At 41.4% G+C, this 69966-nt stretch overlaps 1 protein-coding gene and 1 pseudogene across 2 annotated transcripts; one reads left to right on the top strand and one right to left on the bottom strand.

Moving 5' to 3' along the window:
- Positions 1 to 32927: 32927 nt before the first annotated feature.
- meis2b (Meis homeobox 2b) lies at positions 32928 to 58373 on the bottom strand. 2 transcript variants are annotated; one of them, XM_034580473.1, is made up of 13 exons: positions 58060 to 58373; positions 57512 to 57744; positions 56661 to 56802; positions 56458 to 56508; positions 56100 to 56150; positions 55856 to 56002; positions 50128 to 50242; positions 41975 to 42114; positions 39362 to 39438; positions 37544 to 37602; positions 37264 to 37353; positions 36396 to 36492; positions 32928 to 33576 (listed from the first exon to the last, which is right to left on the bottom strand). In XM_034580473.1, the coding sequence occupies exons 1-12, from the start codon at positions 58069 to 58071 to the stop codon at positions 36434 to 36436; spliced, it is 1176 nt and encodes a 391-aa protein (XP_034436364.1). In that variant the 5' UTR covers positions 58072 to 58373; the 3' UTR covers positions 32928 to 33576; positions 36396 to 36433. The 2 variants fall into 2 exon arrangements, with proteins under 2 accessions (XP_034436364.1, XP_034436363.1); XM_034580472.1 differs by lacking the exon at positions 58060 to 58373 and having other exon boundaries at positions 57512 to 57832.
- Positions 52453 to 54971, top strand: LOC117758337 (annotated as a pseudogene).
- Positions 58374 to 69966: the final 11593 nt, after the last annotated feature.

The following is a 69966-nucleotide window of genomic DNA, read 5'->3' as shown; positions in this document are numbered from 1 at the left end:
CGTTTGTGGCAGCAGCACAATATGCTCAGTACCAGCACACAGTGTCTGTAGTTACACACAACAAAGAAAATAGACTTGAGGCATAAAACTATGTCTTGAGTCATGTTTAAGTGTGCATAGAGTAGAGTAAACACTTACAAGGCCTGTCAGCTGGATTGGTTAAAGTAGAAGCAAATCTTTTATGGCAGCTGTGTGTGAGATAAATGACTGAAAAACATGGCCCCTGTGCAGAATGTCCGACTGTGCTGTAGAGTAGAGAGAGAAAGGACACTGAAAACACAGCTCCACCAACAGGAACATATTGGTGTTTGTGATAACACGTTGTAGTAACATTGTTCATATTCCAGGAGTTTGTAAGGCAAAGACTTAACCAGAGAAGACACTGCCATGCATTCCTGAGGAGTAGTTATGACTGAAAGTTTGTGTAGATTGTCGGGTGGGGTGTTTGATTTGTACTTGTTGGGTCTAGCTCAGCAAACCCTTTATGCCAGACACTTCAAAGATAATGCTTAACTTAATCATGGATTAGAAGCTGCTTCTAAACTCTTCAGGTATACAGATCTGAGAAAAATGTAGCAAAAGGAGTGATCTCATCTCCTGCTCCCTCTACCTACTAAGAACCTTGACCCCTCCAGCAGCTCCAAACGTGTCCGAGTGGCATCATGCACTCAGACAATGAAACATGCCTTTCTATCACACTGACAATAAAACAATTATTGATCAACTATTCATGGAATTATTCAATTGTCAACCGTTCCATCTCTCTCATTCACCTCACAGGCCATCTCCTACATTAAAAGAAGTGTAGCTTACTTCAGACCCCTTTGCCCACTTTGCCCACGGAACTCTCTACACATGCTTTAAATCAATGTTCCTATTGGCCTTCTTGGAATTGGAATTCTATGCTGCTTAGGGTTCAATGTTTCTACCCTCAACTGCCCTCAATATTGACATGTGACAATATGTGACTAAACCTAGCCCAGTGGTTCTCAAGCTTTTTACACCATCTACCACCTCAGAAAATATTAGGCTCTCCAAGTACCACCGTTATGACCAACTTTAAAATACTGTAGCGTAGGCCTAACCTATTCAGCTACAGACAGTTCATGCAACAGGAAGGTTTATTCCTAATAAGACAATTATTTATTGTTGACTGTTGTCAGCCCGGCCACGCTGTACAAAGGTGTAGAACTAGAACTTAAACACTTCCACACACACTAGGGCAGGGGTCTTCAACGTTTTTCAGGCCAAGGACCCCCAAACTGATGGAGAGATGGAGCATACTATATATATTGTATAAAATTGTGTTTTATATTAAACTGGGCCTAGTGCCATGTATAAACATAGCTACCATGTTATTGTGCATTCAATACTAAGCTATTCAAATAATACACAGGTTCATATATTCATGTTTTTATTTTAAACATGTGCAAGGTACAGGGTGGTGCCACTACCATTTGTAAACATACATCTTGCATACAACACTGAGCTATTAAATTATTCACAGATTCAAATTCAAATTTGTGGAAAGAAAATTGGTTGGAAAAAAACAAAAATTATAAAACAAAAATAAAAATAAGTCTAATCAACCAAAAATTTCGCGGACCCCCTGTTGAAGACCTCTGCACTAGGGTATATATGTAGACACGGCTCCGTAAAATCTCGCTAAACTCCAACTAAACTCTACTGTGGAAACTTCTTGTGATCACGTTTGTCCCGAGTTAAATTCATAAATATGAGCAGTTGATTCCATAAAAGAATTGTGAAGCTCATAATGATCCCAGAACCTCCGGGTAACCTGGAGTAACAGCACAGAGACACACACACAGTCCGCTGCTCTGTCTGTGTGTGTCTCTCTCTCCCTCTCTCGGGACTCGCCACAGTTTAGAAGTTTATTTGTTTGTCGCCACAATATCAACACTGATCATCACATAATGATCGATACTTTTATTAATGAGTTAAATGGATGAGATTCCTCTGCACAGTATTGAGCAGCAGGCGCAGTTCACTTTCTGTGGCACGAGCGCTCAGACGCGACGCTCGGGCCATTGTAGCGCACACGGAGCGCACAGCAGGCAGCGGGTCAGCGCTGTATCTGGTGTGACGATGGCCATCAGTGCCCTGGCATGAGAGGGATTCTTTTTGCTTCTGTCAATCCAAACATGCTAACACGAGCAGAAAAACCCCGTTCTCTCCGTCTTCTTCCATGCCGTCCCCTCCTCACCACAATAACCGCAGCCATCTGTGCGTAACGCTGTGCCGATTAGCACCGCTCTTCAAACGTACTAAATATAGACGCAGTCACAACCACCGCAATTATTTCCAGGCTTTGTAAATCACATTGCGTGTAACTTAAAGTATTTGCATCTCCTCCTCCCAATATTTAGCGCACTCGGGTAGAAACGCCCGATAATGCATATTCATGCAAGCGTACTAAATGTAGAGCGTGTGTTATTCTGCACGCAACCCTCAGTGCGCACTGTTAGTAGATCAGTTGCATGGTTTTTTTTGCTGGTGAAATCAAGTTTGCACACGTTTTTACACTCGCAAACCTTTAGTAGATCAGGCCCATAGAGTGTCAGAGCCATTTGGGAAATATTTGTTAAAGTTATTTTCTGACACACTTGATTTGCTAAGAATGAGCACACTGTAACAAATTGCTGTAGTTTCTACAGTAAAATTTTACAGTAACTTCTTGTTCTGTCGTTTTACGATGTTTACCTGTATATCGCAATGCATCATGGGACAAATATAATTACAGTAGCTAACAGCATTTTTCCACAGTAACACATTGTAAAAGTACAGGCAAGTTGTATTGTGACTGTAGATGGTGCATGTTACAGTTAAATACTGTTGATATCGATTGCGTTGCACGAGGCGGTTTGAAAGACGACCTTGACATGAGAGCAGAGGAGCAGAGGAGCAACAGCCGTGTCCAGCCACTACATAATACGTAAGTTGAATGTTAATTCCCTACAAAATTAATATGGGCTTCAACTTTGTTGGGATGTCATTGTAATAACATTGTTGAGATCTTAATTAAACCAATGCTATTGTTTGCAGTTACTAAAGTGACAACTTACTAAAGTGAATGACTTAAAGTGAATCAATGGCATTTGAAATTGAAAAGCAGTATGCAACCCTGCCAGGATGCTTTGTTATGAGAGGAGCAGTTAAGCTCAGTAACATCGCGCTAAAACTAGCATGCTAACGCTAGCGCGCTAAAGCTAGCATGCTAGCGCGCTAGCTGGGTGAAATGGGATTGGGCCTAAATTGAAACTGCAGTTTCCCATTATAGTAGCTAAATCGTGTTTTGAACATAGAGACATTTGGCATTCATCTTGTCTACTTTATTGTGGGGAGGCAGTTGGCTGTGGAACCTACTGATCTGGGTATTCACAGTTTAACAGAGGTAGTCCAGGGCTCAAACTACATGTGTGTTAAGCAAGAAGATCTCCTTGATTATTGTCCATTAATGTGTACAAGCTGAATGGCACATCAGTGATTATATTTCACCACTCCCTCCCAGATATATACTGACATGTCAGTACTGGGGGAGGACATCAGACAAGCTGTGTTGGTGGTATTACCCAGCCTACCAGAGGACAAACTACAGTCCCAAGCATTGGAGTGGCATCCAGATCTGACCTGCAGTTCATCAAAGAGGAGGATCTCCCTGCCAACATCACACCTATCCAGTGTCGGAGGCTTCTCAGCGCTTGGCAAACCGAAGGTATGTCTTAGATTAATGTTTATAAAGCACTTAAAACAGAAAAGCTCATTTCATAAAATTAAAAGCTGTATATTGTGATCCACTATGCATGTTAATTTGCTAATTTATGTAGGCTAATGAATGCACAACAGATTATTTTACTGAAGGTTTTGGTTTTCATTTTTTGTAGTAGGCATGACCTGCTGTTTTTTCCCGCAGATCACTGATCATCTGTGAGCCAAATCGGCTGATACACTGCAATACCGTTTTTTTGTTTTGTTCTAGCAGGTATAACTTCAGGAAATCAGGAAATCTCCAACCAGAGGACCTGCTGCCTGAGGTTATGTTGATGCAACTATATCACTGCTGGTCAGCTCATGCAATCTTGTGAAGTTTTGCTTTTCATATTAAATGGGCAAATGATTATCTTGTCTTGAACAACCTGATGGATTCGGCTCCCTCTTTTAAAGGATCTGCCGCGCCGATTTTTCATGAAGTTTCTTTTCGTGTGATTTTGTGATTTCAGATGTTTCGTTGGAATCAATCCAACCAAAGGCACCAAGACGGCAAAGCTGGTCTGCCAAAGAGGTGGGAAGGTGCATGAAAACAAGAACAACTCTGTCAGTCCTCACGTCTCTTCTCTCCTCAAGAGATTAATGGACTTTGAATGGCTTTGAGTGTAAGTCAAACATAAAGAATGAGGACTGTTCTCCTCCTCACTATGTGACTGGACATTGTTCTTCTCTTAACATTTTATTAGTATTTACATCTTTTGCTGATATATTAAGATTTCCAAACACACTGAAAAAAGGTCATCTTTTTTAGCTAGTTAGCTAAAAGTTAAATTATACCAAAAATTATGTGACCTTCTTCTTAATACATTTCTACCTCAGGTCCTGGTTTCAGATTGGGCCTTTAAGCCGAGTATGTTGTCAGTTTTAATAATGTTTGACTATGTTGAAACTCTGGTCAATGTGAATTCCACTGGGTGGCCGGTGTCCAAAGATGTATAATTTACGTTTAAGAGCTTTTCTGAAAAAAAGGACACCATGTTCTTAAAACGTTGTGAAACTGTATTGAGTGTCAATAAAAGTTTTATTTTGTTGCAGCTCTGGCTCCGTTTTTATTTAACAGGTGAAAAGACTTTAGTGCAATGTAGATGAATTTTGGATAAACAGTATGCCTGGTCTCATTCAAAATACCTCACAGTATGCATAATTTGCAAAACTGCTAATGTAAAAAAATAAAAAATAACAAAAACAATTATACATCATATTGTATTGTGAAGTATTAACAGCTATTTATTGGCAACTTTAGTTGCCAGGTAACTTCTGTAATCTGAATAGAATACAAGGTAATGTTGTAAACTAGATTACAGGTAATTGTGGTTTTCTGTAAAAAAAACAAACAAGAAATTGCTGTAATTTATATACAACAAAAAACTGTAAAACGTATCCTGTAATATCCTGTAATTCTTTTTACAGTAATTTTACAGTACTTTATTGGCAACTTTTTTGCCAGGTATTTACTGTTAATTCTACAGTCAATTCTTTACAGTGCAGTTTCACATATACATTGCAGCTTTGGCCTTGACTGGGACTAATTGGGACTGCAGCCAGTCCAGGCTTTTGATTGGGTGAAGGGTAAATGTGCTACCTGTACTTGTTTAGTTTTTAAAAAAAATGTAAAGCTTTTTTTATTGGATTAAGGAATTTATTTAGTTTGGTTATTATTTACTACAAGAAGAGAGTTACGGTAAGGTGATATGATTATGTGTGGTACCTACACATTAGACATATCCGTCCGTACAGACAGACAGACAGACATCATCAAAACATCATCCATCCTGTTTAATAAACATGCTTTCTTTAAGTTCATGTTTACCTTCAAAGAGACAGATCAGTGTGGAAGTGAAATGGTGAAATTGTGAAAGTAATGCTGAAATTAGGCCTCTAGTTTAATGTTTTAGACCTCCTGATGGGATCAAACTTATTTCAATTTTTATCATGACACCTAGAGTTAATCTGATCCCAGCTCAATTCCCATCCCTCAGAGGAGGAAGCAACTACAACTGAGGAGGAAGACGTCTGACAGCATGTTAAGCAGCTGCCTTATCTTTACAATAAAAAGCTGTTTGTTATCAGAACCAGTTCACAGTAAGATAGGTAGATTTGATGTTTAATAAAAAACCCACTGAAACCGTGTGCAGGTGCACAAAGCAAAAGATCACCATCAGACATTTGTTAAAGACTTACAACCAAGCCCAATGTGGTCACAGTGAGTAAATTCCACAGCAGGAGAGTGGTGCCACTCTGTGGTGAAACTGCAAAGACACACAACAGCTTACAGGGAGTTCGGTATTATATGTCCCACTCCACAACAAACAACATACAAGGCCAGTTCATATAGTAATGCTTCCACTCATCTCACTGGGCTCACTGAAAGCTTTGATGAGGATGAAAGTGGGTTGTCCTCACTGTCACCACATCTCAACCCAACGGAGCACCGGAGGGAGATATTATAAAGCAACACGTTAGACAGTGCTCGCAGCAAACCACATGAGGGAACACATTTCTCCAGGAAAGTTCTACATACGTCTACAGTCTGAAACACTGAAGGTGTTCTGAATGATCATGGTGGAACAATAGCTAGCATATATATGGCATAGCACATGCTATATCAATCTATAAAATAGCATTAGTTAGTAAATCCCTTGCTATGTACCATCCCATTAAATATTGAAGAAGCCTAGTAATATAAAAATCTATATTTGGCTTCAGGATGAAAATGAAAAATTCACTCATTTTCTACTCAGCACTATGCCGGTGGAGGGGTGGGTGAAGTGATTGAGTCCACAAAACCCTTTTGGAGTCTCAGGGGTAAACAGTGTTCCAGCCAAATACAATACAATTGACGTAAATGGGGACATCTTCTTCAGACGTAATAAAACAAGAAATGATATAATAGGAGACATGTAATGCTTTTTTTCTGTCGTTTAATTACGTCTGAAGGTGTGAGGGAGGTGATATGAGGTGATAGAAGTTTAGTGAGTGCCAAGATCTACAGTAAGCCCAGAGGGGAAAAATCTTTGTCTTTCAGTACTCAAGTGCAATTAATTTTGTGACAAGACACTTTTCAACAACACCACCAGATGGCACTGTTCTTTTGGGGTACCTCTGTGACTGCAGCAGAGATAGGGGTACAGCTGACTCAGAGAGGTGCGTTGTTTTCCTCGACAATACTGGCTGTTATCTGAAGGTAAACATCCTGCATTGTGACTTTTGTACTAAATAGGAAGTGCTGGTTATTTGAAAGTGTTGGACACGAGGATATTAAAAGGCCTTGTCCTGTCAGTTGCAATGTGGACTGGCCCGACAGTCCAATTGGAAACGTTTATATTTTGTGTATGGAATTCTACCACCATTCTCTTGATTTATCTGTACAGTTGTCCTAAACAGTTTCTATATAATTGAGTTTTTTGGAGTACAAAATGTTAGTAGGCTGGAGAAGGCGTAAGTGTTGGAGGATCAATGAAACAGATTGTACTGATTCATATTTAACTGGCAAAAATACCAGTATCCATACTTGATTCAGCTTCACAGAGCCTGCTGCTTAATATTTTGTTAGGATAATAAAGCAGACCACCATATCATGTTGATCCACTGTTATAGGCCGACCAATCAATCAACCAATCACAACCCCTTAATCACATATCACAATTTGTCTCTGAACAAGGTGAACAAGGTGCAACACTCTACACTTAACCGTCAGCGTGTTCGTTGATGATATATTTAAATGTACTCATTTTACATATTAAGAATGTAAAAAAATTGGTCTTTTGAAAGATGATGTTAAATCTTTAATTGATCCATATTTTTTTAGCATATATGTATTCTGTCTTTCTACGAGCTGCCACATTGCACCTTTTATAAATTTCAGTGCAGATCAAAGTGCTACACAGATCAGCTGATCAGCCAATGATAAGACAAAACAAGTGGCAGATTAGAAAGACAACTAAAATTGCTCAGAAATTAAATACAGAAAATTAATTTAAAATGTTGGACAAAAGCTAGACTCTGAGCTGTTTTACAATCAACCTAACAAGGCAGGACTGGAATTACATACCCTCCCTGCTCTCCCATAATGGTCACACCACCCTTTTTTTAGCAAAAAGAAAAAATATATATTTCTAGCTCCCACCAAAGATACGCATGGGTCCCTAAAATGCATGTATGTGTTTGTAAGATGAAATGACTGCGATGGGATTCCTTTGTTTGTACATCACAGGTGTTTGACAGCATGCAGCCCCCTCTCACACACAACACAACAGATTTGTGTTGTTCATGACAGTGTTGCTAAGAATTTAAAGAACATAAAAAAAGATTCTACAGGAAGAAACCCAAATATTTAGTTTTGTCACAAATGGTACAGGAACCGTCAGGATGGAGCAGCAATGATCTTCTTCTCTGACAAATTGAAAGTGAGATTTTTGTTTACAATGGAAGAAAAAAGATCCTTCCACACTCTCTGCAAACTGCCCCTGGGACATGACAAGTCCTGGACCCATCACTGCTACAGCTCCATCTCTGTGGAACGATGCAAATGATGACAAATTCCTTCGTCCCTCATCACGCGTGTGCAGCTAATCGGTGTAACACACAGGGATGTGCACGCTTGGCACTTGGCTGAGGGGCTGAGCTGCCTGAGTGAATCATTCAGAAGTGGCCTGTTATCAGAGTGCTGTCAGGCCGCTAAGCGCTTTCCATTGGCCAGGGCCTACGATCACTTGTTTTCAGAAGCAGTGCTCTGCTGCTTACATTATTCCCATTTATCACAGGGTGAGCTTGTCAATTCCATTCAGATCCTACATGTGTCAATGTCTGGCAGAGGACTGTGCATTTCATATTTCTGTGGCTGGAAGATGGTCTGATGGAAGATATCCCTTTTGTGTCCCCAACCCCCAAAATATCACTTTAATATTCCCACATCTATGTCTACATTGATGCTTTCATATCTCCTGTTATCATAATCACACCAGCCGACTTAAATTAATTTCATGACATTATTATTTTAACTTTGGAAGAATTTGTCACGGTTTGTGTCCAGTTCAGTTTTGAATCCCTGCAGTGCTCCTGTAATATTGTCACAGATAGTAACAAGCACAAACAGTTTTACAAATGCGAAGAGAGACAGAGTTCCTCTATCCTCAAATTTCAAAATAAAGCTGCTTATGGCCAAGCAATAACATTATAGATGCTGTATTCAACACAGGAGCTTCACCTGGTAAATCCTGTTTAAATCATCACAAGTCCTCCAACTTAACTGATCATAGAGGTGTTCGTCTCTACCCTGTAGTACAGACAGCATGAGATGTTGCAGATACACTGTTGAAAATCACTGGAGAGAAATAAAAGTCCTTACCTTTTTACAATGTGAACACCAGGTTAAAGGAAAAATCACAGATGGGTCTTTCCTCAGACAGAGAATGTACAGGCAGTTAGAGTCTGTCATACATACTGGTGTTCAGCCTGATCCAAAGCCCTTTCCTGCTCTATGGATCTAAAGCCATCAAACTAAAGGCCTCCACAACATCTCCAATTAAAATGATCTTATGCATCTCTTATGAGACTGCCTCGCACACCAGGTCTGGACAGTGTGGATAAGAGAACCCATCACCTCCTGTAGCTCAGGGATAGTAAACCCCTCCACACACTGTCTCTAACCACCTCTGACAGGTCCTTCTCCAGCACAGACCAGAAGAACTTGTGAAACTCAACAGGAAGTTCATCAATTCCAGGAGCTCTGTGCTTTCATCAGAGCAGTGTAGTGGAGCCAGAGACAGAAGAAAGCCTAGAAAGTGACAAGCCTCCTGGATGGGGGTCTTCTACCAGTTTCTCTCTGCCACATTTGAATTAAGCAGCTGACCATCCTTCATCATGCTGTGAGGAAGTGGGCTCCCACAGTGTTGCCACAATGTCCTCGTGGACCTGCCTGAGTTCCTTAGACAGTGCTGACTTGCAATTTTCAATAAATAAACACAAACAGAAATATTGCAACAGTGGTTAACTTAAAATGTTCAGCATAACCAGTCAGAGTTAATTCAAGAGTTATTCATGTACACTGGTCATGCATGTGCCAGTGTAAACAGGAAGTAGATTGTCTACTCTATTGGTTGCTTAGTTGCAGAAAATACTACAAGTGAGGCACAGCAGTGGTGAAAAGTAAGAGCAGGGATTTTTGTTCTTTGACTGACAACAAGGTGGAATTGACACTGTAAGCAACACTTTGCATTCACCACTAGCTGAGTCGTGACAGAAGCAGTCAACACATCTCCGTTTTTGCACATTCAGACTAAAATGCAACCCTGGAGTTTTCAACCTGAAATTAGGCTAGCAGCATTTTCAAAGTTCTCCATTGAATTAAATGTAGCAGCAGTGATGCATTTTATAAATAAAACATAATGGTGTGGAAGTAGCCTTGGGGTCCTTAACCAGGGGCGGAGTAAGTGTGGAGTCTGAAAATAAATAAATAACCACATTTTTTTGTTTTTATTAAAACCAGAATTGTATACAATACATACATACTGTACATATTACGCCAACAGGCATCTAGCCTGTCGGCCCTGCCAGAGAAGAAGTGAAGTGTGTGTGTCATTCAGTTTCCCCTGTCAGTCAACAAGCCGGTAAACAGGATGGACATAAGGATGGACTCCAAGACGAGAAGTCAACCTCAGCAGCCGCCATTCACTTCAGCAGCATCAGCCTGTGTGCCACTGATAGATGTTGTTTGAGGTTTTCAGAATCCACATGGCCAGAAAAGCCTGCCGCTCACTTACAAAACAAGACATCAGAAGGCATTCCCTCCCTCTGTATGGGCTTGGTAACATAACTGGGTCTAGTTAGCATAGCATAGCACAGCTGCACAGGCCAGTTTAACTTCTTCCAGTGTAATTCATTTGATTTGGATTTGATGTATTCACTGAGTTGTTATAACATCGGCTCATAATCAAAATAAAATGATATTGGTATGTTAACCCACATATTTGTTGTACAACCAGTACTAAGTATTCCACGTAACTAATCTTGCACCTTTATCTTACATGAATGAGCTTAACTATAAAACACAGAAACAATGTGGTCACATTGGCCATCTTGGAGTCTGTCATCTTTTACTTGCTCTATTTAATGACAGATATAAACAAACATTTTATACATTGACATCATAATGGTAGATTTGTTTTAAAATAACATCTAGAGAGTTTTCCAATCCAATTAGCAATATTATATGCTTCGTGGGTATAGGAGCTTTGGAGAGAGTCCAACATCAGACCTTCAGCAAAAGATTGAAAAGCTGATATATTGGAAATCCAGACTCATTAGTACACATCCCATTCTCTAACCATAGTTTACTTAGGTCACATAGTTTACATAGTTGAATTCCCTATAACCTAAACCATAATGTTGCCTTGTGCAGGTAGTAGAGATAAACTTTAAAATCTTTGTCATTGAACATATCTGGTGTGAACATCTTTAGTCTTTACAGCGTGATTGCTGTGAGCTATTTTCCTGTATTAGTGATGCATTATATGAAAATTAAATAATTTAATATAATTAAATCAATATAATTTTATCTCTTGAATTTATTTCAATTGTATGTGTATATATCAATAATTAATTAATTTAATATGCAGTAATACTGCAAATAGGCTATAGATTAATAGAAAAATAGGACTTTGATAATCCTCACACTCACTCATGTGTCGTGGCGAGATTTCTCACCAGAGGGCAGTAGAACGTCACTGGGAGCTGCCTGATCTAAATCCATCTTCAATAAATCCCACACAAAGACATGTCATCGTTTAGATTGGTGGAGAAGCAAAGCAAAAGTCTCAGTACTTTACAACCTGATAATAAGTCGTAGTAGAAACATTTACATAATTTATTGCCCTGTTAAAAAGTTTTATGCCATTTACAAAAGGAATTAACAGTGACTATAAAAAGTCATTCAGAATTGCTTTACTACCTTAAAAACATCCAAAACACTTCTCTCTGCAAGTTGAGAACTCTCCCGGTGCCCAGACGCCGCCTCCACCCTATCACCTCTCTCTTGTCCTTCCAATTAATTCCTACCCATGACCAGTCTCATCTCCTCCGACATGGCAGGACAGGGCCGGCCGTGATGGATGTGACATTAACGGGAAATGAAGCTGGGGAGATGCGACGCCCCAGTCCAATAGTGGCATTTGTCACTGCCCTGGTCATGCAGATTGGGCCAGCCTTGCCCGCTGACTAAGATTAATGATGACGGTGGCCCTGTCTTTGTCTCCCTGTGTGGCTTCCCCAAGCACGGCACAGTCTCCAAACATGACCCGTCTCATATTAACCCCACACAGATCGGAGACACAACAGGCACCCTGACATGTAAATATGGGTTCCTATCTCATTGGCGTCTTTCATATTCATTGTTGCTGAATAGTGAAGGGGATTTGTTGGTTCTAATGAATTCATGATTGAATGAGGCAATTATGATATACTAAGAGTAAAACATTGACAAATTATTTAAAGATGTTGTGTAAAGTAGATTGTGAGTATTTGGACTGGTGTACAGTATACTGGGAGGACCACATCCTGGCCTTGTAATAAAGAAATGGAATAACCTTAAGCATCATGCATGGCTGCACAGAAAATGTTTTTTCCCTGACAGATGAGGTAGCTGGGGCAGGCTCAGATGGATGGGGAATTGGGCTGGTTGTATAAGACTTCAGGGATGCAGCACATTCCCCTGGTCATCCATCATTCGCTGACACATCCACTTATATCCGCACCACACATACATACAGATGTAATCCTCCGTTTGATCAGCAATCTGGCAATTCCTACACAGCACACGTTCAACCCTGGTCTATCCCTGCCTCTCTGTGTTCTGTGTGTGCATGCATTTATGAGTTCATAGAAATTAAAGCATTAAAACAGAACAACTTTAATAATAATAATAATAATAATGATGATGAAATAAAATAAATCTTTCTGTGTGGAGTTTGCAAGTTCTCCCTGTGTATGCGTGGGTTTTCTCCAGATAATCCAGCTTCCTCCCACAGTCCAAAGACATGCAGCCTGGGGTTAGGTTAATTGGAATCTCTAAATTAACAATAGGTTTGAATGTGAGAGTGAATGATTGTTTGTTAGGAGAGATCTTTTCAAACCAGCTGGTTTAGTTGGAGACCACTGTGACATAGACTGCTGGTTGACACCTCCAGAAGACTTATCTTAGACAAAACAGTAAAGGGACAGAGGCAAGTCTGAGATGATCAAAAGATTGTCACAAGATTGAACTCTTTCAGGGGTTTTAGTTGGTTGCTATTCAATCACTCTTTGAAATAAATATGCATATGTATGCAACAGGAAAACATAATGGCACCATTTATGTCTTGTATAGATGTAATGAGGAAATCTTGTTAATTATATGACTTAATTGTTTGCCAAGTCATAAATAAATTGATCAGTGCAATGTTCTCACACATCATATTTGTGTTTTATTTTAATTTGCATGTGGTGTGAGTGCACAGACACTACTTGAGATCAGAAACCATTCTCACAAGAAAGCATGTGTACACTGCAGACCGTATATAAAGAGACAGTGATGGGCAGTATTTGTGATACATGTATTTAAAATATGTGCTACATGTATTTAAAATAATAAAATACAAAATAGTATTTTGTAATTTGGATTTGATATGTTTGATCAAAATTTATTCATATTTTGTATCAAAATACTTTAGTCTTTTGTATTTTTGTACTTGTACATTGTACTAACCCTAACCCTAAAAATACTGTAAAATACTTTATGTGAGACATCTACGTGATGACATCATAAAAATGAAAATCTATGCATGCAGCCTGTTTGGTGTCTACTCAGTAATTTGTTCATGCTTGTTGGGATTAGAACATTCAGGTAAAAAAAAATGTGATGATCCAGCGCAAAGCCAGACCCAAAGAAGAAGAAGCACATGATGAGAAATGTGTTGGTTGCAGCTCTCCATCGATTTTTAACATAAATTGCTACAATTCTCAACAGTTCCTGTTAGGTCTTGGTGTTTGTTTTAGTATCCATGGAAAATCAAATTTAGGTGTTCCAACTAAATATTTAACCTGAGTAACGTTAGCAGCCCTCACAGTTAATGTTAGCTTGCTACTTTCAGCCTATGTTAAGTTGTCGTCGATTGTGCACAGGAAAAAACTCTGAAGCGTTTCAGAGTTGTTGTACAACATTACTTTATAATGCCACAACATGGTTTAATCAAGTAAACACACACATGGGTTTTGGGCCTTATTGTCATTAACAACCTTGTGCTGCAAAGCCATGAAACAACAGGTTGTTATCCCAATCACCACTGCCTTTTGTTGTAGCTCAAAACTTCTCTTAGTCAAAGTGTGTAACTTAGTGTTTTGTGTTTCGTGAGAACTGGAATTGTAATAAATGTTCTTACAAGAATGTGAATGTGCATTTGTCCTCTAAAACCCACATTCTGCTGCTCAATAGATTCAGTGGTTAGAATTTGGTTCGTTGGCTAATCCTTAATAAGTTCACTTACTACTTTCTGATTACATTTCAAAACATATTGATCATGATAAGGTGCTCAAATGTTTGTTTACAACTTCCAAATAGGTTTCCAATGGCTGCTAACTAAATAATTGATTGCTAAATGACTATACCCTTATTTATTTGGATCATGCATCTGCATAACATTGCATCATTATTTTTGTCGTTCATTTTGAAACATGGCATGGCTGCTGAATTTAATAGTCTATTTTGATACACGTATAAATATTATTGTAATTTGATATTTTATTATAAAATACATTTGGATGTATATTTGCCCATCCCTGCCTATCACTGGGTGAGGGTCAAGAGCAGGTTGGGTCGTAGCAGGGGGAGATAAGCTGCTCTGGAGATCCAGAGCAATGGTGTGACTGGTGGAAATCAGCTCCCTTTTTATGTACAAATCAATTTGTTGTTAACTGTGTTATTGAGAAGAGTCGTAAATGAACGTCATACTAACAGAGAAAGTAAGTAATAAGCCATTTGTCTGTAAAAGCTCTGGAGCAATATTATAATTTTTGTATCTGTTATAGTTGTCTCATAACCACACCTCACTCAAAAGTGCTGTGTCAGCACTTCAAAATGGTGTGGCTGCACCCACCATAATTTTGCTAAATCCATTCATATTTCTATAACCAGTCCCCATCATCTTGAGCCCCACCAAACCCAGGATGCAGCGACTGAATTAAGCCCTGCATAGCAGATGCGGGTAGTCAGACCAATGTGTTAGCAGCATAGAGACTTGCTGCTCCTCACAGCGGGGGAGGTATGCAGGGCAGATGACGCCTCAGCATCTGGGATGTGGCTGGACACATGCATGAGAGGTTTACCAATATGCATGAATGATAATGAGTTAGTCGTCTATGCAGCAGTAGTGAGGGCTCCACTCTCCTCTCACATCACTGGAAAAAACTCTGAAAGTATCTTCTGTGGACAATGGTCCTGGAAAGATGAGTATTTGCATGGAGAGATGGGAGATAATGTGTTTTTTGTAACAAAGTATATCATGTATCAAGTATAACATTTTGTATTGGCGAAAACTTCATTTTTAAAGGTAAATGTATACAGTTATAATACACTTTGATGCTGTGGATTTAGTCCGTTTTTTTTTTTTTATTATTATAATTTATAAGAATAATTATAGGAAGAAGAAGAATACAGAGAAGAAAAAGAAGAACCACATCCAGGAAATGTTCAGACCATACTTTAGTAATGAAACATTTCTGTTTTGTCAATGTAATATTGTGTTTGCTTAAAAGAATATAACTGACATTTTCTATTATGTCATTTTTTTCTATTATATACATATATTATACTAATTAAATTAATGCTTCCTTGTATATCACATTATTCCATGTGTTGTATTCCATGCCACTTAATTCTACACACTGAACCTACAAATAATACCCAAGTATCATCAGCTAAATGGGCACAAAGTACAATATTAAAAATATTCAAGCATCAAATGGCTCCTGTGAGTGACATCTTGTACATTAAGGTTTGAGATTTTGTCATGGTCACATGAAATTGTACTGTGCGTGGTTTGATCTGCAGCAGTGTCACATTGTAAATTTCAAGCTAATGTTCAAATTGCCACTGAAACATTGTGGAACAGTACAGAGTATGAACAGTACATGTGTAAATTAAAAAAATTAAGTGTTTTCAGGGCTAGACCAAATGCTGCAACGCTTCTTAGGTTTAGCTGTTACCATGGTAATCACCCATGCAAATTAGCATTTAAAAGTTGAATTTCTTCTTAGTTATTAGCTTGCTCACAAGTTCGCAAATGACTTGGGAGAATGGACCGTCCTCTCAATTATTTAGTTAGCAACCATTGGACACCTATTTGGAAGTTGTAAACAAACATTTGCTAGGCAGAACGATCTTGAAGCCTAACTGTTTTATTATCCTGCCCACGCAGTCTTATTCAACAGTTATTTGAGAACAATTCTCATAAAACACAAAACAGCCTCCATTAAGTTACACACTTAGACTTAGAGAAGTTGTGAGCTACAACAAACACCAGTGGTGGATGGGATACAACTTGTTGTTTTATGGCTTTGCAGTACAACGTTGTTAATGACAACACGAGTGCGTTTACTAAGTTAAAACAACTTGTGGCATTATAAAGCAATGTTGTACAACAACTCTGAAACTCTTTATAGTTTTTTCTCCAAGCACAATTAACGTAGGCTGAAAGTAGCAAGCTAACTTTGCTAACGTTACTCGGGTTAAATATTTAGTTGGAACAAGTAAATTTTGATTTAGCCTAGGATACTAAAACGAACACCAAGACCTAACAGGAACGGTAAGATTTGTTTCTTCGTTGGGTCTCGCTTCTTCTGAGCCTCAATCTTCCGATCTCAACAAGCCTGGACAAATTACTGAGTGGACACCAATCAGAGGCTGCATGCATTGATCTTCATTTTGTGATGTCATCACATAGATGTCTCTAAAAAAAATGTTACACTATTTTCAAACTACAACAAGTAATTTGATACAAAATATGAATCCATTTTCAGCAGACCTATCAAATACAAATTAAAAAATGTATTTCAAATACATATTTTAAATATATATATCATAAATATTTCCAATGTCTGGGGACAGTTAACTCCATCAGGGCATGGTAGTGAGAGGAAGAGCCAAAAGAAGACAGTCAGGGCTGTTGCTATACTGTTCCTGGCCCCTTTGTGGCAGGTGGATCGATCTTTAGCTCCCCAACCAACATTCCCTTGTGCGGTTGATTTGGCAACACCATGTGCAGTGCAGGACCCAGCAGGAGAAGGGGGGGGGGGGGGGGACACCATCTCCAGTGGAGTTTAGGAGAAGGTAAACAGTGACGCCTGCCAAGAGGGCCCAGGGGACGGATCTAATGTGGCCAGGGTGGTAGAGCAGTGAGCTCCTGCTCCATCCCCAGGGGATATGAATGTTGATTAAACATGTGCTCAGCCTTGGATATTGAGTAATTGGACGTAGAGCAAATGTCAAGCGTTTGTTAATTTCAGCGTTATGCAGGGGTTTATAGTCTGTGATCAGTGGAGGGAGCCGGGCTAAGAGCTGATGAGGCGTGACCAGGAAGTTGAGGGTTGAGGGGGCTGACAAACACACCCTCGCTTTTAATAGGCAAATTGCTGTGTCCTTGGTCATTAAAAATGCAATAATAGTGCAACGATACTCTATGAATAAGAAGTACTTGGTGTGTCTCTATCCGCTGCACCTTCATGCCCCAGCAGAACAGTTCAGAGAGGATCAATACCAATACCAATTTCAAGTCTGTCCATACTGTTGGACTTTTTCTAATTTTTTATTTGGACTTGAGGAAGAGACTTGATGAAAAGTTCATAACGACGCTGACTGTCATTCATCCATCACCACCACTAGGTCATCAGGAAGGGATCGTGGTTGTGGTTTAAATCATTTAAATTTGACTGCCATATACGTTTGCCTTCAGTGTTATAGACACATGACGTTCTCTGTCTGTGGATCTGTAACATCGTAATATTTCGCTGATGTCACACAGTCACTAGAGGTCAGGTATATTTAAGGATAAGTCATTTGCCTTTAAAAATAACAACAGATGCTGTTGTTTGCTCTTGAGAGGACATCTCCCCCTGGCTCTATTGTGAAAGATGTGTAAAACCAACAACAAAAAAAGCTGCATAACCAAACTATTCCTAAAACCACAATGACTAAATTTTAGCTTCACTGGCAGTGTTGCTCTTGTGATGATAATATTTGTTCAAGACTGTAATATCTCAGCCAATATTACAATTTAAGATATAAACACTGTCTCTGTAAACTTTGTACATTGCGGTTGGGTGTCTGTGGCACAGGAGACAGAACGGGGCATCTTCTAACCATAAGGTTGGAGGTTCGATCCCTGTTAATAACTTTAGTAATCACGAATCTATCGAGCACCGTCAGCCGCTCAGACTTTTCACTTCCATCTAGCGAATGGATTTGCAGTACAAATGGTGCCGATTTGAATGATTCCCACATAATGAATCCTCAAGTGTCTTTCATTCTGTGTGTGTTAAAGACACAATGTAAAAAGATGGCTTTGTACTTTGTTTTCACTTTGTTTCATTCAGTTGAAAGTCAACCCTATATTGATCCTCTACCTTAAATCTAGGTGATCATATATCTGTCAAGTTCTGTCAATACTTCCTACATCGTGTTAAAAACTACTGTACTGTATGTGGCAGCACAGAACCTGCAGCAGTGCCCACAGATACATTATAGGAGTTGTCCCTCTGTTAGTTCCTCCCTCTGCCTCCCAAGTTACATACAACAAGAAAAGAAATGCTCTGCTCCTAACTTACGGAACTGCACACACCTCACATATCCATCCTCTGTATTGTTTGTGTGCTCTAAATGTGAACCCTGGGCTTGTTTTATTTCTCCCAGTCCAATCTAATGAGTATCATCTCTGTCTAGGGATGCTGGCTGAGGCTCTCCAGTCTCCTTTGTGTGGCTGGACAGGTGTCTAACCGAATGATGAATGACCCTGTTTCTCCCCACATAATTGGCTCCTCGCTGTTCGGCCTCAGACTGGCTACATGTCTGCTGGGCAGCCACCTCCATCTGTCAATCACCAACCTGCTGCTGCCTGGCTGGACCTCTGATAGCTATGCTAATGCACAGTCCTTGCGCCCCATTGGCTGAACCTGCACTGGTCCAAGCTAATCCATTAAAGCTGTGACAGTAATAATCTCCCCCCAAACACAGGGTTCCCAGTGTGCTAAACGTTATTTGACCGTTCCTGTCACGTTGGCGCTGCCAGGCGAACCGGCGAGGTGATGGATGAGCCCGGCCCAAGCCCGCTCATTCATCACCTGCTGACTTCTGTTTGTGTGCTGTTTCAATAATTTAAAGCTTTCTGTGATTTTTGATTAGTTTCAATAAAGATGTGTCCTCCTGCCTTCATGGTAACTGTGAAGTCATTTTTCTGGTGAAAGCCATTTCTTTCTTCATAAAAAGTTAAGACTCATACAGTGTAGGAATATTTTATTTGATAGGAGGAGATGTTTATGTGATGCAATGATGCCAAGTGGACTGGCTGATGTGTTTATTTTTAGGAGTAATTGTGCTGGCTCACTGTGATAGATGTAATCAGCATCAAACAGCCTCATCTGACAAGACCAAATACACAGCCTGTGCACTCTGGAGCACCCCCATTAACTCCACTGGTTTATTTTGCTTTCTCTTTCAGCAGTTGTGGATGGGCAGTTACACTCTTCTCTTCACAGATTCGACGGCAGCCTCCCACCTTTAAAGGAATCTCTATACTCACTTAAGGTGCCAGTTAAAAAGCTAGTTGCTTATTATTTTAAATGTACATTTAAAGTGGCAATAGATTTTTTTGTTCTAACTCATCATTGTGAACTAAATGTTGATTCCACAATGTAAGCTTATGACACCATCAGCATTTACATTGGTTTCCTATAAGCCTCAGTTTCACACAATTCTGTCTTTCGTATTCGCAAAAGAATAAAGGGTGGATTTAGTAGGGACTATCTGAAAGACAGGGCAGGGTTTTCAGGGCAAACACAATCTGAACATGACATGAAGAAATAAAGCCCTCAAAATCATGGTCTTAAATAAAGACAGGAGAGAATCTAAAGTATTCAGAAGTGATTCTGAGTAACATTCTTCTCACACTAAGTTGTAAAAAGTTATGTCATCTCTCAATTCCTTCAAAGATGTAAATGTAAGAGTGATGATGATCCCTGTGTGGCTAGTATATTTGTGTTATTTCAGATCACGTAAGATTTGGCACCTTGATTTAAGAGGTGAAAACCTTATCAATAAAACAACAGCCTTTTCTCGCAATATTCTTTATTGCACAGATCCAAGTTGCTCAGAAATACAATTCACTCACAGCTCAAAACAACATGCCCATTGTTAACTCATATGAATCACATTATATTTACCAATGAACCTACATTGTAACACATGTAGGTTAGCCCTGTTACTCATTTTCTTTCATCTGTTCATACTAAAACCAAAGTGTAAAAATGTAGAATCATGTTCTCACTGCACTGGTTCTTCACAAGTGCTCTGGGGAACCTTTTCTCACTAAAGAAACTTTTTTTTTGCTGTTTGTGGTTCTTTGGGGAACTGAATTCAAAAGAGGAGTTATTTACAACACACCTAAGTGCACTTTTGGTGCTTTGAAGAACCTTTTCATCATCTTTTTGTGGGGCAACAGGAATATGATGTCGCCATTTTGTCTGTTTCCCGCCCCCTGGTCTGGAGCTGGAGATCTAGAGTCACCGTAAATTCAGTCAAACAATGTGATGACATTATTAATCTGTGGTGGAGTGAACTAAGCATTAGCTTGCTAGTAAGCCTTAGCCGTGTTAGCTACAAATAAGTAATAAACAAGCAGGTCACACCAGATTTGTGGACATCAGGAGAAATATCACCAACCTCATCATTTGCACTATTGATCTATGAAGCTTTATAAAAACTTCGGTGTAAAATTGCATGTGGAAAAAATAATACTGTGAATTTTAATGTCATTGTGCTCTTGGCTCAGATTCTATTTAGATACAAAACATCTGTGGTCTTTGACTCAGAATACAACTCCATGGTATAAACAGAAATTGGTTGTGCCTCGGAATTTAACATGGAAATATTGCTCATGTAATTCCCATCGCAGGTATTTTCTGACAATTGGTATACTTCCAACTTGGCAGTAAATAAAAAATAAACATTTGTGCCTCAAGTCGGCCAAAGTCTGGATTCAAGGTCATGAGTTTAATGTTTATAGTGCAGCAAGTGGGAGTGTAACATATGAGTTGGTAGAGCTGCTAAAAGGGCACAAGTTTGATGTATAATCTCTCTCCATCTATCTCACTCTGGTAAAAAGCATTTGTAAAAAGTTTCAAATATGGATAAAATCCTGGATAGAGTGACTGGTGTCCTCCACCTTGAACCCTTGGAATATTCCACGGTCTGTTCATCATTGAGCAGGCGACAGTGTACCTAAACAACCCTCACGGCTGAGCCCCTCAGCCTCCCTGTGATTGGCCTGACAGCCTGACTGTTTGTGACACGTGCAGCCAAACACAGCCGCCTGCTAATCAAAGTCACATGTGTGTTCTCAGAGCTTGGCTTCAAGCCTGACCTTTAATTTCTCATTAATTTATGCTGACATACGATATCGCATTTGTCAGTGCTTATTCAGGGCACAGCATTCCACATGTGGGAATAAGTAAGTAACATGTTAGATGCTAATTTTCAACCCAATTCAAGTTGCAGATTGCTATGTATATATTCTTCAGCAGCCTCGGCCACTGAAGTCAATTCTAAATTTGATGTTATTCTGACATAAACCATAGGTAAATGCTCAGTAGGGGCTTACTAACCTGGTGAACAGAACAAGGGGACTGTTGAATAAGTGGTAGCATGCAGCATTACCAGTTATATGTTGAAATGGCATCATTATTATATCACATCAGAAAACATGGTAATGGTGTTTTTCAAGTACTAGTAAAAATCATTGAGCACATGAGCCCCCTCCACATGGTAAAAATCCAGATTTTCTGGAGGCCTGGGCTCTCCTTGTTCAGCCTGAGGGTCTCGGTTGCCAGGCTAAAGGTCCCTTCAGCTTCTTCTTATGATCATGTCGTCTTAAACAGTAGCACAAACCTCTGGATGCTGCCTGAGGAAGAGCACAGTGTACATGGTCCAGGGTGGAACAGAGTAGATCATCATCACCACCACTGCTCGTGGGAGGCTGTGACTGTGTGGAGTGAAGATATTCCCTCAGTGGGGTGATTGAAAGCAGGTGTGTCTCGGCTTACCCCCCCGCCCCCGCTCTGTGGTCCAGTTCACAAGAAACAATCACTGCTGACTCCTTCTGCTGTGTCTCTGTGTGCAGTCCTGGAGGGTTGGGCTTCCCTGGAGAAATTGGGCAAATACTGGCACCTCAGATTTGTGTGGTCGACAACTTTACACATCGCTAAATGACTAAATGACAATCCACTTTGGGTTATTGACCATCTTGGATTTAGACAAGTCAATTAGGAAGTTTGCAGAATGTATTGTGGGATTGTTTGGAGAGATTGCTGCAAATGTTATACTGACAGATGGAGAAACAAGGGACACTTTTATTTCCTGTTTACTTCCTTCTTCAGCCATCTATCCATCTTCTTTCCACTAACTTGGACCTTGTAAAGTTTGCATCACATTTCCATCCTGCAACCTATACGCCATGGGCTTGTAAAAATCATAGACGGCAGGACATGCAAAGTGGTCAATGGTTGTGGCTCAGAGTGGGCTGCCATTGAGCGAGGTGTAAAGTTGTCTTCACTGACTGTGAGGAACCTGCCGCAGCAGGTCCTTGGACTTTCTTAGACTTTCTGCTGGTATAGTACCGCTGAGTGTTCCCCTCTTTTTAAACACGCCTGTAGTTAGAGTAGCACAAGCCCCAAATTTATCCAAACTTCATTTTATTATATTTTATGTGAAGCAATAAAAGATATTTAAAAAATAAATTCTGACATGTGGTCTTTTGCTTCTTGATGACTTGATGTCAATTTCACCTTAAAATATCATTAAATCACTGTATTTTTTGCACATAGTAATGATATTAAATCAGCAACTAGACTGGCACTCAATAGAAAGCTTACTTCAGAAGAAAGTCCCCTTTAACAAGCCACACCCTCATACTCAGATATCAGTCTCCTAAATCAGATTTGTTTTATCGATCCATGCATTATTCCTGGGAAATCAGGGCAAATAGTAAATGTTGACCAACTGTTAAAGAAATGTAAATCCTGCATCCACCTCTTTGTCTGGAACAAAGCTAACATGTAATGGGTTCTTTCTTGGCCCATGTCCCACCAGGTTTAATTGACATACCTTCAGTATTTTTTGTCTAATCCTGCTGACAAAAAAAAACAAAAAACAACTGACAAGCAAATGAACAGGAGCCAAAAATTCAAATACTAATAAATATGCTAAATTAAGGATGAAACATTTTGAAATTATTTATTTGGTTTTACTTCAGAACCTGATAACGACATTTTTTTCCTCTCTTTCTATTTGCCTTCCTCTGTGAGTAAATACATGTACTGCTGCTTCCTGCCTCTATAGAGCTAACCTGGGGGAAGAAAAGGGAAAGAAAGAAAGGATAAAGGCCTCTGAATGGAATTTAATTCACATCTTTAGCTTGTTTGCAGACTGCCCAGTAAACAAAACAACTAGTTTTGAATTTCTTCACATGAGGAAGAAGGAGGGTTCGATTGGTGGGTAGGGGCAGCAGGGTCGGGGGTTGCAGAGATGTGCCTACTGTAGTGTGAGGGGCTGTCACACAGGCTGGACAGCAGTGGCAACAGAAATGTCAGGTGAAGGACTGGGTCCGACATGTGTCACTTTGATTCCAGAGCAGAGGCCAGTGCTGCAAGTTCAGTGTCCAGCGTGTCTGTCCAGATCCTCCTCTGCACCCCCGTAATCTGAAGAAAAACACTTTCTACACATCTAGAGTCAGATGGAAAGAGCTGCAGGGGAAGAAGGGCCTGGCTGACAGAAAATACTGATTTATTTTTAAAACTAAGAGAGTGGGACATGGATGGTCTGTGTCTGGCAAGAATATCTTCTACTGTGAAGGCACTGCTTCTGGAGAAAACTAGTCACTCCCAGTGCTTGTGTCGGTTCAGAATGAACAGAGGAGACTGAAGGCCTGACTGTCTTTACTTACTTATTATTGCTTGAGAAAGGTCCTGTTGCCAATGGTCTAATCTAACCCCTTTGAGGGATGTTCAAAGATACATTGAAAAAAATTCAAGTAGAAATCCGACATCACAGCTGCTCCTTTGTTAAAAAAAAAAAAAATCTTTTAAACTTTAACTAACTAACTGGATACTCTCTCTGCGGGTATCTGCGATTCCAGAGCTGCTGGATGTGACACTATCCAATTATAATAACAATTAGTTTGGTTTGGTCTTCACCATTTCCTGATCTCACTCTCAGGCGATCTGGCTGCTAAATGTTCCACTATGTTCTCCACTGCTCTCCAACTGTGTCTGTCTGCTGTTTCCTTCTGTGCAGCGAGTGGAGACTGGATTTTTACAGCCTCTTCTCTAAACAGCAGCTAAAGGCAGGTTGATAGGAGAAGAATCTTTGGGTCAGAAAACCAGAACATGTGAGAAAGCTAAGAGGACCTGCGGAAGCAGTGATCTTCCTTGGCTCATTATTCAGACACATTATTTGATCCATTATTTCTATGTATAAATATTTTATTAACAATTGATTATTGGTTAAAGATACTTGCCGATGGTGCAAGATGAAAGGTCGGGGGTTGGAGTAAGCAGGATTTATTGTCAGAGGGGTAAGTAAATTAAGTAAAATGGTCAAAGTGTCACAGGATAATCACATGCTGTAGCCCCTATAATGGGTTGTATGCACTGTCTCTGATTGAGGCCACACTGTGGTGGAAACATTTGCAATTACTAGTCAATAAAAACATAGGGCCTTATTTTTGCGCACCATGACGCACCGTGCAAAGCCCAGTTAAATGCCCAGTGCACAGAGCCTGACTGTGGGCATTTGGAAGTGTTGTGGTGATGGGATGTGCCTGGCGCATCTGGAAACAGGGAGACATTGAGATGGACTGGGTGTGTTAGCGCAGGGATTGACTTAACCAACTAGACAATGTTTAAACTTCCCTCATCCTTCTCTTTAAGGAGAGTGCACACCACACAACAGTGCAGTGTCATTTTGGTGAGGTGAGGTGAGAGAGAGAGAGAGAGAGAGAGAGAGAGAGAGAGAGAGAGACACACAAAGAAACGTACTTAAACAGAAGGGTAAAAGTATAAAACCACTGTATGTCTGATTATTCTGCCGCGCAAACCCAGAGGATGCACCAGGCGCATCCTGTCACCAAGGTGCCAAATGCGTACAGGCAGGCCATCTGCGCACTGGACATTTAACTGCACATTGCATGGGCGTCATGGCACACGAGATTAGAGCACAATGTTTTTATTGACTATTAATTGCAAACATTTCCACCACAGTATGGCCTCAATCAGAGTCAGTGCAGACAGTGTTGTAGCGTAGGTTTTCTAAATTGAAAAAATAAAAGAGTTGGGCACCAGACAGGGCTTCTTCACCTGTCAAAAATGTTAATATCTCCCGGTAAGAGAGTTAACCCGGATAGCTTATTTACCTAACTACAAAAAGGCATAAAAGAAAAGAAATCACCACCAATCAATTCGGTTAATCAATATATATTCAATTGAATTATTCAATTAAGTTAACAATCAAATGATGATGGTATGATTAATAAACAGACAAATAACTCATATTCAACAAAATATCCAGTAATCAATAGCAAACAAATTCATTTCCAAACAATTAACCGTCCATTAAATAAACATATGAAATAAGTTTCCATGAAGAGTTCATGGTGAGTATAATCCGAGTTCAGATGAAGTGTGGGATTGTGTGTGGGGAGAGTGTTCAGGGAAAAAAACTGTTTGTATATAATATTCCATTCAGTTCATAATTTGATTTGTAAAGAGGGATATGTGTGTGTGTGTGTGTGTGTGTGTGTGTGTGTGTCTGGGGGAGTTATGGTCCAATGAAAAGGTAAAGTGAGGGAAATGTGTGCTTTTTTTGGTGTTCCTTTAATCTCCAGGTAGAGGGAAAATGAGGGATGAATTTTCTAGAGGCAAAGGGAATTCGGTGAAGCCAGGAGAGTTTCAATGGGGAGACTTAGCTTGTTTGGTTCATCCAGGACAGAGGGAATCACGTTCCAATCCGAGCAGGTTAGATGGGTTTTTAAAATCCACTTCAGGCTCCAGGGATCAGCTTTTTTGCCTCATGGTCCAGGACGATTGTGAAATAAATCCAGCCGGTTCTTGGATAAACTTTCCATCTTTTTTGTGATCTCCTTCCTACAGTTACTCTCACTTCACATGCTTCCACTCCATGCTCCCTTTGTTTGATTTCCCCTCTCCTCTCTGGCTCACAGGTGTGTCCAACTTATCATCTCCCTCGCCCCTCCTTTTCCTGTTGGGGAGTAAAGGGCCATTCTGTCTTTTTAGTTTTCTCCTTTCTGCTACAGTGTGTGTGTGTCAAACTAAAGCTCATTTTAGAGGCTACATCTTGGATCTAGAACGTTTCATCTCTCAAGAGGCTTCCAAGTTTTTTCACAAATGTCACCAGAGGGAATCGGTATCTGTCAGTCTGTCAGTCTGTCTTACCAGTTAGTTTAGTTACCAATACCCCAACTAGGAGCTTTTATGGCTGTGAACCCCATTTTCCGTGTGGTTAAAAGGTATGATCATGTTGCTTTGTGCCTGCTAGATTAGGAAATAGAAAAATATTTACTAACCAGCTCAAAAATGATAATATATCCGTTTGGAGCTGCCTGCACGAGGCTAGAAGAAAAGCCAGATTTTCAGAATGCTTCCATGTATTTTGGGGAGTACAATTGCATGTGTGTGTGTGTGTGTGTGTGTGTGTGTGTGTGTGTGTGTGTGTGTGTGTGTGTGTGTGTGTGTGTGTGTGTGTGTGTGTGTGTGTGTTCACATATCTATGAAACCACTGCTCTGAGTGCCCCAGAACCCACCTACCTAACCAACATTTGAGTCCGAAGTCTATATGTTCTGTTACACTTACAAAATGTTCCTACAGATGATGAGGTCACTGTTATGTGTGGGTAATGTAATATTCCAGATGTAATCCAATGCCTTGAGGCATTTCAAAGATTGTAGCAGAGTGAGTGTCCACAGAAACGGACACATCAAACATTGCCGTCAGCTTCCCAAGAAGTCTCACACTGCTCCTTAGCCACTTTATCAACTCTGACCTTTGACCTTTTGAGTGTATTACCACAAATACATTTGACATGAAAGACTGTTTCTGCACCTGATTTTCCTTATTCCAAATTTAAACTGCAGCCATGCCCATCCCTTGATCTGTCCGGGTAGTAATTGTCCTCCACTCCCCACAATAAAGACTGAAAAAGACAATGCACATATGTCACACTGTGTTTGACAGAGTTGACCCAGAGGTTTGGTCACGCCATATCTCCAGATATTACTCCCATTCCTTCTACCTGCCACTCAATACATGATGAAGTGATCAGGGTGCACTTGTAACTTGACACTGTCCACTTCAACATTTACTGCAATTACTGCAGTGTTTTTTTTCTAAGAGAGAAGGTCTGTGTCTTAAAAAAAAAAACTTTCATTGATTTAGGTTTGGGGCAGAAGAAAGAAAGAAAGAAAGAAAGAAAGAAAGAAAGAAAGAAAGAAAGAAAGAGACAGTTTCGATGTTGTATCAACAACATAACCTTTATAGAAATGTATTAAGTACTGATTTACTTCTGTAAGTATCATAGGATTTCATCAAGACCTCTGCTAACAAGTGAGATGTCCTGATGTCACGCCCTGAACTGACACATCAATGAAATCTTATTGCTGGACTACATTCCTTTATTTTGGGCCTCCCAAAAAAGAAAATACCTCATTGGAGGTCAGGGTTTCACAGCTTTTCTGAATTGCTAAAACGCATCTACTGAAACTACTTTTCCATGTCTCAAAACAGTAAACACAAAAATACAAGCTACACTCACAAAACCAAACATTGCCATCAAATAACACACAAAGCTAGCAAATGCATAAACCATAACACACTACATGCATATATGTAAAACACTGCACTCTGAGCATAGCAGGAAAAAAATATGTTAACTGAAAAATGACAAAAAACATTTATTGGTGGATATCCGAACATTTCTGCACCAATGAAAATGTATGTGTAAACAAGAATACAAAATAAAATGTGATTTTACCGTGCAATGTGAAGCATTAATTCTGCCTCAGCATCATGGGCAGGGTCAGACCACAGGACTCCAGCTACACACAGGCAATCCTCTCCCTTGCCGAACAACAGGAGAATCCTTTCTCGTGCTGAGCTGTATCCATCTGCAGGAGGAGATTTTCTGTTCTGGTCACACACTTTCTGCCTCCACGCTGAGAGAGACTCCTCTAGGATTTAGGAAGAGACAGTGTGTTGGAAGGCAAACGTTGATGCTGGTTAATGATAAACCATTCACGTGTTCTGATGCTCTGCCTGCTCATGACCTCTCTGCTCATGTATGAGCAAATCAGCCCGTAGACCTTCAGAAATATTCATGATGTTTAGTGTTTTATGGTCCTAAAGTAACATGATTGGATATGTGTGATCAAACTTGAGTGGTTGTGTGTTAACGCTGATAACATGGTATGAGTTTGGCCAACAATGTGATTAATTCGATAGAAGTTTTGCCAGTTGACAATTTTGTTCAGAGAATGGGATTTAGTGTTTTGGCAATTCAGAAAAACTGAATCCCAAATCAGGAAGTTTTTAGCAAACGCAGCGAAAATTGATGATCCATCAAACCCAAAGAATCCCACTTTGTTATAGCTCTATTGACCCCGTGTATCCCTATGACTCTCAGTAGTGACAACTTCATTTCAACCTTCTGCCTTCAACCATCTTCAAACACAGACACCTAAGACCCAGTTGTAAATCTTCATATATTTAGACTGTTATCTTTCCCATTATACTTCAACTATGCTAACTAACAATTTCTTCATCTAAACCATCAACTCGTCCCTCAGACGTCATTACAACTAAACTGCTCAAGAAAGTTTTACCCTTGGTCAGCAGTTCTTCACTTTATATGATCAATCTCTCTTTATGTACCTTGGTCCTTTAGCTGGGATTAAACCTCTTTTTACTGTAAAAGGCTAAATGTTTACACCAGATATTTTAGCCGAGTGATAACCAATCTCCAAACTTCCCATTCACTCTAATGTCCTCGAGAAAGAAACAAGCTCATTGTCATGGAAGGAAACTATACCAAATTGTACTTGTAAATAAAGAAAGAGGGATGTGATCCGGGGGCTTCACTTCCAGCATATCTCAAGGACATAAAGACCTGAACCCGACCTGTAATGTTCTGCCATTACAGTAAACTCAGACAAAATTGTAGTAATTAAAGTCATTGCCCCAAACTGCTTAGCCGTATTACAGTATTACTGTGATGTTGTATTATGTCTTCTCTCTCTGTCGTGGCCTCCCTCTCTGAGTTTGGTTCTGTTCAAGGTTTGGTCCTGTTGCTGTAAAAGGGATTTTCTTATTTCCCCTCTCATATGTACTTGGTCATTGGAGAATGTTGGGTCTCTGTTACTGCCCCCATAGTATTTGGTTTGCAGAGGTTTAGCTGTGAAACCTGGTAAACTGCTGACATGCAGCAGACTGACATTAAAAGTATAAATTGCTGTAATAGAGTCATTTGGAAATGGTTGTCTTTATAAAGATCCTTTTGGGAGGGTTGTAACCAGTTTAACATATAAATGCTGACATGATGGTCACAGATTGCATATACAGTGTTTGAATAGTATCTACTGTCAAAATGGTAAATGGTCTGAATTTATTTAGTGCTTTTCTAGACCTGATAACGACTCAAAGTACTTTACAGTACAGTTTTACATTAACCCATACACACACACATTCATACAGTTCATCTATGTGCAGAACTTTCTCTATGAGAAGAGACAAATTGGGGTTCAGTATCTTGCCCAAGGACACTTCGGCATGTGGACTAGGAAAGACTGGGTTTGAATCACTGACCATCTGGTTAGAGGACAATCATTCTAACCCCAGAAGCCCACAGCACTGAACCCCACAGACGAGAAGAGAAGAGAAGAGAAGAGAAGAGAAGAGAAGAGAAGAGAAGAGAAGAGAGGAGAAGAGAAGAGAAGAGAAGAGAAGAGAAGAGAAGAGAAGAGAAGAGAGGAGTGGTGGTGCATACACAGCATGTATTAGGTAATGTGTGGTGGTGATGTCAGCAGTAAATATCTGGGACAGTGGCTGTGGCCTGTTGACAAGATGAAGACAGGATGAAGACATGATTGAGAAGATGAGTGTTCTGTCGGAGGACTGACCAGCATCACCATCACTCTATCTCTCTGCTCCTCTGAGGACACCAGCACTACATGGCTTGCATTGAAAGGAATGACGTGGGCTGTACATTCTACTATTTTATTTTAATATAAGCTGCTAACCCTAACCCTAACCCTATCACTAATGACATCATTATATCTATAAATATCACTCTTATTATTTTCATGACAACCAATCTGACAGAGCTTAAATACGACAGTTATACAACTGTGGAGTTTTTTCTCTCTCCACAGTCTTCAGTGCTGCCGGAGAAGCACATTGTCTAATGCATCGTGCAGCTCTTCCCACTTGATTCTAAATTTTGGCTGCATATTGTTGAGTATAAATTCACATTATATATGTATTATTATTTGTTATTTGGTCTAGGCCTATATGCACTACAACACTAATATCAATTCCTTGTTGGAATTTTTTTAAATTTCGATTATTCTTTTTGATGTATGTCTAGGCTATAATAGGTGTGGGTTGTACGAAAATGAATAATGACATTACACATAATATTACCAATGTGAAATTAAAACTGAAACCACATTTTCGGGACTCAATCCACGTTGTTCTTCTGTGTTTGTTAATCCATATCACAGTTGTATATATATTTAAGATTTCAAATATTCCGATGACGTGACTGTGGCCCTGTGACTTTTTATTAATGTGGAGATTTGTTAGTGACTCAGTTCTTCCTATCGGCCTGTCTCTGTAATATACTGCATGTTGTATTACAGTAGGCGTATGAGTTCACAGTGACCTACATCAACACATTGTCATGATGCCATCAGAGACCCAGTGTATTTGAATGCAGTGTGCTTTGTTTTCCTCTCCCTGCTGTACACCTTCTATCACACACTGCTGCTGTCGTTAGGCGGGACTGGGAGTAAGAAGCAGACCTTGTGCATCATGTGATGCAGCTTTCTGCAGGAGCTCTGACCCATATTTCATACGGATACGCGCCTGTTTCCGGCAGCCTTCAAAACGGATTTGTCTCCAGCGCAGGCGGCGGGGCTGAATGAATTAGGCCTGTTCGAGCTGAGCTCCAGAATCCTCCCTCTCCCTCCGCACTCCTCACGCTGCTGCTACACTGGCTTCCTGCTCGGGAGAGCAAATGTTCGTTAACACAGTCTGTGGGTATTTTATCCACAGGAATGAGAGAGAGTTTTGCAATAATTATTAAGTGGGAAACAGACCAATGTCAATCACACAACACGCGGTGATGGATTTTGATTTTCTTTGAGACTAGAGTTGATTCTCTGGTCGGTGCGCTGTTTCATTCGATTACATTAGTCTCGGCCTGTACGCTCTCACTTTTTAAAAATAATTTGTACTTCTATTTTTATTTCAATTATAATAATCATATTGCACCTTTATGCGGAGCGAACATACCTGAGGCCATAGGCCTCGCAGCAGCTCGCACTAATGTGGCCTGCGCGCTTCCCTTTGAGCAACGAATATTTACCTAATGGCATCAAATAACAGCTCGCTCCGAGTGGTAATTAAAAAGAGGAGTTTGGAGGAAAATAGGCCGTGTTTGTTTTATTTGAAGACAGTGAGACAGAGGGTGTCGGAAAAAAGGGACTGATCCTTATCCTCTGTAAAACTCCGTTCACACTCATTAATAACAAAAAACAACAAGAAGAACCTAATAATAATAATAATAATAATAATAATAATAATAATAATGATAATAATAATAATAATAATAATACAAATAATAATAATAATAATAATAATAATAATCTAGGTGTTATTGTTATTATTTAGCCCTATAGACCGTATTAATAGTCTAGGTTTGAAGTAATGGAGCGCGTGTTGCTGCTGATGAAACTGAATATTCCTCGATAGTAATGATGAAGGTTGGTTTCGACCCGGTGCAGCTCTGCTGCTCTGTGTGTTCTGCCGCCGCTCGTCAATACAAAGCGCAGAGGATCGTTACAGGCTGACAGTGATAAACGAGCTCCTCGGCGCCTTTATTTATTTATTTTTTTTCTACATTCTGTGTTTATTTGTTTTCTCCTGTGAATGTTGGGAGATAAAACTAAAAATCATCAGTGTTCCAATGAGACCAACAGGTGTATATAGGCATATATATATATATATATATATTTCAATGGGACTTGAACACCGCTGTAACTTTTTTTTATTTCTGTACATTTCTGTCAGTCGCGCACACACATGTGCACACACACACACACACACACACACACACACACACGCACACACGCACACACGCACACACTGTACAGGCTTTATAGAAACAACAGCAGTGAGTAAAAGCTGCCGCCGCTGCAGACTGGGCTGGTTTGGTAGAATTCGGCGGCCGGTCATCCATCATCCCTGTCACCATCAATCCAATAACAGCAGACAACTGCAATCCCGTCCCGTATCGAACCAGAGCTGGAGACGTGACCTGCTCCAGCAAACCGATGCTGCTGCTGCTTAAACCCCCGTGTCTGACGCCAACACACAGAAGCACATTCACAGAAAGACACGCTGCTGCTTCCTCAGTCAAGTCTTTATTTTGGTTTCAGTGCAGACTTCTTCTCCGTGTTTTTGGTGCTATACGAAACTATGTAAAACATTGTCAAAAAGTGACCGGAGTCCGCCGCCTGGTCCTGCTCCCTCAGAAAAGTCGTTTCGGTTCCAGTTTTTAAACACACGCGGGATGAGAACAGCAGGGATGCAGTGCGTGGAGAACAGAAACTAAACATTCACATTTTTCTTTCCTTGGCCACAGTCAGGATTTTTTTTTTTTTTTTTTTAAACATGTCAATGAAAGCTCACTCTAAACTTCTAATGGTCACAAGCGCAAACATGGACAGAAATGAAGAGCACGAATCTACACAGCACAACAGCGAGTCCTCTTCTATCAAAGAGTTCTTCCACAGTGTTTTTTTCTCTTCTGGCCTTTGGAGGAGAGGGCGGGGAGGATGGGCACGTTTAGGGGCACAGCTTTACTTAAAAAAGGAGGAGAAACGTCGTCGTCCCGTGGTTGTAGAAAAATAAATAAATAATTTAAGAGGAGATGGACGAGTGTCACTCTGCTTCTCTGCACCGTGGAGTCCTCGTTCGTCGCTTTCCCCCCCCCCCCGTGCAGCAACGAAGCTCCTCGCCTCGCACGAGTCTCTTCACTTTCAAGTCCAAATCTGTGAGGTGAGGCGTTTCCATGGTGATCCTGTACACGCGTGCACCGTGCGGGCTCGGGCAAGGTGAGGTGGGAGTGATCAGGTGGGTGTGACGTGGCGACTGCGGCTGAGCTCCACTGCCAGATGGAGGAAGATCCCTGAGCCAACCATGGAGGCCTGGACACAGAGGGGACAGAGGACAGAGGGTTAGAGGACGCACAAATCCAGGCCTGGCCCCCCCCCCCCACGCCCACACAACAACAACACCACTAAATTACAGGTGGTTGGAAGAAAAGTGGACCCAGAGTTCAGACATTAGTTAACAGTGAGAATATACAGTATGTCAAGTGACCTCACAACATTCAGAGCTCACACACAGGCCGCCAATGTCTACCAGCCGAACCCTGCTCAGACGTAGCTCCTCCTGTGAGCCCTGTTGTGGAATCCAGTCTGTAAAACGTCGGGTTTACTATCAATATGAAAATGGAAAATATCTGGTCCTTATGAGCCCTTTGATACGTGAATATAGACCTCTGAACTCAAGGTCCACTATACATGTGCACAGTCACCTCTTGCCATCTTCTGTTCAATTGTCATCAGCTGACTTGATATAAAAAACATTTTTAAATGCAATAATTCTGCTCTTGAGACCATGAAATGCGGTCGAAACCTCCAGAAAAACTTAGAAGGTGAAATGACTGAAAGTTCTTTTTTGTCAAACACTTGTTTTAAATTTCAAGAATGAGCTTTCACACTCATTGCAATTTTTAATCTGATAATTCTTCGTTCCTCCTTTATCTCAGAACAGAATAATGTCAGGGAAAATGTGGTTTTGGTCTCGCTGCACTTCCATCATATAGAATTCTGAAATGAACTCTTTCATATCCTATTGGACAAACATTTGAAGTTGAGGTAATACAACATATGGTGGAGCAAGCTGTGCTGTGCAGCAGAGAGGAGAGTCAAATAGTGCCGATTCAGTCATGTATTCCATAATGGCTAAATGTTATGGCTCGGGCTTTATCGTGCACGGAGAAGCCTTGTATGACTCTAAACATGGCCCTCTTCTTTCCTGCAGTCCTGGGGGAGATTTACTGCCTCTGTCAGCATACGCTCTCACCACAGATCAAATTAGGGGAGGCAAAAACACCCAGCTCTACTGAGCTATTACTGTAACTAGTCAATGATCATTCAATGAGAAATAATTAGATTAAACACCCTGAAAAAACATATAGGCAGCTTTTATTCAGACTGAGAGCCTGATGTCTCTGTGCAGATCGCCATGTATTTATTTCTTATTTCTTAGATGAAGCGTCACTATCTGCTCTTTGGACTTCATTAGCAAAGCTGAGGGGATTATTAGACAGGGAGGAGGGGGTTGTGTTACCTAAAATTGGCCCCGTTGAAAAAAAATGAAGCAAATGCGGCTCCTATTTACATATAAAGAGCTCTATTAATCAAGGTAAGTGTCATTACAGCGAGGCTCATTGAGCAGTGGAGAGTGGGTGTTAAATAAAATTCTCTGTGCTCGGGTGCCTCCGGCAGGCGATACGTCTTGATTTGAGAACTGTCAGCAGTGGTGGGGAGCTGATAGAGGCTGGAGGCGGGGGGGGGGGGGGGGGGGGGGGGTGTACAGGGGGTGGGTGGGAGTATTACCCTGATTCTTAATCAGATTGCAGGTGGAGAAGAGATGGAGGAGAAGAAAAATGGAGAAAGAGGATGTTAGAGTGATGGAGAGGAAAAGAGGAGGTGGTGTGAGAGATAAATATGTTGCCCACTCACTGAATTTGTTTAGTCGACCCACACAGACAGATTTACCTCCCACCACCCCAGTGGCTCACAGCTGCCTATAACCTTAAATAACAACATCACATAGACATGTACAGTGTGTTTTAGTGCCCTGGCCCATTTGGAGTTCTGTGGTCTTATTTTAGACATGGCGTCTTCTACCTACTGCCAGACATGAGCTCCGAAGAATAAGAGAAGATAAGATAAGATAATCCTTTATTGGTCCCGCTATGGGGAAATTGGCAATATTACAGCAGCAAGAGTCCAAAATATTATCAGTAAGAAATAATAAGCAACATACACTACTCAAGTGTAAGAATAATAATACTTAAGTGTAAGGAAATATAGAAAATGAAAATAAATATAAATGTAATAAAAACTAATATGTACAGTGTAAAAAAAGAAAAGAAAATATGTGTTGTGAGAATATGTACAGTGAATGGATTGCACGTGAACCATTGTAAGGAACAGACAGAATTGATATTGCGCAGTTAAGAGAGTTAAGCTAGAGTTCAAGTGCAGTCCATAATGGGTGTGTGCAGTTCTACTGGGAGCAGAGCTGATTGAACAGTGTTACAGCTGAATGTCCTGAAAAACAATTGTAACATCATAGATTAAAACCCCCTCTGAATTCAGACTAAATACTGGTGGGGCAATAATGAATCATTTACCTATTTCTCTAATTTGCTGGCCTTATCAGGTTCACTACTTCTAAAACTCTTAAAAACCTCAAAATAAAACAAATGGTTTAAACCCGAGAACCTATCCAGGTTATGCTAAAACTTCCAAAATCCCAGAGAGAGAGGCAGAAAAGAAAAGAGAGGACACAGAGTCCTCAGTGTCTCAGAGTCCTGTGTTGTTAAAAGGAATGCACTGAATTTAAATTACGCTGTTCTAGTCTTATTTACATGCGGACTGGAGGAGCTGGGGGTCAAACAACCGACCCTCAGGTCAGCAGATGAGCCACTCTACCTCCTGAGCCACAACTGCCCACATATACTACGCCAGATTGGTGAGCTGTGGAACACTGGTGCAGAGAGAGTTCAATAAATTGTAAATTGTTGGACATGTCTCCAATTCTTTCTTCAGACACTCACGTTTAGACAAGTGGATACGCGAATCATTCTGCTTCTTTTAATAACATGGGAATGATTGGCTTGGTGAGAAGGAGCAGTACTGAGCAGAGGTACTGAGAAAAGACTACTCACTTCAACCTGTTGTTCAGGCTCGCCTCAGTGGAGTGGTTTTACATGTAGTGCCACTGCCCGTCCATGCCCATGTTCATACCCATGCCACCCATGGGGCCTGCGAACGAAGAGAACACACACTGTTAAACACCAACAACATGACAGACCACTCAGACAGCACTGCTCTCTGACATCACTGCTGCAGCTTCAGCTCTGATGTTAACACAACCAAAGAGCAGCCACACAAGTGTAAAGAAGCCGAAGCACATTCCCATCGCAAAATATCACTGAAGAGATCATGTGAATCACAGCCCTGTCATCTGAGTCAAAGTCACACAGGTCCCTTGAATGGAGCTGTGACGTCAGAGACAAGTAATACAGGTACAAAAAACACCCACTGAATTTATTTGACACAGTGTTTTCTTCTGCATTGTAATGTTCAACCAAATTCAAATGTTTATATTATACCATATTAATTAATTGATTAACATCAAATTGGAACCTGCCATAGGACTAATACTGTATAATGTTCCATGTAAGAGTAGAATAATCATAATTAGCCTACACAGAACATTCCATCGCCATATCATCATATTGACACAAGTAATTTACAAACGTAATACGTAATTTCCTGCAAATGTAATAGCTATTATTTGCAGGAAATTACATATTACCTTTGTAGTAGGCAACTGCTATTATGCATGTAGGATTATTACATTGAAAGCTGCAGATTTGCATTATGTTTTCTGTTTATTGTGCTTGTGGGCTGTTATTACGTTGGCGGGTGTTACAGCGTTTCTTTTTTGACTGGTTGGAGACTCAGCTAAACAAAAGCAGAAAGTGATGCAGGACCTTTTGTCCTTGGTGGTTTGATACATGCAGGTCTTACCTCCAGGTCGGAGACCCATGTGTTGCTGCCCATCAAGAACAAAGCCTCCCAATGGCTGGCCATCTGGACTGTAAGCTGTACTCTGATTCACTGAAAGAGGAGAAACCCGACTGTCAGACTTCCTTAATAACCAAACATTGTGCACACAAAGCTACCTCATCACCCTGCACCTCCACTATGTACAGTATCTTTCTCTTTTTTCACACGGCCTCTAGCTCCACCTGAACAGTATAGAAAGAAATATTTAGTACACTGAAGAGTGGATGAAGTGCAGTTTTACCTGCTCTGTTGGACTGGTCAATCATAGGTTGGACTATTCTCCTCCTTGCATTAATAAACCTGGAAAAAAGAAAATATCATGTGAATTCGGAGTTAAGAAAAATAATATATTTTTTTGGAACACTGGTATTTGATAAAATCCAGGGTCTTTTTTCAGGTGCCACCATGTAACAGAGGATTTCCAGTGACAAGAGTTGCATTCATTCAAGAAGGCCATGAGAAATGGTCAAAAGCCTAAAAATCTAGTAAGTATACATTGATTGTCTTGTTGTTAGTTGTCTGGATGAGTGTAGATTTCTAAAGTCTTAAATCTATGTTGTGTAGATCATGTTAAAAGGAATCAGTTCATTACAAAAAATAAGGAAAACAAATATTCTGTCTCCCTTCTTTAGTTTGAAAGTTTTTTTTCAAATTTGTGTCTTTGCTTTGTCCATTGCTCCCCTGCACCTAACATTACAGGAGATATCTAAAATACACAGCATTTACAAAAACTTTCTATTTTAGCTTTTGAAGAAGTGGAGCCTCACTGTGTCTCCAGGGATCTGACAAATAATCTACTTTATTCCTATTGACATAATGTGGGGTATTAAGAGAAAGTCACAGAGCTGGAAAAATCTATTGATCTGGGTTAAGCCATGTAGCCTCAGGCTGTGATGGGGCTAACTGCTCTGCCAATTCTTTGCCATTGATACATCTAGCAAACAGACAGAACGGGGATTTAGCATGCTTTGATATCTTTATTTGATGGAGCCTCGACTATAGACCTGTGAATGTTGGTCTGCACTCACAGGTAGGTGGTTATGGAAGTTGGTCTGTAGGAAACATGACACACGTCAGAACAAACTGGTGGATTTTATAGGAGGTTTATCAGTTGGAATGAAACTGATGGTCAACAAAGATGCATCCACTATTGATCAATATATATATTTTTTTATTCATATTCAAGCTACACCAGTGTATGCTCTCATTGTGTTCGGTTATGCAACAGGAAATCCACAACATATAAATTAAGAAACATTATCTCAAAGCATCCCAATTTGAGCAGCAGACACACAGAACTACATTGTTTGTGATTGTTTTATTGGACCTGTCTCTAGCTAAGATGTTGAAACCTAAAATGGTTGTGAGGAAGTTGTTATTCCCTGTTTTTACAAGGCTATGGTCAATACATGTCTTAACCACTTTTGCCTGGACTATTATTTACTAATATTTTCTGGTTTTACTGGTGTTTTAAATGGCCTTGTTTGGCATGTCAGTGGCACTGTACATGTTGAATGACAATTGTCAATTAATCAATCAAAACCAGAAAGTGAGTAGAATTACCATCTACATGACAATTCTATACTACAGCAGCACATAACTCAATTCTTGTCAGAAAGGGTTAGGGTTAGGACATTTAGGATCCACTGGTCACGTATCTCATTGCCGTCAAAAATAATCTTTGATAAATGTATAATATGTAAAGTGACTTGAGATAATGGATGTTGTGATTTGGTGCTATACAAATTGAATTGCCAGCCATGGATGTATCGATGCCAAACACTAACATCACTTTGATCCTGAAAAAAGGGCTGCATCTGATGATCATGAGCCAAAGTTATACAGAGCAGATCACATTGAATACAGCAAGATGAATGTGGTGTGTGTTGTGGTTTGACTGCATTATGACTCATCGCCTAGATTGAGATGAAGATGCAATATAAACTCTGCAGTTAAGTCGCATCTTTTTTTTGTAAACTGTGCATGAATGTGTGACTGGATCTGATCTTGAGATCAGTCGCATGTTATGTGACAAAGCAGACGCTCAGATCTGACTTACCAGTTGTTCACTTGAAGGATGGTGAGGCCTGTGTCTTGTGCTAGCTGCTTTTTCTGTTCCTCTGAGGGGTACGGGTGCTGTGAGCGACAAAAACATTACACAATCAATATATACAAAGAGAAAAATGTAAAAAAAATTGCATTCATTTAGAGGTCTCCACATGTAGCATGTCAGGGATCCTCACACTCAGGAGGTGCTTGTCCCTTCCAGGAGCAGTAATTCCTACAAGTGAGTGAACAAGTCCACTCTGGAAAATGGAAGCTGACCACAGTTGAGGCCCCAAACACTACAGGCTGAAAGCGCGTGGCATTGTGTGACAGTATTTGACATTGGTTGACAAACGATCGGGTGGGATATAAAAAGGCACAATGGTGGCTATTGTTTGGGGCCCCGATAAGGCCAGGCCCCCTGTCACCTACAACCCCTCCCCACCTTGCTCCATCCCTGTCTCTGTCCTGGTCCCTCCGCTGACTCTGTGTATGAGACAGTGGGAAGGGGTGGCAGATGGCAAACAGAGGTGACCTGTACACTGAGAGCAGGGTCGTGCGCCAGTCCCCATTCTACTGCTGTCAGATCAGCAGCCGCCTCCTGTGGTCATCAGTGAAGGATGAGCTTCCAAGCACTTCATTCTTATATTCAAACACACACACACACACACACACACACACACACACACACACACACACACACACACACACACACACACACACACACACACACACACACACACGTCTCACTACGAGCAATCGTTCCAGCTCAGTGAAGCCGTATTTAGACGTGAACTGAACAAAATTGGGTCCGGACTTTCTTCGGTGGTTCCCTTGAACACATGAACAATGCAGCAGGAGGTTCTCCGTGCACGTGCGCTCACTCTAACAGAGGAATCTGTTCAGGCGAGTGGTGTTGCAGCAGGCGGAGGCAGGACGTAACGTATTCATTCTGCTGCAGAGATCACGTGTTTTTGTTTACAACACATAAACACTGAGATATTTATATATATATATTTTTTTCTTTCTATCATTTTTGCATCTGTCGCGTGTTAGAAACATCATGAACACACCCACTCGCTCATGGTGAATCCTGAGGAAGATCTCCTGCTGTGTTCTCACATGGGCTCATTCGAACATTGTGCTTACAAGGGGGCTGGTGGGAAAAACAATTAGCCATTAGTAGCTATTTATATGAATGGACAGAGACCACAATGTTCCTGCCAGGAATAAAAGGACCACACTGTATTGTTGACAAATGTATTGATATATAAACTAGAACTAAAAAACAATTTAGGATAAATTTTCTCTTTTGGAATGAAAAACGTTGTTGGGAACAAGCAGTGCATAGTTTTGCTAATTAGATTCAGGCATATTTTTACATAATTAAGGCATCATAGACGCACAAGCATCACATACTGTATAAACAATTAATTAAAAGTTATATCTCCACTGAGAGAACAATCGGACTCTGCCAGGATACTTGTGACCTTCAGTGGATTCACGGTTTACTCCTCAAACTCAAACTTTGGCATCAGTCTTTCAGTGTGGATAAATGCAGGGTTGCATGGAAACCAACAGTTGCGACCAGGCTAATGGGCCAATAATGAATAATATAATGAATTGAAACCTTTCACAGCTGCTTTCTTTGTAGCTTCCTCAGAAGGGGATATTTTAAGGGTTTTCAGAATAGACGACAAAAGCAGGAGGCTACAGCTAGCTGCCCCCCCCCCCCCCCCCACACACACACACACACTACACACGCACACACACAGACCCACACACACACAGCCCACTGCGGGCCTCACGCTGAAATGTCTGACAAAACATAATCCCGCTCCTTTCACACCCTTAACGCCTGATGAATGCTTGATCGCCTGGGTGTTGCAACAGGCCTTTCAGAGGCCAAAGTCCCCATGCACACTTTTCATAGGTACATCCTGCCACGGCAAACACTTGTGCTGAACAAATTAAGCCTGAAAGGGGATGAGGAACAGCGAGGGGATAATTCAATTATCCTCCTTTTTTATCTGGAAAATCTAAAGGTGGCCTTTGGAAAGGAAGGAATTACCCCAAGTACAGGACCTGTGTGGGCCTTTTACAAACCAAACATCTCAGCGGTTATACGACATCTAAGAGCAGCAGAGAAAAACTGAGGAGGAAGCGGTGGTGGTATCTTTTGGACCTTGGATAAAAGGTAAAGCTCTCCTCATATCCTTGTATTGAGCGCCAACACGCTGCTGCTGCTTCTGAATGGAATGCTTCTGATGTTGATTTCAGTACAAACGCTGTACGAACCCCAGACTGGTATTTCAGAAAGGACCTTTACAGTTCATCTTTGCTTTGGTCTCTTACAATGGAACAAAGACAAACTTAGTTCCAAGTTGCTTTGGGGGAATTTAGCCTGGGCTCATTATTGGCCAAAGAGGCATCATTCCAAACAACTGTTGCTTGATGGAGGGCCTAGGGTTAGACAACATCGATTTCTAGCATTATGTGAAATTGGTGTTGAGTTATTGTTAGACAGAAGACAACACATCCTGTGTTTTGAATCTATAAAAAGCTACAGCTGGATTTGGTTTGTGTGGAAAAGGAACTCATCAGGATCCAGAATAGATTTCCTTACCGTAAGGTGCTGGAAGAGCCACGCTCTCATAATATTTGTGGCCACTTTAGGGAAGATGCCTCGTTTCTTCTGCCTCTTCTTGTCCTGGTCATCCTCATCTCCTGTGCCTGGTGATGCCAGGCTGTTGTCGAGGCCGTCTCCTGCGATCAGAGACAACAGTAGTCACGTTACGAGAAAGCATTAATTTGGCCCTGTCGCCTTCATCCTCCTCCGCAAAATTGTGCCGTGAAAAGGCAGACAGAGGGAAATTGCATTCCTCTGTGGCACGGCACCACGAGATTTTTCCTCTCACCTCTGCTTGACTCCCTGGCCACTGGATAATGAAGAGGAGTTCGGAGTGTGGAAGCTCAATAAAAGCAAGAGCTATTAATTCAATCTGAGCCACGCGTTTGACATGAGGTAATGACTGCAGGAGCTGTGTGCCTGTCATGAAATAATGAACGTTCAAACTGCAGTCAGACTCACTGCTATGTAGGCTACACTTATTTATATGTGACCTCTGTTTGAGATAAGACTAATGATTTCCTTACACACAATGGGAGGAAAAAACAACAACAAAAGTATGGCCTGTGAATGGAGTATAAACCCAGGAACATCAAACCCAGTGTTGTTTGAAGTTGGAAGCAAGATATTCGCTTGGGGTACTGAAGCAGAATGGAGGGGGGGGGGGGGGGGGGGGGGTGAGTCTGTAGGACATGAAGCCATCACCCTTGTGTTCTCACGTGTCCACTGACCGACCCTCTCCAACCCCTACACTCATGACAGAGTCCGTGTTGGATTGTCTGCAGCGCTGCATCCTCTGGATCCTGCCATTAGTAGCATCCCTGTTTGATTTCAGCAGGAAGCTTGGGCATGGATCGAGGCGTAAGGCTTCCTTTAAGCTGAGATTTCCGCCCCTGCTAGCTAACTCACTCCATCTCGCAACACAAGGGGCACACCACTCCCTCTCCCCCTCTGCCATTAATTGTGCATCAGCCGAGATGATTTACTTTTAACAGTGGTGGTTATTTTTCTTGCCCTCGGGGCAGAGAAGCCTTGAAAGCCTGCCTGGAGGGCATGTGAATAATGCATCTGAGAGACTCCTCCCCCGAGGCGGGACAGGAACCCTACTTTTCTTAAGATTTGCCCTAGCATGTCTTTTTGTTTTTAGAGATGCATCAATCAAGCGCGCCTATATGAGCCATATTCATACATGAATATTTCAGCTAATGAATATTGACATTAAAAAGGATGTGATCTGGATTCGGGGGCTGTGGGGGTTGTGGGAGTTTTGACTGATGGTGTCCAGCTCTGAGACACAGACAGGTTACAGAGTTCACACTGCCCCTGCCCTCCACCTCTTTCACAGCTTGTTGGTTAAGTTACGTCCTTAAGAGCGCAGGTTCCCTCAGGTGCTGCTGGGGGTGTGAGGGAGTTTTCCTTTTTTCTTTGAATAAAATCATCTAACTCCACACTGTCTGGCAGCACCATACTTTCGGTATTCTGAATCATCTTGTTCCAGCTTTTCAGTGAGAGCTACTGTATATGATCACAGGGTGAAAAATTCAAACTCAAGATTGCGGCTTGTATCTTTGCTGACTGGGATCTCCAAAGGTACCCACTACAAAGTTTAGCTTTACTTACAACTGCTACCGGAAGTGGAGGGTTTGAGCACTGCCATCCGTGTGTTTTAGTGGCGTCATTTGACACAACAAGTATATATATATATATATATATATATATATGATCAGAAAGAAGAAATATCTTTCTTTCTGCTCATATATGGGGGTGTGAGCTGGCAACATTCTCAACCATCTCTGCACTGCCCACATCAATGTAATATATTGCAACAGGATAATGGATGAGGGGTGTTGGGCAAAACAAAAGACAAAAGAGAACAAAAAAAACAAAATGGCAGTTCAGTCTGAGGCTTCTTGCAAAATTAACACAGAAAAGTCCGAGGACATTTGATTTTTTTCAAATATATTCTTCAAGACCTGCTTGATGTAACTGATCAGAATGGTGTTGAAGAAGAAAAGAAGTTCATTCAGCGTAGCTATAATTGCATCTATCAAAGAGTGGACGCAATAATACATAGTGTGCTAATGATGGCTTGCGTGGTACTGTAGTGTGATTCATCATCAGATCATAAAGCTATACTGTGTGCAAAGAAAGAAAGAAAGAAAGAAAGAAAGAAAGAAAGAAAGAAAGAAAGAAAGAAAGAAAGAAAGAAACGGCCTAATTATATCTAAGGAATAGAATATATCTAAGGAAAGCATGTTGTTCTCCATCTCTACCCCCCACCCTCAACACCCCACCCTGGTCCACCTCCTCTCCTCATCCCTCTTTCTTCTGCTCCAGAGAGAGAGAGCCGCAGGGCACATCCTCCGCTACACTAATCGCTTCTGACTGTTCCCCGGCAACTCGGCCAATCTACCCAGTGTGTGACGGTGCAGTCTCAAAGTCATACACCCATGCAAGTCTCTCATGCCCCCTTCACCTCCGCCCGCTCTTCTCTCTCCACATCCCCCTCCCCTGCTCCACCCTGCCTGCCCGTGTCTGCACGCAGGACACTGGAGGGGGTGTGGTGGAGGGTGGGGAGGTGGGCATTACCGCAGGGATGGCTAGAGTATTGCCCCGGGGCTAAGAAGAAAAACACACACAAAAAACAGCACCCTGAGATATGAAGAGTGGTCCTGTCCTTTCTCCCCTCTGCCTCGGCTGCTCTTACACACTCTGTTCAGCTTGCTCTTAAAATCCTCTTCTCTGGTTGGACTTTTCCAACTCTCCCTTAATGGCTTCTCTCTTTTCTGCTGTGGTCCTTGCCACAGCAGAAATCTCCATCTGAGTTTACATTTGCCTCAGTTTGCTGATGAATATATTCAGACAGATTTTATAATGGGCATGAGGTTAGTTCTATAACAGTCAACTCTAAAAGCTAAGCCTACAACTCTCTACTATCTCTTACTCAAAAGAACGGACTGATAAACAAATGACAAATGATTGTTCTGTCTCCTCTATGACCAATGTTTCTATTTCTTTATTTAATTATCTCTTACATGCTTATTGATGTACTTTTCGTTTTTCAATCAATTTGGCACAAATAAATAAATTTGTTTCTGATGTTGTTTTATGTCTTGCTCTTCACTGAAGGTGGTGTGTCAGTTTAAATGGATTAGAAATGGGTTGATTAACCTGAGATCTATTTGCAATACATGCTATTGTATTAAATTCATGTAAACTGTGTGACAAGGTTTTTAAAGATAAAATAAAGAGATATTCATAATAAGTATACAAGGTCTGCCTGCTCAGTGAGATCATTTAAACTGAGTCTTAGAAGATACATATTCGTTTGAATAAAGTTTGTGAAGCAGCTTTTCTTGAATTCAGTAATAGTAAGGGCTCAGTAATAAAAAACTATTATTAGAAAAAAGTTTTCAGTTTAAATTTGGGTTCTTGTTCATCAGCAAACTGCTTCATCTTCCTTTTTGTTTCTTATTATAGTTTAAATCCACGACATGCAAGATCTTAAAGATCTTTCCAAATGGACTTCTATTTTCTCATCAGTCGCTGGGCCAGGCAGTCAGTGGATGACGTGTCCATAAGACAAAGTGCAAGGCGTCTGGCAAAACTGATTGCCGCACCCCCAGCTGCATCAGTGATGCAAAGCCGTCGCAGTCTGCTTAATGAGCTCAGAGGGGCCCTGATCCATCATCAGTGACACCTTGTGGCTCCTCCCCTTATTAGACATGATACAAGGCTCTAAATGTAGTGCTCTGGAAGACTTCCAAAACACGGGGAATCCTCTGTGTGAGAAGGTGAACGTGAGGATTAGAAGCTGTTAATGGGGAAATGCAACTGTTAACAGCTGTTTAAAGCTTAATATAAGTGTGTGTGTGTGTGTAGGAATAACATTTCTATGCAAATTACAACTAGAAAATAAAACACATTTGTTTATGGTGCTAACAGCACTGAAAATCAATCCAAAATAGTGTCCATTCATCTGCATTGTTAAATAATTTTGCACGCCATTTGGTGCCATTTAAAAATCTGACTTTATTTAGAAGTTAAAAGTAACACCTAAACAGCAGTATCAAGATAGTTGTTTTCATGTTGTGTGTGACCACCAAATGACCACAACTCTTAAGCCTTTTTCAGACACAACCTCGGAGTAAAATCCAGAGAATTGGGTCCGGAGTTTACCCAGAGTCTGCCTTTCACACATGCCCAACGCAGCGGGAGGTTTTCTGCACAGACGTGCTCACGACAGCATCAAATCCTCCGTATTATTCAAGTGAGAGGTGGAGTAGTCAGGCGCAGCAGAGGCAGGAAGTGACGTATTAACTCTACTGCGTAGATCATGTACTTTTGTTCAATCAATCAATCAATCAATCAATCAAATTGTATTTGTATAGCCCATATTCACAAATCACAATTTGTCTCATAGGGCTTTAACAAGGTGTGACATCCTCTGCCCTTAACAAAAAAAAATTTAACAGGGTAAAAAGAAGGTAGAAACCTCAGAGAGAGCCACATGTGCCACAGCACCCCAACACTGTCCTCAGCTCTTATCACCACAAACTCTCTTCACATCTTTGTCTGTGTCTTCTATGTGTGTGTCAGTTCACCTCAATTATGTTGGGGGTGGAATGGGAAAACCAAATATGCTTTTTGTAATTTGGGGGAACTTACCCTTTAATAGTAAATATGCAGTTCTTGATTTAAAAAAAAGAAGATTTCTTGACATCTTCTTTTCTCTGATCAGCCAGCACTGATCTCTTTTCCCCCGTCTTCTCCCTCCCTTTTTCAAGCATGTCTGAGATCCACAGCATGACAGATGCTATAGCCACATGAGCCTGCACTCTATGTGATGCTGTGATGTCATTGGCATGTCAGCACCTACACTGAGCCTCATTCCTTCCCCCTTACTGCAGCCTTGGGATGTGACAAAAAAGATGCAACTCATCCTGCTCCTCACATTCCATTTCTACACACCAGTGTTCAGGATCTTTTTTGAGTCATTCCCATTGCCTTTTGTTTTATTTGGCCCTTTGTGATGGACATTTCAAGCCTTCCCCTCGTCCTCCCCCAGACCCCTTCCAAGCATTCCTGGGAGAGCTCAGCCCCTGTAGCTGTGGTCACCAGCAGTCACCCTGGGGGTTGAGCTATCAAAGACAAACCTCTCTGCATATCACACAGCTTACAAGGCAACAACCAGAACCCAAGAGCTCACAGGGGAGTAGGCAGCCATGAGTCAAACCACCAGCCACACACTAGATGGATCATCTAGCTGTGGTTAGCCTGGGCTGGAAGCCACAGCACCACCATGTTATCGCTCTCAAATGACAGTGGATTTAAAAAGGTTTCCTCAGACCATAGAAGCATGACAAATTCAACCTACTACAGCAAAATATTATCCTGTCTGTTTGGTTGTCATTACATTTTAAACGTTCATAATCATTCTGCCAAAGAAAAACTGGTAATTCAGTTTGATCCCTTCGACAGTTGCCCAACTTGTTATTCCTACAATGATTGGGTCCGTGGCGTTGGATGTGGTACACTTCCAGTCCCGTCTTCACTTTACATGCCTTGCTACATACCAGGCCCACTACTTCCAGTACTCCCACTGAACGGTGCAAAGTGGTGCAACTTCAGTGTAATTCCTTTCATTGCTGACTCGGAGCATTCGACTTAAACCACAGTCTTTCGTTAACTCTGACCAAGGGTTTCAGTCAGAAAAAAACATGATCCTGACCAACAGTTTTCATGACCTCCAGAGGATTTGGTCCAGACTTTCTACAGAGTTCGCTTTTCACACATGAACAACACAGAGAAGATTAGCTGCTCAGACTTGTTCCCAACAACAAAGAAATCAGGTGAGGTGTGGTGCAGCAGGCAGAGGGAGATCACGTGTCTTTGTTTACAGCACATCAATACCAGCTCTCTTGATCTCTTCATCAGTGTATTCTACATGTATGGCATCCTGAGTTTGTTCACATCCGCTCCTTCGGACATTATGTGGACATTCTGCAGTCTTATTACGAGGGGGCTGGTCGCATAAATTCCAAAGAAAATTATCAATCTTACATGTGCATTCACACATACAGCCCCTCCAGAGACTTTCTAGAGATTCTCCAGAGTTCAGTGCATGTCTGAAAGCAGTTACAGAGAACATCAGATATCCTGAAAAAAAACACTGCTGGGGGTATATCCAGGAAGCAACTGTGCTTTCTGCAACAGGTTTTAGGTTTGGTAGATGATACAAAAAGTATGAAGTCAGTGCATCTGTGCAAAAAGTGACAAGGAAGGGACACAAACCTGGCAAGCTAGTGCTGAAAGTAAACCTTAAGGCCATCTATTCATTGTCTGTAAACACTGATGCAGAATGGGTAGTGACTAGATGGGATGTTTCCAGATTAAATTACTAAAATATGCTCACATGAGTGTACACCATTGAATAAGGTGACCGTCCAGTTCTGAACCCGTCATAAATATCATGATATCTGCAAGCCAACATGATTGCAACTCTGTGTAGGCCATCTACCTGCTCCAAATGAGATTAGCATGATATGCCTGTCACTGTCCTTTTAGGTTGTGAGTTTGACTTTACCCTAGCATGAGAATAGGCTGGAAACAAGGCGGTGAGGCCCAGGGAGAAGCAGCAGGAAGCATGCAGCAGATCCTGCTGCAGCAACCAAAGCTCTGATCATTCTGCCCTCATCTCTCCTTTTGTTCCTCATACATAAAGTGCTCTGTCCTTACATCCCTACAGGGGGCATTCTGCACCCCCATCCTCTATGCATTCTCTCCCAGGTCAAAAGGGCATGGACCTTGGGTTTTCCCCCCACTGTTGTTTAAAAAAAGCCTAAAGGAAAGAAGCTATTCACACTTTGGTCTTTCTTGGCTTCAACATAGACTTTTGGACCAAATGTAAAATTTACCAAGTATACATCACAATCTATTTGTTTCTTAGGTGAAGTTGATAAGCTAAGATGAGTTTGAAAAGCAGATCCAGAGCACTAGGTCTGTTTCTGATGGTCTCTTAATCTCTTGTCTTGCAAAGCATCCTCCTATTGTTCTTGTCAATGCTCTGCTCATTGATGCCTGATGGGCAGAGGGTGGAAAGTTGCTTTAAAGTCCATTCTATTTTTACTGCGGCCAGAGGGGAGAAAAACAAAAACAAGCCATAAAACCCTTATAGCCTCCAATTAGCACATCAGAAATCACATTAAGTGCAGGAACACCAGGACAACACAAGAAGGAGCAGGGCTGGAGAGCATGAGAGGGAAAAGAGAATACTGAGCTGCGACTGAGTGCACACATTGACTGCTAAAGTAAGGTAGTAACAGTTATTTGTGCACGTGTGATCTTCTTACTTGAAGTCAAAGATTGGATCATTCACATCTGTGTAATTTCAAAAATAAAGAGGCATCCACGCACAAATCAGCACAGTTATGAAAATATCTGTTGGATACATATTGTGTATAGTATCTTGTAAATTTGTCTGACTATACTGAGTATATAAATACAATCTTGGGTCATTTTGTTTTCTGTAAACAACTTACATTGACAAAAATCGAAACACTCTTTCAACAGCTGCTCTGCACTTTGCCAGGACTAAATTCCGGCTAGAAAGTAGTGACTCCTTAATCTGCTTCTGAATCCTTCATCATTTAACAGGTCATGAAGTGGACACACTGTGTGTAAAATAACTGGAATCAACCAATTTTCTGTGCATCGTTTAATATGAAGCCCAGCTCCAAGTTGCTAAAACTCTTAAATAGAGAGAACATTGCAGAGTGTGTCTCTAACTATTTTCTGACATCCCTACTAACCCTACTCCCGAGCCCGAGCCAAGTCTATAACTAAAGATGTAAATCTATAAAAATAGAATAGAATAAATTGCTTAGTAATTTTCTTATTGCTCAAACAGAAGGTATTATGTTGGGAACATTTTTTTAAATATAAAACAGTCCTCACTAAAAGCAGGACCAAACTTTTGTTTATGTGTTTAGATCAGTGGAGATAAGATGAAGATGAGTCCTCTGATTAGATGTGGTAAGCACATACACTTTCCTGAAAGGATCCCCCAGCAGCCAGGCCACCAGGCAGCAGGGCTCAGAGAGAGGTCACAGGAAAGTCAAAGCTTTGATATGGACACAGGAGGCTCTTACCGAGTTCACTTGTGTTGTCTCCACTCTGGGAAACGTGTCCCCCACTGGACGGTCCCGGGGTGCCCACGGAGGGCGTGGAGTGGGCGTCATCCAGGTCTCTCCAGGATGCTGGATTCTGTGAGGTCAGGGAGAGGTCCACACACCAGGGGACAGGAGATAAGGAAACAGAGGAGAGAAGAGAGGAAAGGGGAGAAATAGATGAGGAAGGTCCAGTAAGTCCAGTATGAGGTCCATAGCAGTTTTCCAAAGAAAACAAAGAAAGCAGCATTGCATGATTAGCATAGTTAAGGCAGGAACTATAGGTTGAGAAGAAAAACATTACCATTCTTTTCAACAGGGACGTTTCAATCTAGTTGCAGAAAGAGTTCAGAGGTTTACAGTTAAGCAGCCCTGCAGCATGTGGACCCTCCTGTATCTGTGCTGTGTCTGTGAGCAGTGCTGGGGAGGAAGCCTGTTTTTATCAGGCCGACTGGGCTGGCCACTCAGACTGTTATAAGCCCAAAGCAAACAGCAGATCTCCCTCTTCAGCCTCTTGGCGTCAGCTGTTTGCCGGATGGTGATCAGATGAAGAGCTCGGCAGATGACAACAAGGAGTGTGGGGACAAAGGCGCAGCGTGAATGAGGCCTCTCACTGATGGCCCCTCTTTTCTTATCCAGCCACACAATAATTACAACTCCTCAGTACACACAGCTACTCAAAGAGGCGCCATGTGTTTGTATGTTTATCAGGCAAATGAAGGTCTTACTTCATCACAGCCCATCTGTTCAAACCCAGTAAACAGGAATGTATGTGTTCAATTCTACCAAACATTCATGCTCATTGCATCTTTTGCCTCACACTGTTATCCAGATGACCCAAGCTGCTTTCAGACATGCACTGAACTCCAGAGAGAGTTTTTCTGCAGGGGCTGTATGTTTGAATGCAAACGTCAGACTGAGAGTTTCCAGAGTTGCTGCATACTTTCCCCATCCGGCCCCTTAGTCTAAAGTCCGTAGAAAGTCCAAAGGAACCGATGTGAGAACACAGCAGGAAATCCTCTGCAGGATTCACTGCGAGCAAATGGGGGGGGGTTGATGACGTTTCTAAAAAGCGACAGGTGCAAAAATAAAAAAATAAACAAAACAAATATCTCTGGATGAAAAAGGGAAGCCATACAAGGGAAGACACCGACGAAGATGTCAACAGACCTTTTGGTGATAAGGGCCGACACTGGTGCCGATGTGTTGGAAACAAAACACGTGATCCCTGCAGCGGAACTAATATGTTACGTCCTGCCTCTCGCTGCGGCATCATCCCTCACCTGAATCCTGCGGAGGATTTGCTGTTGTTGTGAACGCATCGGAAAAGAGAATCTCTGGCTGTGTTGTTCATGTGTGAAAGGAAACCTCTAGAGAAAGTCCAAACCCAATTCTCTGGAGTTCCTCCACAGGTCATGTCTGAGAACAGCTGTACAGGCAGATTATATTACTGCGGCAGTGAACGGTCAACATATGCACACGCTCTATGTTTTTAATGGCACAGAATGTGAATGAGGGGCTGTTTGTTCAGCACAATCAGGTGAAACTGGGCTGTATTACATTCAATTATTAATCTGCCAGTTGTGGTACTGTAACAAATGTGACATGAATGTCCTACAGACCTGTAGCTCACCTCAAGGCTTGAAACTAAATCATACAGGCAGATTTACTTGTTGTGAAAATATAAATTACCAGCGGTCAACAGAGAAAATGTTCAAACTGGGATTTTTATTTGCAATAAGTAGTATCAGGCCTCCCAGTCTGAGGTTTCATCCATACTACTATGTTTTTATTTAAAAATGCATCAACTCTGCCTGACGTCCACATACAGTAAGTCCGAGATTTTAGAGCCGCTGAAAATGAGAAGTTTTGAAACGTGACATTTCAGTTTGAAAAAAACCCCGAAATGGCACAAACAAGCTCACAACACAGTAGGGTCAACTAATTTCTGCTGATGGATCAAAAGTGAGCAGCGGGCACACAAATAGCCAAACAAGTGGATGCCACTTCCACTCAACACAAAACCATTAGGTGGACAACTCACAAAATAAAAGTTATTACATCTACCTAAAACAGGACACTAGCACAGCTGGCCAACACAAAAGTGGGGTGCAACAGCCACAAACTAAAAGGGTCACAAGTAGACCACCTACAAAGTTGCAGCCAGTCACAAACAGCAGAACACAAAGACCCAACACTGCTTTTCGGTCATGACGTAGCTTTGGCTGATTCGTCAGGATCCAATCACATGACCCTCTTCTGGAAGAAAACAGCCGGTTAGCCTCAGCTACCAATGTAGAATGGAACATGGAAAACCGTTTCTATGAGCTCACACGCGGCAGCCTGACAAAGACCCCCCTCCTCTCAAGCTGTATTAATCCTGTTGGTTGAGAAACAGCCGACTGAGAGGAACTGAAGCTCAACAGCAAACACAAGGCTAGCAGCTGCACTCTGGAGAGGATCATCATCATACTTTACTTACAAAATTACTCATCAGGTGGCATTTGCTAGAGTAAAGGACACAAATGTATTTGTGGCTGCCCCTCACCAGTAACCATAGTATGACTGTTTTAGCCAGGAAACCAAGTTAACATTAGCAAGTCATAGGAAGTGCACTGAGACATCTGAGGATTCATGTAGGTTGATGTAAGTATCTTATATCATTAACTGATAATTAGTGTGAATGCTGACAGCAGACATTATAGTAATAATAATAATGAATAGTTTTCATTCTTTTTCCATATGATTTTCAATCACCAACCACCTCCACATACATCAAACCTTTTAAAGATTCAAATGTCAAAATGTTCGGCTTGCCAAGGAAATTCCTGCTTAAGTACAACTTTTTTACCAAATATTTATCTTTTTTTAGATATTCAGGTTTTCCTGCAATTGTAGGTGTCAATGGGAGCCATCTAGAGTGGTGACATCAAGCAAAGACATGGGGACATCATCATGAACTTTGCAGCGTGACATCACATTCCTGTGATCTTTGTCGAGCGACATCATCCCCTGGAGCAGGGTTGTATGTGTTCTCCTATGAGGGTCGAATGATATCGTCCCCTAAGTTACCTGGTACGAGAGCTGATATTCTAAATGCCCAGGGTGGCTCACTGAGTAACGACACCATTGCCATCCAGGACCACAGTGATGGAAAAAGTCATCCATCATTTTGATGCCCTGACCGTGAAACCCCTCAGCAATGGGAGGCTGTTGACCCACAAGCTGGAGGTGGTGGAGTTCGCTCTGGACCAGTGTGGCAACATCCACCGAGGAATATTGCCTTTAATTACAAGAACCATGACCTTTACTTGACTTCTGTGTGTCATCTTGGACAACATCCCCAAATCTGCCAAATTGGCAGCCTGGTCCAGGGTAGGGCATGGAATGATACTGCTAACATCCTGTGTTGAATCCAAGACAAGCAGTTCACAGTGTGGAACGCAAGTGTTGTCTTCACTGACAAGGAGCTGCTGCCAAAAACAATGGCCCCGTACACACAATGGCCCTGTTCACACCTGGTATTAACATGTTTTTGTGATCCCATCACAAGTGGACAGCTGTAAGTACAGGTGTGAACCGGTGTGAAGGCACACAGATCGGATAGTGATCTGATCACGCCAGACCACATTCGGAGGTGGGCCACATGTGTCCAAATTTCTTTTAGCAGTGTTAACGCAAATCTGTCCTGGGCCACATATGTAGGACCTCCTACTCAGCTGACGTCCTCCGACCCGATGCACTATGAATCGAACTGATTTTTTCTCTTCTCATGACTGATCACCACATAATGATACTTTCATTAAATTGGTAAAATCTTTCTTCACAGCTGCACAAGATTCATTCAGCCTCTCCTGACTCGTCTCTCTACCTTTCTTTCGCTCGCTCGCCCCGAAACACACACACACACACACACACCCACACACACACACACACACACACACACACACACACACACACACACACACACACACACACACACACACACAGTGACATCGGACTCATCTGTAAACTCAGACATTGTTTGGTCTTAACTAACACAAATCTCGTACGTGATAATTTGCATGTAGAGCAGGGAAGTGAGATCCGATCAAAAGTGGTCACAGGAGAACAATTCAGGACGCACTTTAATGCCAGGTGTGAACACACGTACATAATGCTGGCCACTTGTGATCGGATCTCTCAGGACAAATGATACCAGGCGTGTTCGTGGCCAATGTATACAAAGGATTGCAGTGAGTTCAGCAAAGCCCCAAAAATTCTGAACTACGTTGGCACCAAGGTGACATTACACCAAGGAGACAGTTCACTGGTGTATAGTAGTTTACCACTTAGCCTTGCTCCAAAAATACAGTGCCTCTTCATGTTGGGAGGATGCTCTGCACCTCTGCCGCTTTGCCAAGGACCCATGTTTGCGGGCATGTCTGGCCAACATGGGGCTGACGACAGCGGAGATAGCCAATGCTGCCATTGGAGATTAACAAGGATGCAGTATATGTATTTTATAAAGAAGCAGCCATCTAAGGGGTCATCCTTGGCCCACATGCCGTTGTTCAGTGGTCGTATCCAGGAGTCTGAGGCTCTGTTACAAGCTGGACACATCTACCAGGCCATTCAAGTCGACATTAACCTTTTCAACTGGGAGATGGCCCTGGAAATGGCTCTCAAACACAAGACTCATGTGGACACCGGGCTGGCCAGGGAAAAGTTCCTCCAGAAATTTGGCAGGAAGGAGACAAATATGATATTCCTGCAGAATGCTGGAGGAGTAGTAGAACTGGGAAAAAATCCAGGCGAAAATATAAATGGAATTGTCCAAAGAAAGAGAGAAAGAGAGAAAGAGAGAAAGAGAGAAAGAAAGAGAGAAAGAGAGAAAGAGAGAAAGAGAGAAAGAAAGAGAGAAAGAGAGAAAGAGAGAAAGAAAGAGAGAAAGAGAGAAAGAGAAAAAGAGAGAAAGAGAGAAAGCTGCAAATGCGAGGAGCAGTGTGGGTGCTCAACGTTAATGTCTCTCTCTCTCTCGCTCTCTCTCTCTCTCTCTTTGCTCTTAATGCTTAATGATATTTAAATTTAAATTGCAAATAAAAAAAGTTACAAAATATGATTTAAACAACAAATATCCTCTTTCCACATTGGGGACATTTTCCTCAGCATGAATGACGGACTCACCGCCTCTTAGGAAGCAGCAGCAGCAGCCCTCAACCAAAAAAATCACAAACTCAACAACCTGCTTTATAGGTTTAATCTGTGAAATCCTAAAGGAATCCAAGTCTAACATCCTGTCAGATTCAGTGAAAACAGAGAGCACCCGAAGAGATGGGCTGCTGATGTATTGTCTACAATGGTGGTTGATGAACTCTCATAAGGCAGCTATGTCTTCTTGTGGCTCCAGTCACACTTTACAAATATTGAGAAATTGTGAGAAATTTCACTATTCTGGATTCTTGCTCTATTTTTATTTACCTGAATCGTTTTTAGACACATGAAATTTCATTCAGTGTAACAGAACGTGTTATTTTTTCTCTTTTATTTTTGTCCTCATTTAAAATAGTGTGTGTGTGTGTGTGTGTGTGTGTGTGTGTGTGTGTGTGTGTGTGTGTGTGTGTGCGTGCGTGCGTGCGTGTGTGTGTGTTTGTAATCGCAGTAAACGCCGCTCTACGACGAGGATCTGCGCGAGGCTGCGCTTTACTGTGGATTCGGTCGTTTGACTCACATGATCTGCGAGGTTGGTCGAGGACCCCGAGAGGTCGTCGAAGTCCGACTTGCACACGTCTCGATCCTCTATGACCAGGTCGATGGGCATTTTGCCTTTCAGACAGCTGATGTACCGGTGGCAGAAGTTATCACAGAGCTCGTGAACCTGCGGAATTGAGAATGTCATATAGTTTGAGTCCCAGAAAAAAAGCGATGTGATCGGTGTCACTAAAGGACTGAGTTCATCAGAGAGGACATGTTACCTTCTCTAATTCCAGGAGGTGAAATCGAAGGACTTGAATCGCTTGAATCATCTGAAAATATAACACATAGAAATCAGTATCAGAAAAAGGTCTCGTCCTTACCATGTAAAGTGCCTCGATATGTATGTATGTTAAGATTTGGCGATTTACAAATAGAATAAACTAAAATTAATTTGAATAGGGTAACATTTTATTGAATTTAATTGATAATGGAACGGTGCATGATTGAGACGTCGTTATAATGACGGTCTGTATTTTACCAATATTATTTTTCCTTTATAACAAGCAAAAATGTGTCCAGAATATCCGCTGCGCGCACAGAACACAGGCAGCCGCAGAAGGAGTGGGAAGCGCTCACCAAGTTATCCAGCTCCGGGTTGGACGAAAATAAAGGTTTCTCTGTGCGGATCTGAACAGAGAGAAGGGACAAGTGGGGCTTTAGTTTAAATCCGTTTGTGTTCCACAGAATAAATCACAACCCTCCACCCGGCCCGAGGAAACACAGGGTTGGAGTCTGAGTCGTTACATCCCTGACCCACCAAGCACCTGAGTCGATCCTACCTGTTTGGCAAACACGGCGATGTCTTCATTGAAGGAGTCGGAGGAGCAGACGTCTCCTCCGGCCACCCCGGGTTCTCTGGGCGTGCAGGTCGCCAGCTCACACTTCTCGAACACCAGAGCCAGCAGAGGGAAGAGAGGGTGTCTGCAACACAGCGGAGAGTGGCCCGTGGGCTACGGTCATTGTTGGGCCTGGACACAAACTACAGCCCCGGTAGATAACATGTCACACGAGGCAAAGCGACTTCATCAACGAAAACATAAGAAAAGTAAAAAAAATATCGTCCCTTCAAACTGCCGCAAAAATAATGTAATCCCACTTAATTAAATGGCATCATTGCGCGTCTACTCTTGTAGCAGCAAAGCAGCAACATTTAAATCAAATTAGAAATGCATGGGAAATTATTGCCTATAATTCCTAATTTTCATGGTCAGAATATATTATTAATTATAGAGTAAAAGGAAAAAATATACGTAATTTATGTGAAATGTATTTCCCCTCTTTGCTTCACAGATGAAATTAAATGCGTTTTGTGCCTGTTAAATAATAACAACAACCAAAAACAACAATAGGCTAGGACACAGTTATCAACAGCAACAGCAACAACAATAACAAATAATACAAATAATAATAATCATTATTATTATTATATGAAACACTCAAATTTGTATATATATATAACATTTCATATATCCTATTAATAAATTGCTTGATATGTAATATTTGATTTATCTATTTATTTTGATTACGAATTGTGTGTATTTACTTGCTTGTGCAATTAAATTGTTATTCAGATTATTGTTGTTGCTACATGGCTGTGAGGGATTGTATCGGGCTGCTATTGATTCCACACCCGTAGATCTGGTCCTTGTCTCTCTTCAGTGCGTCGTTGACGGCGCTGCCCATGCTGCTGGGCATGATGTTGTGCGGCGCATGGGCTCCGTAGTGCTGGGCCGGGTGCGGGGGCGGCCCGTGGTTCAGGTGGTGGACCTGGGGCAGGGGCCGGGGGGCGTGCGGGTCTCCGTACATGGAGGTGGGGACTCCGACTCCGTCCATCGCGCCACCGTAATGAGCCAGCTCATCGTACTGGGGTGAAAGTTGCAGATGACATTCAGACATGAACAGGTGGCGAGAAACAAGCGTCTCCCTCGGAATAAATAAGAGCAGAGCGTGGGCTGAGCCGCCGACAGGGTCAAGAGTATCCCTACGTTTACTGGATTCACTAAAGGCATCGCACCTGGATCCCACACAGAAACATAGGATTATAGTATAAATCACTGTCTGAAAATTGTATTTGTCATACATGTTTTTATTCTGCAGTGTTAATGCTACTTGAATCATTTTTAAAGATGTTTAACTAAATTTTGAGAATTAGAAAAAATCTGAATGAAAGAGACGTACCCTCTGCGCCATCTCCGCGCGCGGTTTCCAGCAAGAGAAGTTTGGTGATGATGAGAAGTGAAGTTGATCAATTGGAGCCAGTTAAATCCAAGAGGGATTATAATCCGGTCCTATTGTGTGGCTGGAGCAAATCAATGCAAAGGGATGTAAAGCGGGTCCTCGCGCTCGAGAGCCTAAACGCGCACTGTTGACTGAGTTCCTTAAGCGAGAGGATCAGTGGGAATCTGCCTCGTGTGAGTGTGTGATGTCAGTAACACCGTGCGTACTCTCACTGCGTCCTCGTGTCCATGCCTGTGCGCGCCGACACGCTCACTGTTCGCAGGTCTGCTGTGATGCCAGTTATAGGAGCTGCGGGACGCGCTGATGACGGAGGGCGGAGGAGTTCTTTTGGGTGGGGGGTTGTCCAGCCCCTGCCTGCTGACACGTTACTGTGTTGTGAGAATCGGGGGTTTCGGTCATTACTTTCAAAGCAAACCCACACCCTTCTGCCTCTGTGGCTCCTTTTGCGAAATATGGATCATTTCTGCATCTAAAACATCGCATGTGTAAATTACATTATACGAATCATGTTTTTTAAATGGAGGCAGGTCCCATGTTTGAATATTCAATAGGTCTATAACAGTTGGCCTGTGCCAGGATCTCAGCCCACTTCCTGACTCCTTCAACTTTTCAACTGTCAGTGTTGAGTAAACATGCAGAAATCAAATACATGAATATGTTTGAACCTTTGGCATTTGAATGGGAGACACGTTTTTTATATTAAATGAATTATAAAATAGTCAAATTCGCCTGTAAAGAGTTATTTTCAGTTTTAGTAAAGAGGATGTGTTTAAAGAGCACCATGGAAACCTGTACAGTTAAACTAGATCTGTCAATGGTAAGATTTCAGCTGGATGGATGTTAGCATGTCTCATGGAATTTTGAAGTTCTTCACTCCTAATCACGTTCTCTGAGATATTAGTAAACTTCCCATGCCTTATTTTAGCTCAGAGGAAGAGTGTGTGTGTGTGTGTGTGTGTGTGTGTGTGTGTGTGTGTGTGTGTGTGTGTGTGTGTGTGTGTGTGTGTGTGTGTGTGTGTGTGTGTGTGTGTGTGTGTGTGTGTGTGAGTTGAGATGGCCGTGGTGCTCCACATGACGTTCCCCACAGTTTGATACTTGTTTATGTAGAGGCTGCAAAGAAACTCAAAGGCTTCCATGTGTTTACATGCAGTGTCATTGAGAATGATGTCTTCTCTTTCTGTTTCTGGACAGTGTGGTTAGCAGCCCTGATGTAGCCTGTTTATTTTGTTCTCAAAATGCAAACAAAATAGAGAATACAACTGTGTTTACACCTGTATGAGGTGAAAAGCTTAAAAAGCGGAAAATTGTGCAACGACTATATGATTAATGACTATCCATAAATTCCTACTATATATTTATACATGTGTTAATTTACAGTTATTGCTGCTTTTGGATGCTGTGACAGTCCCTGTCTGACGTCAGTGTTCCCTCGGAATATGTTAACGGACATTCACCTTGTCTTCCTGCGTGAATACTGATAGTGTTTATAGTGTGATAGTTTCTGTCACTGAAGTGCATGTATGATGTCTGTCTGTCTGAGGTGTTGCTGACAAACAAGAGGGAGATTACATTATTTTAATCAGTGCTTGAATTTGGATAAGAAAAGAAAATCGCCTAATGTCATTATTAAGGCCCCTGTACATAGTGTGTAGGCCTATTTGGAAACAAGCCTTCATTTGAAGTGTGTGTTTTATCTGAAAATGAAATTTAAGTCTATTAATTATGGTGATTCTTGGTGTGTATGTGTAAATGAAGGGTTATATGTCAGTGGACATCATGATAAACATCCTGCTGACTGCTTCAAGGACCAGATCAAAGGTTATACCATGAATGTGTAACAAGCGCTCTTAAGGTGAGAAGTGTTAAGCTGTGTGTGTGTGTGTGTGTAGGTGTGTGAGTGGCCATGTGGAGGAAAGAGGGTCCAGAAACAGTGACGCACCACAGGCTTGCTTCTCAGTTCTCATTGGCTGAGACGCTATGTGATGCAGAAGAAACTGACGGAATATGTGAATGTAATAAATAAATAATGGGAAAAGGTTATAGCCTAAACTTCTATGTGTGCAGCAGAGATGCTACTTCTGCTTGCATGGTGGTTGTGTCAGTTTCTTGCTCAGACAGTGCCCACAGAAAACTTCTGCTTCTGCTATTTGTTTTCTGTTTTCTTTTCTTTTCTTTTGACAACCATGAAATTTAATGTTTACTTGAATAGCCATACAGGTCATATTGTTTATGTGCATAGACATTATTGACCTATGATGTACCTGCGGGCTGCATGGTTTATGACTGCTGCCTCCAATGTATTCATCCCTCACAGATGAAAGTCTCTGTTTAGGAAGATTAGTAAGAGTTTTTTTTCAAATAGTAAGACGTAGTAAGTGTAAAAATAGTGGAGCAAACGATGCTTGATATCAAGGGTATGAAATAAATGCATCTCTTTTTCGTTTTAAATGTTCAGTGTGTAAGATGTACACACTGTGTCTTTTAATGAAAAAAATTAATGAATTTAAGAATTCTTTAAATCTTATGAACCAGGTCAAGTCTCAACTCTAAAGCTCTGAATGAACACAATAGCCAACAGATTTTTAGTTTTTACCAAATACTTTATTTCTCCACCAAATTATATATTTTCTAATCTTCAATAATGATATGAATAAGCCCCGTTTTTATTCATATTTATTTGGGCATTATTAAACGAGAATTATTTAAAACTGCTAAACTCCTGGTTAGGATTACTGTAAAAACATGTATTTCTACTTGAAGAAAAGAGAGAATAAAGTTGTAATTTAGCCAGAAAAAAAGTCATAATTACAAGAATAAAGAAAAAAACAAGTTTCTTCACGATCTACACAGTTTCTTGGTTAATCTTTTCAAAGTTCTAATAGTTATGATAATGTGATGTGCCAAAAGATTGTATGTTATCTGTATGTATCTGTGAAACTAATACTAAAGTGTAACTTCACGAGATGCTCCACATTCCTCATTTAAACGCAGGGAGCAGGCTGATTTAAAAATCAATTCAGACCTAATTCTTGAAATCTTCGATATTTTCTTTTCCTTTAAATGACCCTAATACTCGTAGTATTTTATTCACCCAGAATTTTTTTGCCTAGAATTGTAATGTGGGAAAAAAATGGCATTAATTAAAAACATCCAGTTATGTTAATTATGTAAATTAATTTTGATTTTTCAGTCCAGTGACAGCGTCACGGTTGGCTCCTCTTTTCACCCAACCCCTCTCTCTAATCTTGGGTCCTTCCTTTAACTCTTCAAATCGGCCATTTTCAATCCCCCCACCAGATGTCTCCAGACTTTATACTCTCTCTTACCCACATACTCACCCGGTTACAGTTAACAATCACCTGAGGTTTGCTGCCCACTCACGTAACTTTCCTCTGGTTTAGAATGTATATAAAACCTGGTTTCCCAAGTGTTACTGCCAGATTATCTGTTTCTGTTCCTGTTTTTCCTGTGTATTGGCCATTGTTCTTGCATCCTGTTTTTCCATTCCTGTTTGCTTGTACTGGTCTGCTTGCATGCTCATCCACAAATCTGCCAACCAACCAGTTGCAGATTAATTACTGTAAAGTTCCTTCACAGCATCCTCCGCTTCTTGTTATTCTGAGTTTGGCTCCTCCCTGTCTGCCATCCTACCAGTCACAAGTGTCTTGATCACCTGTCTCTTTTTCTTCCTTAGTCCCACTGATGAAGCATCTGCGTGAAGGGTGGAATATCTCCATCAGGTTACTTTTTTGATCAGAAATACCATATGCACTTTCCTTTCATATATCTCATAGTGAATTATTAAAGGCATATATTTGAATTATAAATACACTAACTATAGGGAAACAGGCAAAACATGCACCATGCCCCAGGCTACATCTCTCCGTAATGCATATCATTTCCATGTGTTTCCTCCTCTCCCTGCTTTCCCCTCCTTTGTGTTTACCCCTACCCCTCACCCCCATCCCTACTGAGCACACACCCGAGCACACACCCTCCCACCACTCCGGCTAGCCAATGTGATCTGAATGGAGGCTGATTTAGGCTGTCAGGCCCTGTCTTAAATGTAATAAATTACCATCCAGCCAAGGAACGGTGCATCCCTCCTGACACATTACCAGGGAAGGGGCCTGTGCACCACCATCCTTGACCTCTTCTTCTACCCCTCACCCACCTCACACAAACACAAACACAAACACACACACACACACACACACACACACACACACACACACACACACACACACACACACACACACACACACACACACACACACACACACACACAGACTTCACACTCCAATCTACTCTCTGCCCTTCCGTCATCAGCCAGCCCTGGTCTGGCTGGCTCTGTCACCTGTCATCCTGTGCCCCAGTGAGAGTCATTAGCATTGTCGGAACTGGCTGGGAAAGGAGGTCAGCAGAGACCTGGGTGGAGGCTGTGTGTATGTGTGTGTGTGTATGTGTGTGTGATATACATGCAAAAGAGGATGGGCTGATCAATGTTAAATATCCTGCATTTGTTTTTTCATCTCTGCATTCGCCTGAGCGGCGAGCTGTGTGAGCGAAGCTCTGTTGATGAAAGGTGCAGAAATGGTGTGTGGGTAAAACATCGAGAGCACAGCTTGAGTTTTGACGGATGGTAAGATCACTGTCACTTTTCTGATAAAAAAGGACTGTGTTCTCTTCAAGTTAGTATTTTTTGTTAAATTTGTGTCTGTCCTCCATTATTGTTAAGACCTGGAAGCATGGTAACATCACTTGTTAGGTGTCTGTGACCGATAATATATTCTGTCTAATCAGCTAAGTAGGTTCCAATTCAACTCAGTATGCTGTGGGAATATGTTCATATTGGACCACAGAATGACTTGTAACCAGTGTTAGCAAAGCTGAAATTCCAAACGTGGGTTGTGGAAGGGTGTGTACACATCCAGAGTTTTCTCAATGAAATCATCATAGAAGAAAGAAATGTTGCTCTGGAAGATAGGACATGTTTCCATAAATGTATTTTAGTTTTACATTCATCGTCCAGGACAACTATCAATGACAGAAGGTACTGATGCAGCTTTTACTAAAGGTTTGACAGGAACGATTTGGCTTGAGGAATAATGTGGATGGTGTAATTGAGGTGGCCAGGAGGGGCCAGTAATTACAGTTTGATGCCTCTAACTGCCAGGAGATTTGACACTTTGACAGGAGCAGAGTGGTGCTTTGAATTTCTCTGAAGGAAATTGAATCTAGAGTAACTCCTAGCTTAGTAACTTGATAGCAGAGATAGGCTCTGAAGACTCCACTAACCAGAAGGTTGGTGGTTCGATCAAACTGTCCCCAATTCACAAATCAAAGTGTAGTTAGGAAAGATACAGAACCTGGCTGTGCCGGCAGTGTATCAGTCATGTATGGTATAGAAAATACTGCAGAGAAACTCCTAGCCTAGGACATTTAGTAACATTTAGTTGTAACATTTATATAAAATGCTGCACATAGATGTACTGTATGAATGTGTGTTTGAATGGGAAAGGTGTACTGTAAAGCGCTTTGAGCGGTCATCAAGATAAATCTCTGTATAAATACAGACCATTTGGTTAGGATCTAACACAGCCAGGATCCCAGCCTTGCCTCCTTGGGGGGTAAGAAGTAATGAAAGAAAAAGGGAAAGAGAAGTACAGCAGTAGATGGCGATAATGAACTTTGACGTTGGTTGCCAGCCGCCAATAAACCAAACAAAGAAGAAGAAGAAGGATCCAACCAGATCCAACACAGCCTTTAGAAAGAGAGTGAAAGGTATTGAGCATGTTTCTGCAGCCAAAGGGGAGGCACCTTAGATGATGTCTGCCGTAGAAAGCCAAGCTCTGTGACCCACCAAACGGATTAAGGGGATGGCGTGGTTGTGTGTTTCATAGAAAACTTTGGACTAGGAATGATACTTTTAGTGCTTGGATTGTGTGAGCAATTTGGGTGAGACAAGTCTATTATAAGTCGGCTGTGGCCGAGGTGGTAGAGCTGTCGTCCCCTAACCAGAAGGTCGACAGTCTCCCCCATCTGCATGCCGAAGTGTCCTTGGGCAAGATATTGAACCCCTCATTTCCCCTCATTGCCCATACATCCACTGTATGAATGTGTGTGTGTGAATGAGAGAATGGCAATAAACTCTACTGTAAAGTTCTTTGAGTGGTCATCAAGACTACAAATGCGCTATATAAAATACCAACCATTTAAAACTACATCTTCAGCTCATTTAAGTCTCTTCTTTGTCCTTGCGTTTTATCGTTTGCAGGTCCTGGATGTGGCCACATCACGGATTGTGAAAGTGGATTGTAGATCATGACCATGGTGGTGGACTGTATTTTTTCTCATCATTGTTGTAAATAGTGTTATTTTATTGATGTGCTCTGCTACACGGGGCATCTATTGAACTTCTCTCCATCTTGGGAGAGGGATCCCTCACATGTGGCTCTCTGAGCATATGTTTTTTCTCTACGTTTTTATCCCCCTTGTTAATGAGGTGTTTTGTGGTAGTTTTTCCTTACTCTTGTTGAGGGTTAAGGGCAGAGGATGTCACAGCTTGTTAAGCCCTATGAGACAAACTGCGATTTGTGAATATGGGCTATACAAATAAAATTGTATTGATTGAAGTGTGGGAGGTTTTGGACAGTGCTTCTATAGCTGGATGGAACCCATGTGGTAAACCACTGAAGAGAAAGTCAACAAAATGTCTATCTGAAAGATTTTGTAGATCAGTGGCGAGGAAAACCACCTAACGGTTGTGGCGAAGGGCTGTTGAGTGTTGAGTTTTGGGGGCAGCCATTTCTGGCATGAGCACCTACACAGAAGGATCAGACGTGCAGGAGGTAATTCAAAAAATTGCAGCACAGGTGGTTGAAGTTGTTGCACACCTTCCTGCCTTCCTGGTCTAGCAGATGATAAATGGCTTCAGACTGCGGTGGTGCATTAGGAAGAAGGACATGGTAGAGCACTGACTGTGCAAAGATGGCTGGGTGGGTGGTTCAATTTTTCAATTCAATTTTATTTGTATACCTCCAAATCATAATGTACATTATTACAAGGCACTTTACATAGTAAGGTCGAGACCTTATAAATGAAACAGTTCCCACAATAAGATAGCACTTTGGCGACTGTGGAGAGAAAAAACTCTCCCTCATTAACTTAAAGAAACTTTTTGCAGAATCCAAATCAATGTGGGCTACCATCTGCCTCGACCAGTTGGGGTGAGCGGAGAAAAATGGGGAAGAGAGGAGAGGTGGGTGGAAAAGAGGGGAGAGAAACGAGAGAGACGAAGTATAGTGAGTATAGTTGTTGGGGAGGGAGAGAGGAAGGATAGGATAGATCAGTTGGAAACAAAGCTGTTCTCGGGTCTCAGTTATAAATGTCCATTTTGACCTTTCTCCAGTCCTCCTTTGACTCCTGTTCCAAGACCATTGACCTCTTCCATTCAATGTTGTGATTCGGTCTGGTGTTTACAGACAGCTGATGTGGTATCTTTCTCTTGTCCGGGGTCCTCACCATTTCACTGATGTCATGTTCCCCACAAATGCCATGATGATGTCACACACCACCAGCAAGAATAACAAGGTGCTACATGGTTTGTAGGAAGAGTTGATTTGAAAACTCTGGCTAGACTGTCCAGTTATGTAAGACACATTGGCTTTAGATTAGTATTTTCATTGTCTGTCCTGGTGTTAAGTCAAGACAATGCCTGAGACCATGCTAGTCAGACTAGACTAGACTAGAAGGCCTCACGGAGAGTGAAAATGCTCTATTTCACAATGTTAAAGTAAAGAGGAAAAAATCCTAGATCCGCCCCCTTAATCATATGCAACCCAAAACATGCGCCTGCCCTTACCAAGTTTCAAGAAAATCAGTTTAGCATTTTTTGTGGGATCCTGCTGAGACACAAATAGACAAACAAACAAACAGCAATGAAAACATAACTTCCTTGGCAGAGGTAAAGATGTACAACTGTATCCTCCATTAGGATTCATCAGCAGCTGCAGCCTGGTTCCTCTGTGCAGCAGCACAAAGTTGGACTTCACCTCAAGTGAATGTACATATCTCTCACAGATAGTATGGCAGTAATTGTTGAGCTTTAAAAAAGGTTAGCCATCATTATTTCCATAAACCATAAATCAAAGCTTACTTATTATAAATCTCTAATGCTCTAATGCAGCCTGTGCACACCATTAATCTTTCTGATAATCAATCCTCTGCATACTATTAGTCATTACACTACACCCTGAAAAACCTGAGTAAAACATTGCCTGTGTGTCTGACAGGTTTTGTTTTCATGTCCTTAAACAAGACTTTGGTTCAGAGTTGGGTGTCCGTACAGATCATCAGTCCAGCTATGCTTCTACCATGAACAGTTTTATTTGCATTTTTGCAAATTTTCAAGTCATGTTGTGTATTAATGAATCCCTGATGTAAAGGTTTGATGCATCAGAGTCTCCATATCATTTAATAAGTATGATGGGTTGGGTTGAATAAACTGAACTATCTCATCACCAATCCAGAGCTTCAGTGTCAATTGATCTAATAAATCCTTGAAATGTGTGTCCAGCGACTACCCCAGTGATTTATCACTACACTTACTCTAAGTTGGAGGACTAGCCAAGCTATGCTGATATTTATTCCCTAACAGGTCATAAAACAGGATTACATCTTTCCCACAATATCTGGCAAAAATAATCCAATAAAGATATAAATAAATACAAATATAAAAAATGTTGAGGTGATGCCTCAGCTTTTATTCTGAATCTAAATCACTTGCCAGTTTCCACTTTGAGCCTAATTTACTATCCCACTGTCCTTTTCATATTATGTTCATAATACATAATACATAATATGATTCAGGAAATATATTTCCTGAATCTCTATTAGTGCCAGTCGAGTGTAAAACCTATAGATTTAAACACGGTATGTAGTTTGTACACAATAAGTGTAATTATCAATATCCACTCTCTTATGCTGAGATTAAAACCGTCAAAGAACATTTACATATTCTGAGCAATAACTCTCATTTTAAAGCCTGTGAAGGGAGTCAGAGAAGGTGAGGAGTCAAACGATGTGCAGAGGTTTTTATTTAGTGCTCCAGTCAGAGCCTGTGATTACTTTGTCTTGCACCTATGGTGTGGGGGCAGAGTCATGAGAGGAGACCCACATTGAGCCTGTGTGTCTTCTCCTCTAATGATTAGCCTGTCATTGTTCAGTGGTGCGCCAAGGTGGCAGACCAGAGAGCTCAAGTCCTCATGCTGTGTGTGTGTGCGTGTGTGTGTGCGCGCACGCGTGTGTGTGTGTGTGTGCGTGTATTCATGTGGGTGTGTGGCTGCATGAGAATGAGATGCCAAGGCTTGTGTGTGCATGTGTATATTCTTCCCCCAGTCTGAGCGTCAGTATTAATGAGCCCAGATTTCATTTCCGATGAGCGATTATTTGACTGTTCATTTGGCTAAGATTTATGATGAGGCCCTATATCTGTAGCCTGCAGCACTGCTCTAGTCTTTAATAATGGGAAATGAACACATTAATCACCCTGTAGCAGTCAGCCACAGAAAGCACAGGAGCACCATCCAATCTGCATCACCAGACGAGAGAGAATATCACCTCATATCCATTCAAAAGGCTTATCTAGTACATGGTAGTAGAAAAATTACCTGTCCTATTGAATATGATTTAGCATCCTAAAGATTGGACAAGAGTCACACACACTCCTACACTCATGGTCCTGCTGTGATCAGAGATTTGTTTGCCTGGTCAGTTAATCAGCTGAGCAGCGATAAACATGCTTACCACAAAAAACCTACAGGATTTACCCCAAGTGGAGCAGGGCTGCTGACCACAGGACCCCATTAGTCACTGGGCTCCCATTCACTGGGCCGCAGCTCTGAAAAGTGAACAAAAGATCACAGGCAGCGCTGCCTTTTAACTGCTCTCACCTCGGGAGCTACAGCAACACTCACACAACTGAGCGGCTTCACCTTACATGAAGTGGCAGCACTACAGCTGATCGGAGTTCATTCAAACATGTGGGACACCCTCCTACAATCCAAATCGCATCGGATCATTTATGTGGGTAACAGTTGGTCAGTAGGTGGTGCTTTTATATATGCTGATCTGGTGTCTCAGCTCTGGACCAGGTCAGAGGTGCAAGTTACCATGGAGATTTACGCCTGTAAGAAATGAACCACTGACTTAACCCTGAAAACCGAGAGTTAAACCTGAAATGACCTCGCTAAAGATCCTGACCTCCACCTCATTACATGTTAACAGGATACATCGCTTCCTACTCTGACACTGTACATTGGCACTAGGTATAAATTGTTGGTTACAGATGAATCCAAAATGAACTTGAGTCCCTGAGAAAACTGTATTGAGAACCTAGATGCAGCAAAACATGATTGGAGCATAAGGTTCTGCTACCCTTGCCGAACCTGACCGACCACGTTGTTCTGTAAACCCCAGGGCTTATTAAGACATGGTTGAGTGGAGGGTGGATGCCATCCCCTTTAAACCAAAATTACCAAAAAACAGATGATACAGCACTATCAATGTGTGACACGTTTTGTCAGTGCCATATTCTGTACCTGTCTAAACACTATTTCATTTTGTGTCTTTTACCGGTGTAATGGAAAATTCACTTGAAAAATGCAGAATGATGTGTGTGAGAGTGTGTGAGTGGTGTAATTATACCTTACAGTGGGAAAAAATATGAACAGTTCATGAGAACTGATGTGTTTTGACTGATGAAAAAGCAAATAATTAGAGGTCAACCTCATATGAGCCAGTTTTTGTAACATGAAAGTCCTCTTCTGTGAGTGTTTACATTATTTTGTCCCCATTGGCTCGTGGGGGAGACCAGTTATCATCTTCATTTCATGCTGTTCAGAAAATGAAGAGTTACGTATAATTCATGTTAATTTGTTCACTGTAATGATCAAGGCATAAAAGCAACAGAATAAGGGTAACAGGCCTTGTTGCTGCATTTTTGGAAGAACTTTAGTCCAAATAGAGAATGATTCATCATCTTTGTATCCTTATCAATCATGGATATTACAAATTCTTTTTTACCTTCAGACTACAGATCTCATAATATGAATTACAAAAAAATCTTGTTTTTGTCTTTCATTAGTTTGGGGCCTGCTCCTCTGCTTTGTACTGTCACTAAAGATCTGGTTAGTCATTAACCATTCAAAGCATTGAAGTGTGTGTGTGTGTGTGTGTGTGTGTGTGTGTGTGTGTGTGTGTGTGTGTGTGTGTGTGTGTGTGTGTGTGTGTGTGTGTGTGTGTGTGTGTGTGTGTGTGTGTGTGTTTCTTTCTTTCATTCCCTTGGGCATTGTGGACAGAAGCCAGCTAGCTCATTATGTCTCCTTTGGAGGATTTTAATTGTTAATTCTGAACAAAGATTTGGCTCAGTGACCACTTTTGCACCACATCCCATTGTGTGTGTGTATGTGTGTGTGTGTGTGTCTGCGCGCATGCACATTAACACACATATATACTGTATATAATATATGTTATAATCTTGATTTATTTGTTATGCTCACATTACCTCATTTATTGTTGGTGTAAAATATGCAGTGTGTTGTCTTATGTTACTCATAGAATATTATTTACAAAGTGGACGGTTTCAAATATAACTGTAATTCTTTGTTCAATACTAATAATCCAAGCTGCTCTATACTCGCCCCATGCTGTAAAATGACTCTGTTATCACTGACTCACCAGTTTACTTTAGACAATTTGATGACTTAGGATGACAGCACTGTGAACTGTGTAAAAACAATGGGCTGATCAGTCCTTGGATGAGTAATATATTTTAGACTGGTCAAT

This window comes from Hippoglossus hippoglossus, chromosome 24, assembly GCF_009819705.1.
Source record: "Hippoglossus hippoglossus isolate fHipHip1 chromosome 24, fHipHip1.pri, whole genome shotgun sequence".
Lineage (NCBI taxonomy): Eukaryota > Metazoa > Chordata > Actinopteri > Pleuronectiformes > Pleuronectidae > Hippoglossus > Hippoglossus hippoglossus.
Note: the sequence above shows the minus strand (reverse complement) of the source record. Positions and strands in the feature narration are given on the sequence as shown.

Coding starts and splice junctions, on each gene's coding strand:
- meis2b (XM_034580472.1), bottom strand. CDS start 57,777: ATGTCTGAATGTCATCTGCAACTTTCACCCCAGTACGATGAGCTGGCT. Junction 56,803..57,511: donor GACAAGGACCAGATCTACGG/GTGTGGAATCAA, acceptor GCTGTGTTGCAG/ACACCCTCTCTTCCCTCTGC. Junction 36,493..37,263: donor CATGGGTCTCCGACCTGGAG/GTAAGACCTGCA, acceptor CTTCGTTCGCAG/GCCCCATGGGTGGCATGGGT.